Source organism: Tubulanus polymorphus, chromosome 8 (assembly GCF_964204645.1).
Source record: "Tubulanus polymorphus chromosome 8, tnTubPoly1.2, whole genome shotgun sequence".
Taxonomy (NCBI): Eukaryota; Metazoa; Nemertea; class Palaeonemertea; order Tubulaniformes; family Tubulanidae; genus Tubulanus; species Tubulanus polymorphus.
Genome location: NC_134032.1, coordinates 16,333,760 through 16,405,848, shown reverse-complemented (window position 1 = coordinate 16,405,848; position 72,089 = coordinate 16,333,760). Strand labels below are relative to the sequence as shown.

The 72,089-nt window shown below is 41.4% G+C and overlaps 2 protein-coding genes and 1 long non-coding RNA gene across 3 annotated transcripts; all 3 read left to right on the top strand.

Annotated features, from left to right (window-relative positions):
- Positions 1–21,766: 21,766 nt before the first annotated feature.
- On the top strand, positions 21,767–26,807 carry LOC141909890 (uncharacterized). The gene is made up of 8 exons (XM_074800571.1): positions 21,767–22,002; positions 22,767–22,944; positions 23,559–23,727; positions 23,833–24,024; positions 24,201–24,333; positions 24,576–24,739; positions 25,500–25,622; positions 26,076–26,807. The coding sequence occupies exons 1-8, from the start codon at positions 21,831–21,833 to the stop codon at positions 26,235–26,237; spliced, it is 1,293 nt and encodes a 430-aa protein (XP_074656672.1). The 5' UTR covers positions 21,767–21,830; the 3' UTR covers positions 26,238–26,807.
- Positions 26,808–31,353: 4,546 nt separating this feature from the next.
- Positions 31,354–63,399, top strand: LOC141910412 (uncharacterized). The gene is made up of 29 exons (XM_074801151.1): positions 31,354–32,847; positions 33,088–34,293; positions 37,341–37,469; positions 38,455–38,671; positions 39,571–39,725; positions 41,523–42,069; positions 42,524–42,718; positions 42,893–43,109; positions 43,586–43,754; positions 43,846–43,983; positions 46,993–47,118; positions 48,107–48,292; positions 48,627–48,737; positions 49,271–49,520; positions 50,000–50,193; positions 50,453–50,698; positions 50,974–51,130; positions 51,468–51,583; positions 51,673–51,855; positions 52,133–52,321; positions 52,598–52,765; positions 53,492–53,626; positions 53,826–54,002; positions 55,475–55,654; positions 57,570–57,704; positions 57,905–57,928; positions 58,845–58,921; positions 59,238–60,879; positions 61,372–63,399. The coding sequence occupies exons 1-29, from the start codon at positions 31,354–31,356 to the stop codon at positions 61,390–61,392; spliced, it is 8,784 nt and encodes a 2,927-aa protein (XP_074657252.1). The 3' UTR covers positions 61,393–63,399.
- A 3,364-nt stretch (positions 63,400–66,763) lies between these two features.
- LOC141909898 (uncharacterized) lies at positions 66,764–68,754 on the top strand. The gene is made up of 3 exons (XR_012619795.1): positions 66,764–66,836; positions 67,182–67,260; positions 68,631–68,754. It is a non-coding gene; the product is annotated as an uncharacterized LOC141909898 (long non-coding RNA).
- The last annotated feature ends 3,335 nt before the right edge of the window (positions 68,755–72,089 follow it).

The window sequence follows — 72,089 nt, the reverse complement described above, 5'->3', positions numbered from 1 at the left end:
TAGTAATAACTAACACCTATACAGCGCCCCCTACTGTTAAATATTTACGATAAATCCCGGGATACGGATATAGATGATGATAGTGTGGATACCGGAAGTTAACGTGTATTCTTCACTTCGAAAAGACGATGTAACATTTTGCGTTTCCTGCTCGATTGAATCGTCGACATTTTTAAGTCAATCAGGATAAAACTTAAACTATCAACGGCGACAACCTGCAAAATAAATATCATTTTATAATCACCGACCGATTTTCAACACTTTGATTTAATCCGTTTTGAGGTCGAGGAGTTGTAAACACTTTTAGATTTCATACAGAACGCACTATTCGATTAAACTATTAGGTATCCATAACGCGTAGTATGGCAAATTGTCACTACTCCTGATCACCATCATGGAGAAAACTCACAGCAGCCAGATCTGATCAATCTTTTGGTTAAAGGGTTCACCGTAAGGGGTCGCTACCGTGTACCACGGGGCCAGTGATCTAATAAATATTGCTTACCGGAAGTGACCGCCGATTGATGATGATTGGTTGTTGATGTTCACATGACTTGTCCGACCCGATACAAACTCGATTGCACATTACGTCATCCGTATTGAGTTGTAAACAGCTCTGGTCACATGGTAAACATGTCGGCGGTGCATCAGCGGAGAGCATGCGCAGCAGAGACTCGAAAGTATTGGCCTGCAACAAACGGTGACGATCTACAAACAACCTGGATCAACCTCAACCCCCTCTAAACGCTTGTGGCCAGTTTTACATAGACTAGTGTTAACTTTAACCCGGGGCTAACCCAGTTAATGAATAGAGTCGTTAAACCCCGGGCCCGGTTTTATAGACAGGTATTACCTTTAACCCAGGGGGTCTGAGTCAGACAGGCTGATTGAAAAAAGTATATAGATGGCCCTCGGGGGTTCATAAGGACTTGAATAGAATTGTTAGTCTTGTGATGTTCAAAAGGCAAAATCTAAATTACCTGAGACAGGTCAAGGTCAACGGCGAAATACAGTAGAATGATTAGAAAATACAACCTGGAAATAGCGAACATGAATTTATTGCGAGAAAAAATATAAATTCGTTTCCGGTGCACGTGGTCACGCGGAGAAATTCTTACCTTGTCATTTTTGAACCGGAGAATAACGAAATATCTAAAAACACCTATATATCCGTTTGGTGAGGGGGTAGCTCGCTGATTGTGAGGGGAGATAGAGTTTGTGCGATTAACACGTGTTACTGGCGCGTGTCACGTGTCAGAAATAAAACCAACAAGAAATGCGGGGAACAATAGAAATTTGTTGTGAAATTCACTTGTACCGATACAGACTGTGAGCCTCCTGTATCGAATAAGTGCTATTTCAAATGATGCACTCAATCAGTAGAAAGTGTTTTCAAATAAAACTTGTTATTGTTTATTGTTAAGTGTTTCTATAACATGTGTTATCGACATCGTGTTCAATACACACAGAAATATACATCATTATTATTACAAACTTTGACACAACGGGAGGGAGCGAGGGAAAGAACTTTGAAGTTCATTAAACCTCAGTTCCATAGTCACGACGAGTTTAGAGTTAACTGTGAACTCAGCATCCAGTTACACAGTTGTGAGTTTAGAGTTAACTGTGAACTCAGGATCCAGTTCCACAGTTGTGAGTTTAGAGTTAACTGTGAACTCAGGATCCAGTTCCACAGTTGTGAGTTTAGAGTTAACTGTGAACTCAGGATCCAGTTCCACAGTTGTGAGTTTAGAGTTAACTGTTAACTCAGGATCCAGTTCCACAGTTGTGAATTTAGAGTTAACTGTGAACTCTGAATCCAGTTCCACAGTTGTGAGTTTAGAGTTAACTGTGAACTCAGGATCCAGTTCCACAGTTGTGAGTTTAGAGTTAACTGTGAACTCAGGATCCAGTTCCACAGTTGTGAGTTTAGAGTTAACTGTGAACTCAGGATCCAGTTACACAGTTGTGAGTTTAGAGTTAACTGTGAACTCAGGATCCAGTTCCACAGTCATGAGTTAGAGTTAACTGTGAACTCAGGATCCAGTTCCACAGTTGTGAGTTAGAGTTAACTGTCAACTCGGGATCCAGTTCCACAGTTGTGAGTTAGAGTTAACTGTCAACTCGGGATACAGTTCTACAGTGAGAGGGAGAGAGAGAGAGAGAAAAGAGAATTTTAACAATGATATTGTGGTTATAATACTAGATAAAAGCGCTTTATTTGAACCAGATATATTCAGAGGACAGTTTTATGCACACTATACAATATGCAATCTTATTACCATAATGTTTAGAAATTGCATATATTTTGTAATTTGAATCTGTGCTCATTAATGATATCTAGTTTATGGGGTCATTACTCTATTCACACTACGCAATTAGATGTAGGGAAGGTAGTTCCGCACTATGATGCTTTATAGAATATATGAGAATATCAAAACAAGCTGATTTGTTAGAACCTACACGAGCGATCTCAAGATGAGATTGTTCGTAGTGAGAAAGCCGTGGTTGATGTATATATTGTTGAATAAATGATCCTCTTAAGTCGCGATCACATGGGCGTTGGCCCAGATCAACTGTTCCCACAGGGGGGCCATGTAATTTAGGGCCTGTGCATGGTTGGCACGACAAAAAAATATCGGACCAAGCCCGAGACAAATGATTTCGTTGAATTGCAACTGGTTCCGGAAGTGTCGAACTTCGCTTTGTTTGGCCAGATCATATCGAGTGAGTGCTTCGCGTCGCGCGCTTTCATTAGGCACGGGCCAAGCTGGGCTCGGGTCTGATCCGTGCCAATCTGATCCGTGCCAATCTGACCTGGGTTCGGGTCTGATCCGTGCCAATCTGACCCGGGCTCGGGTCTGATCCGTGCCAATCTGACCCGGGCTCGGGTCTGATCCGTGCCAATCTGACCCGGGCAAAATCTTCGCCGTGTGATCGCGGCTATATTTATATCACCGAACAATAAATTATATTGATATTGACATTGAATAATTTTTTGAATAGACATTAGTAGGGACGCAAGTGATCAGTTATTAATCTTTGTCGCGTTTATGAGGCTTTATTATTGTTAAATCAACGAAAACGCCAGTTTGAATTGCGATGCGCTGAAATCGGGCATATTACTTTTACTTGCGATGCGATTAACGCACTCTACAGTCTCCGCAGTGTCCAGAGCTGCCGCTAGGGCGCTATCATCTACCAAAATGAATTTCAACGTCGAAAGAGCTATAGCCTGTTCAAAAATAAATGATAAAAGAAACGAATAAAGATCATTATGATAAAGTGGAGAAATGTGATAAATGATATCCTTAAGAGTGATTACAATAAGAGCTGTTTGAAACTGGTTTAAACTTGTCCCGGAAGTGGTAGCATCCACAGTGTTGTGGATACAGTTTTATGAAAAAAGTTCAGAAGCTTAAAACGGTTTTAATTGTTGTCTTCGTCGAAACACGCAACATCGGCAAAAACTATGGGCAATCGATTCAACGATGTTCCAACGACACATCAGGTGAGATTGTTGTAGACTTCTCAGGAAAAGGTCATCATTGATATTTTGTTTCTTACTCGCGGTAACTGTGGGTTAATTATGGTCTTTGTTTGCATTGTTTTATATAGTTTACGCTATTGGACTGCTCACGACGGGACCGAAGCCTCTGAATTTTTACCCGGACGCCGTAGCCTTCAGGACTCGAACCCACTCATCATTGCAAGCGATCGCAACAGCATCACGCCTTTTCCAACTGGGAAACTGAGGCCGCTTCAATTGGGACGTGTTATTTCTAAATGTCTATATAGAACTTACAGTCGCCGATGCACTATCCGAATCAGAAGACGAAGCAACAGCAGCCCCGTCACTGAAAGCATCACTGAAACCGAAATCACCGACCATTTCATTCATCCATGCATCGAGCTGTCGTTTAGTCATTTCACATTGATTCTGACCACAACTAGCGTCGCATTCATCCTGTGAGCAGCACATGTTACATGACTCACAGCTCTTCGCAACCACACATTCAGCACACACTGAATTGGTGAAACAAGCAGGCTCGTTTTCTTCCGTTGCTAAACTCATCTGTATCAGCGATAACTGCGAACACATAAAATGAACAAAGGTCTCTTTAAATTCTTACTGAGCGCCACCACTGGTAGCTTCTCTCATTCAGGGTGTCAATTATGTTAGTCTTTTGGCGATCGCCCAATTGAGCCATTTTCACCCAGAGTGTGGAATTACCTACCACCTGACGATGGATCCTTAATGTTTTTATTTCAGCTCCATAATGACTCCCCTATAGTGTGCCCGAAAAAAGTAAAAATTAGCCCAAATGATAGATTGCCCAAATTATCCTTCCTGCTCCCCTAACCCTAACCCTAGGTCGGCAGTAACCCTAACCCTAGCTCTTACCTAACATTAACCCTAGCAAGACTCGAACCTGTGACCACCAGCATGCCAGCCGAACACGCTAACCACTAGACCATAGACCAGAGTTAAGAGGCAATGCTTGTAAGTTTGTCAGGTCAATGTAGTGACCGGTGACCAGTCAGTGTAGTCACCGGTGACCAAACTCTACGATTCAATTACAATACCTGCTATCACTTTCTCGAGAAATGAGTCTATAACCGTACGTCGCATGTGTTGACAACATTTTGTCTTATCGACAAAATGCTTTGAGATGTGAATCTGGTAATTAAATATCGGCAGATGAACAAGTCGTTCTATCTCACTGTCCACACCAATTCCCAAATATTTAAAAGCGTTCTAATTTTTTTACTATCAAACATCTGACGAAATTCTGGTTTAGTCTATTTGAAAACGTCGTTATACTAGAAGCATGTGTGTTAGCCTCCGCAATAATCGTGGATGCGAGGATTTTACGAGTTATTACTGATGATGATGTTGTTAATATTATAGAATTACCTGCAGAAATATGAACAGAAGAACAAATGATCCGCGCCAGGAATCCATCTTCAATCACTATTTCTACACGACGAGAAAAAATGATATAAATTATAGAGCTATGATAAATGGTGACATGAGAGGTTTAACAATAACATAGTTCTACCAGTTCTACCAGTTCTACCAGTTCTACCTGTATCTACCAGTTCTACCAGTTCTACCTGTATCTACCTGTATCTCGTCGTGTCAGATCCTCTGTAACTGATTACTGGCTACAACACGAGTCCTGTTTGCCTTATCCTCTACTCAGCTTCTACTTCCAGCATTTATCATTTTCTAGGTAGTGATAATTTTCAGCAGATATTCAATGAAATTAATTAAATATTTGAAGTGCGCAGTGGCAGCTGCCTGGTAATTGACATTTTAATCTAGGAACGACGTTTTTTTTTTTTAATTGTGAACCCTTCAGAGTTTGACGTTTCTGGACAGGCTAGATTGGTTTCCGCCACAAGAACTTAAATCATTTGTCAGGTATAAATTGCGGAGTCATCGAGTACACAATGATTCAATCTGTTTCATAAGTCGTTTGGTGCAAGCCTCCTCCTTCAATGGATCGATATTATTATTGAGTTGAAACCCGATTCAATCTCTCAGTAAGGCAAGGAGGACACCTGAAGCTGCAGGGAACATGCAACGTTACTGTGGCAAGCGAGGATTCCACTTATGGCAAGTGAGGATCCACCAGGTTCGCTAGTAGTTACGCAGTCTTCCGGGTTCTATTTCTTCTATCAGTTTTAATAAAGAGAGGTCGATGCCATCCCGTTTAAGCCAAGGCCGTATAAAATGTCTCCAATACAGAAGGCCCAATAAAGTTTTCGGGTACAATAAAGTTTTATGGCTGAAACAAAACGTCATTAGTGCAGGTTCACCTAGAACCTTAGTGTCTGATGTCCGACAGGTGGGTTCACTGGGATCGTAGAGTGACGGACATCACTGTGGAGACAGCCACACTATAGGACTGGGTGAAGATTGAAGTATTCTAATATACACACCGGTGGGCTGTTTCGGTGCATGTCTCCTGAACCTAACCTAATGATTGATCAAGTTAAGATCATCCCTGTCAAATTCATAGAATTTTCAAGAAGTGTGTGATCCCCCTAACAACAACAGCGGCTTCAAAACGAAATCTTTTATTCGTTAAACAATAAACGGTAAAATTCACACAAGAATCAATCATTGACAACAATAGCGACGCTTTCCTAAAAATCATTTTACTGAAACGGAAAACGGGAAAGAAAATATTGTGTGGCAATCGATCAAATACACCGGGAAATTCGCATACAGCATAAACCACAACAACTACTGAAACCATTTTCAATATTCCTGTATCTTTACTCCGAGCAGCAGAGCCACCTATTAGTGATTTGCGGCGTTTCTTAGTCCAAGTATAGACCGCAAATAGAACAGCGTTAACTACCAATAGAAATATGATTGGTAGATACACAATACCAAACGCGACTCGATTATCGAGTTGCCATTTATACAAAAAATTCCCAATGAAAACACGAGTTACGTCTGTGTACTTCCAAAAGTGGACGGTGTAAGTGTACTGACCTGGTTTTAGACAGGGCCATCTCGTTAAACCCGGTAGGGTTCGAGGTGTCACTTTATCGGAGTAAATCAAACATGCTAATAACAGCAGCAAAATGCAGAGTAAATTAGTAGTTAAAGGTCTCCAGAATCGTTTATAATTTAATGGGAAAATTATAACAATGATTCGCTCTAAACTCACAACACCGACGAGCCAGTTTCTGACAAACTGTGACGGATATAGCCCGAAAAAGGCTACAATTATAAACCACCAGCCAAACAACCAGTCATCATAACGAAAAACCAAGTCACCCAGATTACTGTAGATGAAATACGTTCTCAGCGGATACATGATGAACGCCGATAAACTGAACAGAAAATCAGAAACCGCTAACAGACAAATCGTGTGATAACAACTATTGCGTAGTCTGCGTATGATAATAATAGTCAGTATATTCAATAGAATACCACAAACAGTAACAGGACCCATTCCTATCATATAGATATAAACACTGAACTGATACTCCCATCTTATTTTCTGAGCGCAACGAAACGGACGAGAACCGTTCACTGCCATTGTCCAAACCTCAACGAGTCATACACGACAGTTACTGCTTTCACAAAGTGAAAACAGTTCATGTTCGGCAACAAAACAACTTCACCTTATGGAATTCTGCAGAAACTTCCTGACTAAATGTAACTCTTCTATTGTGAGTCGGTTGATAGTATTTCATTGATAAAGCGAATGTAATAAGCGGTAGATGCCTGATATAATTTCAATGGACACATTTTCGTTGAATACAGTTTATTTCCACCGCGTTTCCAAAATTAAATTTAGAGTATTATGAATAACAGCGATGATATATTCTGGTGAAATATTCAGAATGATTTAACTTCAGTAGCTCAGTGGGATGACGTGTGATGCCGAGGGACAAGCGGGTTCCATCGACTCCTGCTGGCTACTACAGCGCGCGGGAAAAACTTCCAAGGCCACGTGGTCCCATCTTTACGGAGCCCCGGAGGGGCCATAGTTAGAAATAAATATATTTTTTTTCGTTCGAACGAAATAATAAACTTTTTTTTCGAACGAAATGATTTGTATCAGCGTGTCATGGGCATTGATTGTCATTAAGACACAGTCTACGTTTTAGCGAGAAATCACCGTCATATTCTGAGCCTTCGGCGCCGAGCAGGTTTTGAAGAAAAATGGCTTGGTTCGACGACGGTTCAGTGATATTGGAGATGAAGCCTTATTCATAAATTCTGAATTATTAGGATCTGGTCAGATGCATGGTTATCGATGTGTCACGGGCTAAATGTGAGAAAGGAAGGAATATCAGGGGCCGGTTGCATAGTCATTGCTTCGGCTAAAGACCAACTTAGTTCTATAGCTAATCTAACAACTTTAGACCAGTCTAAGTTTTAAGACAACTTTTGGACTTAAGTCACGACTGTGCAACTGGCGCCAGGATTTAATTCTCTCGGTTTTCGATCCAGAAAAAAGTAACCAAAATTCGAGACCCACGTGACGGTTTCACGGAACGAATAGATATAAGCTGAGACCGGTTAAGTTTGAATTGTTATCCTCTCGTTAACACAATATAGTAACCAATAGCAATTAAACCAAACATTTCAACGACCGATCACCGAACTTTATTAGCAACAAGATCGAGATACAATATTTGTTTTTTTTTTCTTATTGATGAGAATCAAATATCTCTTAGAAAGAAAGCAGCAAATGAATAAAGACAATTCACAAAACCAAGACCTATGAATACAAATGTGTATCCGACTAAAGGCTGTAGAGCACCTGCTAATAGTAAAAACACAACGGATACTAAACGACAAACAACGACATCTATTGCGAATATCGTCTCGTAGTTACGTTCGAATTTCTTATCGGCCAAATCGGAAAGCCACGAAAAATAGAAACCATCGAAAATTCCAAACGCCATCATGCAGACAATATCGGGACCGAACGCTTGCCATATTCCGCCGATAAACGGATAGGACACGTACGATACCGCCGATAGCAGACAATAAACTAGAAAATAGACCCAACGATAATTTCTGCTTCTAGATACCGCTATACCGGATATATTAGTTAGAAAAATCACTAAAATCGTCGACGTCATACGAACTGTGGCGAGTTGCCAATTATCGATCGTAAAGTTACCCATAATCCACATGGGCACCCAGGAAAAATGAATATTCATATCAGCTATGTAAATACTGTTGAGACCGAACAGTAATAAGGTCTGTCCGTCTGTCAGTATCGATTTAACCACGTGTAACTGCATAGGCTTCTCATTGGTGGAATTAGTACCAGGTGCGTTACTGTTGTTTTCTATTTTAACCAATGAGCGGATAGCGATCAGCACGAACAGAGCCCCGAACATAAACCAAAATGGCTGCACATCCGCCATCCATCGGTACCCGTATAGTACAGCAGCATAACCCACTCCGTCACCGCTATACCGGCAGCTGTATACAACTGCTATAGCTATCGCTCTGGTAGCTTCGTCTCTGAAAGCTATCGCCACGATAGTCGATCCAGCATTGATAGCGAACGCTAGCGAGAGTCCGATCATCGAGTGGATTATCGCAAACACCCACCACAACCGCGTTAACGAGGAGACAAATGTAGCGACGAGTCCTATTATCAGACCAAACCAGAACGAATAAACGTGACCGTATTTATAGGTTACTCTCCCGCATAGCGCATTCCCCAGCACGAGTCCGCAGTCAAACGCGGCGTGAACGTAAGCGAGTTCTTCAGATATACGACTTTCATCGGAATGAGACGTTTTATTATCCCGTTCGAATGCGTCCAAAAGTAGTTTAGAAGTAAATGAAATTAACATTCCCGATGACATATTCACGATAAACGTCGTCATACTTACAATACAAACAATTACTATAGGGTTCGCTTGACAGCGGATATTATAAGAACATTTATCCAACGACTGCTCATCATTTGGTATTAATGTAGACTGGTTACCGGTACCATTAGACTGGTTAACGGTACCTATAGCTCCATACTCGGTATTACCAACTGTTTCGTCTTTTTCAACGAGACTTTCAGAGATATCGTTTTTCACTTTCTTCATGTTTCTACCAGTTCTCTCTCTCTCCCTCAGTCTTTCTGTATGTCTCTTACTCCTCGTTAACAGTATGATGTCTGTGTCAATTATTTTGTAGGTAATCCTGATCTAATGTAATACCGGGCTCATAATCGAGTTAATCTAATGAGTTTTATGTAAATCCCCCGAAAGCTGGAAACAGCTTCGTTAGAAATTCAGCAAATTAGAGTCTCGGTCGATATAATATGTTAATATAGGAATCCAGTATGTTACTGTGTCTCATGTTGAATTCAAGCTATTGATATTGTTGAAACTAGTTTTTTTGCCTTGTAGGTGACACTTTTAGGTCGGAATTACTGTCCTTCAGAATACTGACAGTATGAAACCTGTCTAGGCGGTAGAAATGAACTTTCTACTTGTTCGTGTGTGGTGCTGTTAAAAATAAAACACAAAGACTTTGTTCGTATGGGAATTTATTGGAAACTCTGTAAATCAATTGTTCCATATCTAGCATTGTTAGTGATATCAATACCACATGCAGCCCGCAAGTGCAAGAATCCGCTAGATGGCGGGTGCGTGGTCGACTACTGCGTCACCAGGCGGATCAAGATGAAAATTAAGGTTTTAATTTCTCCACAGATTCAAATATCTCTAACGGCAAGCGATGTAAAAGAGTAAATGAAATTTAAAATACCGACACCAATAAAAATAGCTGAGTATCCAACAACTGGTTTCACAGCGCCCACTATTAACAATAGTATTATTGCTACAATACGCGATAATGCAGAATCTATTGCAAATATAGTTTCGTAATTACTGTGAAATTTCTGATCAGCAACATCAGAAAGCCAGGAATAACTAAAACTAGTAATAAGTCCAAACGCTAATGTACAGATGGTACAGCTACCTAATGCCTGCCAGATATTTGTAATAAACGGATACGCGACAAATGAAATTGTTGTCAACAGACAATAAACTATGAAATGAATCCAGCGATAATTTCTAGTTTTTGCTACGATAAATCCAAACAAAAGTGTACTAATAAGATAAGTAATTGTTGATATCAATATGAGTGTACCTATCTGCCAATGTTCTACATCAGATGAGATCTGTTCAATCAATAATGGCATATACAGATAATGAATATTTGTACTGAATATATAAAGACATTTGAGTCCGAATATTACCAATGTTTGAGCATCAGTTAACATTGATTTTATCACTTCAAGTTGAATAGGTTTTTCCTCACACAATTCTACTTTGTTATTTTCTATTTTGACAAAAGCTCGAATTATTGTAGCCATCAGGAGTAGGCCAAAAATAATCCAAAATGAACCGGCACAACTGACATGTTTGATTTCATATAAACGGCCTATGTAACCGATTTCAGGACCAGCGAAATTAGAACTATGTAAGATAGCTAATGCTAGAACGCGTTGGTCTTTATCACTGAATACAATTGAAACCGCAGTAGATCCGGCGTTTAGAATAAATGATACAGAAATCCCGATCGGTAAATTCAGAACAGCCAATATCCACCATAAAACTGTACCAAACACAGACAGTAAAGTAGCCACGAGTCCCAGAATCAGCCCGAACCAGAATGGTGACACGTGACCATATTTAAACGTCAGTCTTCCACAGAGAATACTTCCAATCATCAGACCAGCATCGAATATAGCTTTAGCAATGGCAATATTCACGGCAATATTCTGATCCGCAAGCTTTGCATTTTTGAGAAATCCACCTTGAAGTTCACTAACCACAGCTAGCAATGTTCCTGCTGTCATATTGCCAATTATAGCTGAAAGACTTACAATAAACATTATAACTATTGGGTTCGCCTGACAGCGGATGTGACATACAAATCCATCCGATAATCGCTCCTTATATAGTGATAATTGCGACTGGTTAGCTGTACCATTAGACTGGTTAACTGTAAGATCTGCTTTAGCCGTTGACCGCTCCTTATTCGGTGGTAGCGATTCAGACCGATTACCGGTGTCATTAGACTGGTAAACGATATCATTTGACTGGTTTCCGTTTTCTATCGCTCCATACTCGCTATTACCAACTGCTTCACCTTTTTCAACAAGACCCACAGAGGTATCATCCTTCGTCATGATCCTTCTCCTTCTCTCTCTGTGCGTGTGTGTGTCACTGCCACACAGGAAATAGTTCAATGTGTCAGATTACAGGCGATAATAATTTGTGCAACATGCGGTTGAAAATTGAGTTAATTTAATCATTTAAATGATCATCAATCGGTCGCGTGGGTGATTAATGAGTCGTAAATATTGAGGTGAGGATGAAAATACAACGAGTACTTTATTCACTTATTTTCCCAATGTTTTCACTGGTAGAAATAGTTTTACCTTCAGATTTTATGTTTACTCGAAATCGATATGTTATGTTTCACATGAAATGAAGATGTGATAAACGGTCATTGACAGTGGATCCTAATGTCCGATTTATTGTACATTACTTGAAGTAAGTAAACCGTAATGTTGAATCAATGTGTAAAATAAAGTTCGATCGAAACAGGTAATTCAAATTCAGTGAAAGACATATGAAAAAGTCAACATTTGGATGGTGAAAGATTCTTTATTAGATTAAGATAATGTTCCTCATTATAAACAGTAATAACTGTTCTTTGTTATATCAGATCTATTATCATTATTAGAAACAACGACACTTTTCAGTAGTTGACAGTAGAATGTGTATAGTGATAATATTGTTATCGGGAAAGAAGAATGAATGTGTGTGTTAATTACAGGACGCAACTGATGAACAGCAGAAGCGTCACACAACTAAACGAGTACCCGTAATAAATAACAACACAAATATATTATATTCAATGTATATCGCTGATTGAACACATGGTTAAAACGCCCCCTACACAATTCATCAGGCATAACACATTACCAGAGATGAGATCTTTGGGCTCAAACTCAAATATCTCTAACAGCAAGCGATGTAAAAGAGTAAATGAAATTTAAAATACCGACACCAATAAAAATAGCTGAGTATCCAACAACTGGTTTCACAGCTCCCACTATTAACAGTAGTATTATTGCTACAATACGAGATAATGCAGAATCTATCGCAAATATAGTTTCGTAATTACTGTGAAATTTCTGATCAGCAACATCAGAAAGCCAGGAATAACTAAAACTAGTAATAAGTCCAAACGCTAATGTACAGATGGTACAGCTACCTAATGCCTGCCAGATATTTGTAATAAACGGATACGCGACAAATGAAATTGTTGTCAACAGACAATAAACTATGAAATGAATCCAGCGATAATTTCTAGTTTTTGCTACGATGAATCCAAACAAAAGTGTACTAATAAGATAAGTAATTGTTGATATCAATATGAGTGTACCTATCTGCCAATGTTCTACATCAGATGAGATCTGTTCAATCAATAATGGCATATACAGATAATGAATATTTGTACTGAATATATAAAGACATTTGAGTCCGAATATTACCAATGTTTGAGCATCAGTTAACATTGATTTTATCACTTCAAGTTGAATAGGTTTTTCCTCACACAATTCTACTTTGTTATTTTCTATTTTGACAAAAGCTCGAATTATTGTAGCCATCAGGAGTAGGCCAAAAATAATCCAAAATGAACCGGCACAACTGACATGTTTGATTTCATATAAACGGCTTATGTAACCGATTTCAGGACCAGCGAAATTAGAACTATGTAAGATAGCTAATGCTAGAACGCGTTGGTCTTTATCACTGAATACAATTGAAACCGCAGTAGATCCGGCGTTTAAAACAAATGATAAAGAAATCCCGATCGGTAAATTCAGAACAGCCAATATCCACCATAAAACTGTACCAAACACAGACAGTAAAGTAGCCACGAGTCCCAGAATCAGCCCGAACCAGAATGGTGACACGTGACCATATTTAAACGTCAGTCTTCCACAGAGAATACTTCCAATCATTATCCCACAATCATAAGCAGCTTTAGTGCTGGCCACATTTACTGCAATATTATCATCAGCCAACAATGAATTATTGCGGAATCCACCTTGAAGTTCACTAACCACAGCTAATGAAGCTCCACCAGACATATTGACAACTACAGCTGAAATACTTACAATTATAACAATAAGTATAGGTTTCGCCTGACAGCGGATGTGACAAGAAAATCCTGCTGATGCCTTCTCCTTATTTGGTAGTGATGTAGACTGGTTGCCATTAGGTTGGTCGAGGGTATCATTGGACTGGTTAACTGTGATATCATCTTTAGCTGACCAGTATTCCAGTGATTCAGACTGAATAACGGTATGATTAGACTGGTAAACGATATCATTAGACTGGTTTACAGTATTTAGAGCTCCATATTCAGAAACACCTTCGCCTTTTCCAACTAGATTCACTGAGGTATCATCCTTCGTCATCGTCCAACCGCTATATGCCATCCGAAAAACATAAAATACGTGAAATCTTATGAGGATATTCGGTGCAACACGTGGTTGAAAATAAATGAAGTTAATTAAATCAGCACAATGATGATAACCCATTGGAAGTGCGTATATGAATAATTAACATAGAATTACTGTCGATGCCAACATATGTTGAAAATATTTTTTGAAATCTATGCACAGCCACAAGGGTCTGATTTATTATCAGTTCCTTTGTTGCTATAGGATGAATGTAATAAATTTCCCCCAGAAAATGTGTTTATTTTCAGGTCGATATTCTTCTCTGGCTCGTCTCGCTGTCTTATTGATTCGTCCCGTTTTATCCTCATTGCTTAACTGTTCCCAAATGTTCTGTTACGGTAAAAGTAACTCATATGTCAAGGTTTCGTCTTAGTTTTGCCTAAAGCAAACATTACTAGCGCTTGAGTAGTTAGTGCATTTAAACATGGAGCCTATGATGTAAACGGCTTGAGCGTGCTGATCCAGTTTGACTAGTTCGCCATCTAGTGGAAATTGAGGCTATGGAGCAGCTGCTAGCTGACCACGCCCAAACCGGAATACCATCGTCACGCCACATTTGTCAACGACAAACAAAGAGTTTTAAGACAATAGCCCCATAACCTAAAACAGGAATCGTACACAAAACCAATTTCTAAGTTTGAAAAGCTCAACTGTTACGTATATGTCTGACAAGTTACGATAAAAAATACCAGTTTCAAATTTTTGCGACCTGAATACTGAACGTTCTCAATGACATGACCTCATTCGGTGAAGATCCGTCACCGATAAAATCGAGAGTTCGTTTTATTCAGCGAGAGACCAAAATATAGAACTAAAACACGACTTTGTGTTTTATATGAAATACAAGATTTCGCTACTCTTTCTCTTTTACTCTTTCTTTTGTGTCGTGGATTTTATTGTATTCTCATTACAACACGGATTTAGAGTGTTCGGTGAATATTATCGTACTTCAAATGCTCCGTATTCATTGGTTCTTTAAACAGTTCTAAGCGGAATAGATGGACTTGAACAACCACAAATCAGGACTCGTTGTCACTGCTTCGCAAGCCCGACGATGGTTGCCCCAAATTTCTTCAGTGAGTGACTCGTAGTACAGCGTTACAAGTTAATCAATGTTTATCATATTCTAGATGGAGAGGTGAGTCTGACTACCTCCAGTGAGTGAACATCTTCAATTGGATTAATACGACATAAAGAATGTGAATTTGTAAATCAGTGTCGAGTCTGACTCGGACATCACGTATAGTTATAGATGATTCAGATTTCATCAGAGAAAGTGCCCGGATGAAAGCAGTCGGGTAGCATCATGAAGCGGAATTCTAATTTGATGATTTCATATGAAACTAAGCATTATCTGCATTCAGTGAATTAACATTAAAAACTGATTTGATATACATATTACCGAAGGATTAGGCCTACCTACACTATTTTACATATATATGTCATAATACTTTATCGAAGGGGTATAGGGAGTCATCGGTAGAATCATGACCGACGTTCAGGACGATATCTGTGAAAGTCTCGTTGAAAAAGACGAAACAGTTGATAATACCGAGTATGGAGCTATAGGTACCGTTAACCAGTCAAATGGTACCGGCAACCAGTCTATATCACTACCAAATAAGGAGAAGGCATCAGCAGGATTTTCTTGTCACATCCGCTGTCAAGCGAACCCTATACTTATTGTTATAATTGTAAGTATCGCAGCTGTAACTGCAAATATGACAGCAGGAGCGTCACTTACTGTGGTTAGTGAACTTCAAGGTGGATTCCGCAATAATTCATTTTTGGCTGATGATAATATTGCAGTAAATGTGGCCAGCACTAAAGCTGCTTATGATTGTGGGGTAATGATTGGAAGTATTCTCTGTGGACGACTGGCGTTTAAATATGGTCACGTGTCACCATTCTGGTTCGGGCTGATACTGGGACTCGTGACTACTTTACTCTCTGTGTTTGGTACCGTTTTATGGTGGATATTGGCTGTTCTGAGTTTACCGATCGGGATTTCTGTATCATTTATTCTAAACGCCGGATCTACTGCGGTTTCAATTGTATTCAGTGATAAAGACCAACGCGTTCTAGCATTAGCTATCTTGAATAGTTGTAACCAAGCTGGTCCTGAAGTTGGTTACATAAGCCGTTTATATGAAATCAAACATGTCAGTTGTGCCGGTTCATTTTGGATTATTTTTGGACTTCTACTGATAACTACAGTAATTCGAGCTTTTGTCAAAATAGAAAATAACAAAGTAGAATTGTGTGAGGAGAAACCTATTCAACTTGAAGTGATAAAATCAATGTTAACTGATGCTCAAACATTGGTAATATTCGGACTCAAATGTCTTTATACTTTCAGTACAAATATTCATTATCTGTATATGCCATTATTGATTGAACAGATCTCATCTGATGTAGAACATTGGCAGATAGGTACACTCATATTGATATCAACAATTACTTATCTTATTAGTACACTTTTGTTTGGATTCATCGTAGCAAAAACTAGAAATTATCGCTGGATTCATTTCATAGTTTATTGTCTGTTGACAACAATTTCATTTGTCGCGTATCCGTTTATTACAAATATCTGGCAGGCATTAGGTAGCTGTATAATCTGTTCATTAGCGTTTGGTCTTGTCACTAGTTTTAGTTATTCCTGGCTTCCTGATGTTGCTGATCAGAAATTTCACAGTAATTACGAAACTATATTTGCGATAGATTCTGCATTATCTCGTATTGTAGCAATAATACTATTGTTAATAGTGGGCGCTGTGAAACCAGTTGTTGGATACTCAGCTATTTTTATTGGTGTCGGTATTTTAAATTTCATTTACTCTTTTACATCACTTGCTGTTAGAGATATTTGAGTTTGAGCCCAAAGATCTCTGGTAATGTGTTATGCCTGATGAATTGTGTAGGGGGCGTTTTAACCTGGTGTTGACAGAGTAAAACAAACTGATAATGAGTGTTCTGTTTACTTAGTGTTTTATATGAAATACCAGATTTCGCTACCGGAGTATAGTAGAATCTATCGGGTTAAATAAACTCATTTATTCCTGGTGAAGCTTCTCTACAAATTCTGTTATGATGAAGGCATGTTAATAAGCAAAATCTACAAATACATTTACATTAAAATTTCCAAAGCCACTTAAAGTGTATCTAATTTCTATTTGATATATCTTATGGGTCAAGTTGCAGAGTCGTGACTTAAGAGTCCTCAATTGGTCTTATATGTGTTAGGGTTAGGATCACAGATAGATTTTTAGGGGCTCTTGATTTCCTAGATGTTAATAACATACAGATAAATGCCAATAGAAAAATGATAAGATCAAAATGCAAAACTCCAGTGTGAGAGAATAAGCTTTCATCTTAATGTACTTTTTTCAGAACTTCGCTGTTTCGTTAAGATCATTTGCACATGTATGCAGCTGAAGATGACTATTTGGATATAGTCGAAACGTCGAATAAATTACGGCTAGCTCAAGGAAATATTTAGATCTGTTTTTATTTCATTCTATCATTACGGACTTATTTTTATTTCTTTTGTGTCGTGGATTTTATCGTATTCTCATTACAACACGGATTAAGAGTGTTCGGTGAATATTATCGTAATTCAAATGCTCCGTATTCATTGGTTTTTTAAACAGTTCTAAGCGGAATAGATTGACTTGAACAACCACAAATCAGGACTCGTTGTCACTGCTTCGTAAGCCTGACGATGGTTGCCCCAATAACCTGTGAATCAAATGGAATAAATCAAAAGAAAACCGGTTTCAACCTAAGAACAGAACTTGTTTTACTCGAAAATAAAGATGCCCTAATTCTCTAATATCATACACGTACGATATGAACGAATTGTTTGATACTTGACGTCACAACTCGAGTGTGAGATTTCTTCAGTCAGTGACTCGTAGTATAGCTTTACAAGTTAATCAATGTTTATCATAATCTAGAAGGAGAGGTGAGTCTGACTACCTCCAATGAGTGAACATCTTCAATTGGATTAATACGACATAAAGAATGTGAATTTGTAAATCAGTGTCGAGTCTTACTCGGACATCGCGTATAGTTATAGATGATTCAGATATTGTCACATGAATTGTGACCTCATTTCATCGGAGAAGGTACCCGGATGAAAACCGTCGGTAGCATCATGAAGAAATATCAGCGTTAAGCGTAACAAGTCAATTTCATACATGTTACTTGATATCGTGGATCGCGGAATTCTAATTTGAGGATTTCATATTAAACTAAGCATTATCTGCATTCAGTGAATTAACATTAAAAACTGATCTGATATACATTTCAGCAAAGGATTACCTACACTATTTTACATATATATGTCATAATACTTTATCGAAGGGGTATAGGGAGTCATCGGTAGAATCATGACCGACGTTCAGGACGATATCTGTGAAAGTCTCGTTGAAAAAGACGAAACAGTTGATAATACCGAGTATGGAGCTATAGGTACCGTTAACCAGTCTAATGGTACCGGTAACAAGTCTACATTAATACCAAATAAGGAGAAGGCATTAGATGGACTCGCGTGTCACATCCGCTGTCAAGCGAACCCTATTTATATCGTGTTTATCGTTAGTCTTGTAGGAATAATTCTGAATATTGAAACTGGAACGATACTAGCTGTGGTTAGTGAACTTCAAGGTGGATTCCGCAATAATTCATTGTTGGCTGATGATAATATTGCAGTAAATGTGGCCAGCACTAAAGCTATATTCGATGCTGGTCTGATGATTGGAAGTATTCTCTGTGGAAGACTGACGTTTAAATATGGTCACGTGTCACCATTCTGGTTCGGGCTGATACTGGGACTCGTGGCTACTTTACTCTCTGTGTTTGGTACAGTTTTATGGTGGATATTGGCGATTATTAATTTTTTCATTGGGATATCAATATCGTTTACATTAAACGCCGGATCTACTGCGGTTTCAATTGTTTTCAGTGACAAAGACCGACGCGTTCTAGCATTAGCTATCTTGAATAGTTGTTACCTCGCTGGTCCTGAAGTTGGGTACACTGGGCGTTTATATGAAATCAAACATGTCAGTTGTGCCGGTTCATTTTGGATTATTTTCGGCCTACTCCTGATGGCTACAATAATTCGAGCTTTTGTCAAAATAGAAAATAACAAAGTAGAAATAAATGAGGAAAAACCTATTCAACTTGAAGTGATAAAATCAATGTTAACTGATGCTCAAACATTGGTAATATTCGGACTCAAATGTCTTTATACTTTCAGTACAAATTTTCATTATCTGTATATGCCATTATTGATTGAACAGATCTCATCTGATGTAGAACATTGGCAGATAGGTACACTCATATTGATATCAACAATTACTTATCTTATTAGTACACTTTTGTTTGGATTCATCGTAGCAAAAACTAGAAATTATCGCTGGATTCATTTCATAGTTTATTGTCTGTTGACAACAATTTCATTTGTCGCGTATCCGTTTATTACAAATATCTGGCAGGCATTAGGTAGCTGTACCATCTGTACATTAGCGTTTGGACTTATTACTAGTTTTAGTTATTCCTGGCTTTCTGATGTTGCTGATCAGAAATTTCACAGTAATTACGAAACTATATTTGCGATAGATTGCACACTATCGCGTATTGTAGCAATAATACTATTGTTAATAGTGGGCGCTGTGAAACCAGTTGTTGGATACTCAGCTATTTTTATTGGTGTCGGTATTTTAAATTTCATTTACTCTTTTACATCACTTGCCGTTAGAGATATTTGAATAAGTAAAGAGTCCACAAATCTGATATCTGGTCAGATACATGAGATATAATTTATTTGTGTTATTTTAACGTTGACAGGACATTCGGCCATCTTAAGGTGTAACACATTTCTTTTACTCGTTTAATTCTGCTGCAGTAAGAGATATTTATAACTGTAGGTCTGGTGACGCAGTAGTCGACCACACATCCGCCATCTAGCGGAATCTTTCACTTGTTGGTATCACCCATAACCGTTCAACATTTACACAGAGTTTCACTATGAATATACAATGCACTAGTGACGGAAGTTGGGAATAAAATCATTTTTACCTTCATCGATTTAATTGTCTTCACTTTTTTTTCCGTATTAATTGTTTGATACTTGACGAAATAAACGTCACGGACGTAGTAGAGACGGGAGGGGTACTCAGTGGATGGAGTAGTAGAGACGGGAGGGGTACTCAGTGGATGGAGTAGTAGAGACGGGAGGGGTACTCAGTGGATGGAGTATTAGAGACGGGAGGGGTACTCAGTGGATGGAGTAGTAGAGACGGGAGGGGTACTCAGTGGATGGAGTAGTAGAGACGGGAGGGGTACTCAGTGGATGGAGTAGTAGAGACGGGAGGGGTACTCAGTGGATGGAGTAGTAGAGACGGGAGGGGTACTCAGCGGATGGAGTAGTAGAGACGGGAGGGGTACTCAGCGGATGGAGTAGTAGAGACGGGAGGGGTACTCAGCGGATGGAGTAGTAGAGACGGGAGGGGTACTCAGCGGATGGAGTAGTAGAGACGGGAGGGGTACTCAGCGGATGGAGTAGTAGAGACGGGAGGGGTACTCAGCGGATGGAGTAGTAGAGACGGGAGGGGTACTCAGCGGATGGAGTAGTAGAGACGGGAGGGGTACTCAGCGGATGGAGTAGTAGAGACGGGAGGGGTACTCAGCGGATGGAGTAGTAGAGACGGGAGGGGTACTCAGCGGATGGAGTAGTAGAGACGGGAGGGGTACTCAGCGGATGGAGTAGTAGAGACGGGAGGGGTACTCAGCGGATGGAGTAGTAGAGACGGGAGGGGTACTCAGCGGATGGAGTAGTAGAGACGGGAGGGGTACTCAGCGGATGGAGTAGTAGAGACGGGAGGGGTACTCAGCGGATGGAGTAGTAGAGACGGGAGGGGTACTCAGCGGATGGAGTAGTAGAGACGGGAGGGGTACTCAGTGGATGGAGTAGTAGAGACGGGAGGGGTACTCAGTGGATGGAGTAGTAGAGACGGGAGGGGTACTCAGTGGATGGAGTAGTAGAGACGGGAGGGGTACTCAGTGGATGGAGTAGTAGAGACGGGAGGGGTACTCAGTGGATGGAGTAGTAGAGACGGGAGGGGTACTCAGTGGATGGAGTAGTAGAGACGGGAGGGTACTCAGTGGATGGAGTAGTAGAGACGGGAGGGGTACTCAGTGTATGGAGTAGTAGAGACGGGAGGGGTACTCAGTGGATGGAGTAGTAGAGACGGGAGGGGTACTCAGTGGATGGAGTAGTAGAGACGGGAGGGGTACTCAGTGGATGGAGTAGTAGAGACGGGAGGGGTACTCAGTGGATGGAGTAGTAGAGACGGGAGGGGTACTCAGTGGATGGAGTAGTAGAGACGGGAGGGGTACTCAGTGGAGATGGAGTAGTAGAGACGGGAGGGGTACTCAGTGGATGGAGTAGTAGAGACGGGAGGGGTACTCAGTGGATGGAGTAGTAGAGACGGGAGGGGTACTCAGTGTATGGAGTAGTAGAGACGGGAGGGTACTCAGTGTATGGAGTAGACCGAGTGGATATGATATGTCATGTGACGGTATAATTCGACATATGGTGCCAGATATATGATTCAGTTGAAAATCAATGCATCTGACTGACAGCAGCAGCAGCAGCAGCTGGTGCGAAACGCGACGTGGCCAGAGTCATTCACTCAGTTATACGTGACGTGCTAACTAAACTACTCAGTAATCACACAGGGATACAGACAGTTTGGATTTATAATAAACTCGCGATTAATGATGATGCAGTTTGATATCACCAGGATTATTATCACAATCTGCTGCATCCTTCACGTGTCTCACGCTAAAGTCGGATTTCAGAAAGATGATAATCTTGAAATGGAATTTCCGCCGAATCTTGTCAAGCGTCATTCGTCAAATATTCCACTTGGTCATCTCAGACCTTTAGGTAATATATATATATATATTCACTCAATCACCTGATGAAGCTTCTACACATTAGTAGCGGAAACTCGTGCGTCAAATAAACTATTTTTACTTGTATTATGTTATTTATTCTGTAATATATATATATATATATATATATATACATAGAAAAATATCACAAAACAAATTGTGTATAAAGAAACTATAACAACGTTGCGAAGGCCCAAAAATTAGAATCAGCCCCAATCCTTGATTTACAATAACCCTAACCCTAGATTCGCCATAACCCTAACCCTAGGTGACCTACAATTTTAATACTAACCATAGCATGACTCGAACCTGCTACCTCTAGCATTCAAGCCGAGCATGCTAACCACTAGACCATAGACCGGTAGTTACTCGCTGAGTTTGTAAGTTTTTCTGGTCAGTGACTGGTGATCAGTCAGGTGTGGTGACTCTATTCACTAACAACACCCGCTCTATCAGTCTCTGCTGATTACAACAGCTTCTTATAACCAATCTTAACATTTTAATGTATAGCTTAAGGTCCAGGTCTCAGTCTTAAGCCTCGATTTCCATAAATTAAGGCTATATATGAAAAATCAAGCAATTTCAAGAATTCAGAAATATCATCAGAAATGCTCGTCGTCTTGCCTTCGGGGCTCGACGGATACGGTTTCAAGTATGACACAGAGGTCCACTTCACCCCTTTAAAATATCCCTGAACAGTTGAGATTATTTTCTAACCAAAGTTGAAGAATTAATCTATGAAATTTTGATTTTTAGGCTATCAAAGAAAACCAGATGGGAAAATATCCGAATCGTCGACGGAATATTCGCCTAGCGATTTCTGGCATAAATTCGTCAAACACAATTTGGCCGCTTCGTTTCGAGGCGTTTTAAAAGAGAAGAAAGATGTCACTAATCTTACAGAGTTATGGACTGACCGATATCTGAAAGAGAAGTACAGTCTTTGTTTCATTTAATTTTTCATCGGGAAATTAGGAACCGGATGCAATTAGGCCAAGTTGACGTATGATCAATCCAACAAAACTTAAGACCACTAAGTCTAAACTCGCTTTAGTTCTATAGCCAATCCACAACTCGATATAGTCAATCAAATAACTTAGGAGCAGATAATCCCATCCGAATTTTATATGATAAAATGTACTATGTTGAAACCACAACGTTTCGGCTGTTGACTGACAGACATCATCAGGTGGAATTAGGAGCCATGATCCACACGTGTTAAAACTGTTTGATAAATTTGATATTTTTAGATCCGTTAATCAAATTACCAGTGTTTAATATGTATATATAAAACATACAGATTACTGAGAGACTCTCAGTCCCCGAACATCTGTTACACATTAACAGCAGCAGCTCGGACAGAGAGAGCTCTGAGTGTGCGCAGAGTTCATTATTCTATTCCTGTCGTTTGTTTCAGACAATGTAAATCTGTGTTTGAAAGCAGCTGTTTAATATCGACAGCCTTGTATTAGATATCCTTTGGAGCTGCATGGATCACCCTCAAACTCCACTATTAAATCGAATAAACTAATTTACTGAGTTTTGCAGTTATGGAAGCCTGGATATCGAGGTGACGATGAAAAAGGAAATGGTTTTGTTAAGGCAGCCCGGTTTCAGGGTACAGAAAATGAAATTGAGTAAATTTCTCAAGGAATATAAATATGAAGATTGGTATTTATCGAGTTTAGTTCCGCAGCCGATGATAAACGAATTACGGGTAATTGATGCATCTCTGAACCTCTGCTCGGCAGAGCCTGCCTTGCTTTCAGCCTACACCCTACCCCCTGTCACGCTTTATTTCATCCCCGCATTTTATTTCCAGCTTCCAAAAATGTTGCAGTGCAGTTCGATGAAGAAACATCTGATGGAAGCGGAACTGTGGATGAGTAGCGGTGGAACCTCATCCACAGTTCACTATCACGCAGACCATGATTTACACTGCATTATCGATGGCAGGAAAGACATCATTTTCATCGACCCGATTTATAAAGACAAATTCCACATGAAAGAAAGAGTAAGTTGTTTGCTCTCCTCGGAAAAAGAGTCAGTTGTTTCTGGCCCTTAACGAACCCATGAAGTTTTAGAAGAGCTCAAGCTAAAAATTCAGAAATGTTGTCGGGGAAAATGTCTGTATAGGCCTACTCACGACCCAATCAGGCTTATAAACTATTCAATGTTTTTTTTTCATAGAGTCCAAAATCTGGATCAGGATATTCGACTCTCGATTTGGAAATGGTGAACATGTTCAAACAAGCCGATATCGCTGATGTTCCCTGGGTTTACACATCGATTAGAAAAGGCGACTGTGTATTCATACCAGCAGGTAAATCTTTCTCTCTCCCCCCCTCTCTGTAACCCTCCTGTACAGCTGATGTAGAATCCACATTTCTGAGTTCAGATTTGGCTCGGGTTTAACTCATCGGAAACGAACTAAATTCTAACTTTAAGACCTCATTTTGAACTCGCAATCGGGGAACTGGGGAGGGAGGATTGCTCTTTGCGACCAGGGTTCATGTCACATATCTGCACCCTGTTTGCTAACACACGTGTTTGTAATGACTGTAGGTGTACTGCATCAGGTGCGATCGTACGGACGCAGTGTCTCATACGCGTTACACTGGGCGCCTATAGATGAAACCAGTTTCGACGATTGTAAAGCTGAGGAATTAAAGCAGTCAGTTTCACTGAGCGAGGCTTCGTTCTTCTGGACGAACGTCGCTGGAACGAAGGTTAGTGATTTATTTTATTATGAACTTTTGATGTGTGTTGTGGTTAGGATTTTATCGAAAATACATGGAAAACTGCAGCAGAATTTATTTATGGAAAATATCCGAACCTCAATAGAGAATCTAAGATTTTTACCGTCCGGTGCTGCCCCTATGCAATACATTACCGGTGAATCGGTGAACTTACTTGAAAGTGTAAAATTCCCACTGTGGCATGCGATTAATCAGTTAGTTCACGGATTCACCGTCAACGATATGTATAGGGGCAGCACTAGACGGTCGAGATTTCACACAAATCGATGTTCTTTCTGTGGCATGCGAGTATTGCAACTTTTTTCATTTAAAATCTATATTAAACATTAATTCCATTTCATAAAATCCTCAGCAATCAGTTCAAAATAATAATCCATGAAACAATCAACGGTTCCATTCTTTTCTCATCGTAGTCATTCAAATATTTTGCAGGGCTTAATGTTTTCTTTTTTCACATAGATGTTATCAATTGATATCAAGCTGTTTACATCCTTAGCTTGATAGAGCCAAGGATATTTAGCAATAATAATCATATCTAATCAGTAATAATGTAATAATAACTATGATAATGATAATAAATAACACGATATCTCAGTATTTAAAGCTGGTTCTAGCGCAGATATTAATAAAAACCAAGCTTAAATTAATGAACAATTTCTGCCAAATATATGAGAAAATTCCGCACATTAACGCGAGCCTATTATAAATGATATCTTTATTCTATTTTAAGCAATTGTCGAATATTCGTTTGAACGCGGAAAGTTTAAGACATCATTTATTATCGCTTTTGAGAAAAGATAATAAACTTTACTTCGAAAGATTCAACGCTGTTTACAAAACAGTCATGGCTACGGTAAGATATACTCTACATCCAGTTCCACAGTTTCAGGGCCAGTTCCACAGTTCTAAATCAAGATTGATCTAGTTCCACACAGTTCTGGACCTAGTTCTACAGCCAGTTCCACAATGGATCTAGTTTCCACTCTTTGCAAATATTTCTACATCCAGTTGCATAGTTCTGGATTTATTACCATAGTTGTGGACCTAGTTCTACAGCCAGTTCCACAGTTAACCGGTGGATAAAACTGACAAATGAAGTGACAATTGAAACAGCAGTATGACTATGGTGGACCATGAATCCAGCGGTCAACACTTAACCCTTCTTGGCTCCTTGTCCCTCTACGACTTGGTTCCCGGGATCCATTCCGACAGTTGTTAGAAAGTGTTGACTTCAAGTTTTTTAATGAGTTTAACTCCAAGTCAATTCTCTGTTCAAAGCATCAGTTTTCTCTGTGTCTATTTCCAGACTCGTTTACCAATGAAAGGTCAAGCCGTGTTTAAACTAATCGATCCATCTAAACAGGGATATCTGACACGCGAAGAGATCGTTGAACTGGACTCCACTAAACTGAAAGCGGTCGCGGATGTGTTGAATTCTGCTCATAAACGAGTGAAAGATGAATTATAACATCCGTTTCCTGTCTGTAGAATTAACTGTACTTAACTGTCACTAGATGGCGTGATTGATAGTTAGTCTCGATAAGCCTTTATTCAAATTGATATTTGTATATAAGGACCTAAATATGTTTGATCGTTCATTCAATTATATTGATATTGATTTATTCATCAACGACGAAAAATGTATCTACTTAATACAAGTGTAATTCCACCATTTTATGCTTCAAACGACAGCCATTTTGGATCCCACGAGATACTGGTAGAATGCGGTTTCCAAAACGTTCCGCCGCGCCCAAATCTCGTATCTTCTCGCATCGAATCCTTTCAAATCTCGCGTGATTCAAAATGCCGTCTTAGTTTGAAATAGGTACGCATCAAAATTAAATGGAATATACCGATATGCCACCAGATGGCGTGATTACCAGCCAGTCTATGCCACCAGATGGCGTAATTACCACTCAGTCTATTGTTGGTTTACATCATTTACTGAACCTTCCACACAGAAGGCGGCGGTTATCCTCACCTGCCACAGTAACATTGCGGCTGTCTATCTCATCGTTAAACTGAACAATAACTAAAAAACTGCTGAATTTTATTGAATTGATATTTATGAATATATCACTTATATATAAACGATTTTAATATCATTTAACGTGAAAATTCATAGAAATATATTTCGTATCAAAAAAATGCGTCTTGATCTTCCTTTAATTGAGCTGATTGATTTTCTGGTTGAGAAGAATTGAAGCCGCTTCTCAAAATCTGTCAAGCATTAGTATTTCATCCTGGACTTTCTATTTGAAAAGATACTCCTGCAACATCTCAACGGTACCTGAAACCCCTGCAACACATCAACGGTACCTGAAACCCCTGCAACACATCAATGGTACCTGAAACCCCTGCAACACATCAACGGTAGCTTAAACCCCTGCAACATCTCAACGGTACCGGAAACCCCTGCAACACATCAACGGTACCTGAAACCCCTGCAACACATCAACGGTAGCTTAAACCTCGTATTAATATGAAATGTGAACTGGAATCTATTAACACTAGTGTTAAACATATTGATACTATATTTTTACACCAGCCGTTGCAATCAGTCAGTCAGTGGTAAATGTGTTATGATGATGCATGAATATAGTTATATAACCAGGGCAGCTATGAGATACCTGTAGTAGACAGATACCGACTGCGCGCGCACCACACGTCACACCTGTCTATTTAGGTAAGTGTATATTTTCAACTCCCTACGCCACCGTCATTAAATGTCTTATATGTATATATCGATAACGATCTCGAAGTGATGACGTCATAGTGGGCAAATTGAGTCAGCCATTTTTTCCAGGAACTTTAGGCTTCTATCGTCGTACTATTTCTCTTGGTACGCAGTTTACGCTACAGATGGCGCCCGCTTTCCCGGGAATCCTCGGGGATTCCCCGGAACGTCGTTGAATATTCTCAACTTACTGGCAATTTCGTTTTGGAAAAATTCCATTCGATGATAAGAATGGAGTTCTGGGGCCAGTTGCTCAAAAGTTGGTTAAAGATAACCGGCGGATAAATACTATAGCAACAATGATATTTCAATAGTCACTATGTCAACTATCCACTGGTTAACTGTAACCAACTTTTGAGCAACTGGCCCCTGGTTATTTTGAAATATATGGTGGGAAACAGGCTCAGCAGTGGTAACTGTTGTGTAGCGATTTTAAATGAGAGCACTTAATGCGTGTTGAGAGCTAAAAAGCGTTCAGTACTTCAAAATACTAAAGCACCGGGATTTCACTGACTAGCGGGACTGGTTTATGAGGGAGGGGGAGAGGGGGGAGGGAGAGGGGGAGGGGAGGACACCGCACTGCCGGCGTTCAAACACAGATCCATTTCAAACAAACATAGATCCTTCAATAGCATTCGATCATTTACTCACATACATCATAAAATACACATATTTCACGATATTCTCGAGGATGAATTTTGTTTTAGTTGTGTTTCTGTTGTAGACTTATCGATTATTGACTCTCTATCTAAAGATAGATTTCATACATTCAACTCCGACATCCTTGAACCAAATTCCGAACTCCCAGACCCAGTTCCTCGGTCTGGGAGTAAATTTCTGGACCCAGTTCCACAATCTTCTGGATGCAGTTCCACAGTACTGAACCCAGTTCCTGAGTAATGAACCCAGTTCCACAGTTCTGAACCCAGTTCCACAGTACTGAGCCCAGTTCTACAGTACTGAACCCAGTTCCTGAGTACTGAACCCAGTTCCACAGTACTGAACCCAGTTCCACAGTACTGAGCCCAGTTCTACAGTACTGAACCCAGTTCCACAGTACTGAACCCAGTTCCACAGTACTGAGCCCAGTTCTACAGTACTGAACCCAGTTCCTGAGTACTGAACCCAGTTCCACAGTACTGAACCCAGTTCCACAGTACTGAACCCAGTTCCACAGTACTGAGCCCAGTTCTACAGTACTGAACCCAGTTCCTGAGTACTGAACCCAGTTCCACAGTTCTGAACCCAGTTCCACAGTACTGAGCCCAGTTCTACAGTACTGAACCCAGTTCCTGAGTACTGAACCCAGTTCCACAGTACTGAACCCAGTTCCACAGTACTGAGCCCAGTTCCACAGTACTGAACCCAGTTCCTGAGTAATGAACCCAGTTCCACAGTTCTGAACCCAGTTCCACAGTTCTGAACCCAGTTCCACAGTACTGAACCCAGTTGCACAGATCTGAACCCAGTTCCACAGGTACTGAACCCAGTTCCACAGTACTGAACCCAGTTCCACAGTTCTGAACCCAGTTCCACAATCTTCTGGACCCAATTCCTCAGTCCTAGAGCAAGTTTACACTTCTGGTTCCATTTCCACAATTGTGAACCCGGTTCCACAATGCTCTAGACTCAGTTTTTACAGATCTCTATCGAACTGTGTATCCCGGGCTGCAGTTTTACCCCGCGTTCGAGATATTGAGAAACCATCTCTCCCTGCTAGAAATTATATATATCTCGTCGAGTCTATTTTTACTCTGGACTGAATCACGCTCTGATTTACATCAGTAAAACATTGCGTGTCTATCTGCAACTAGCATTCCTCCACACAGAATCTACCAGCAGTACCAGCACCACCAGCATCAGCAGCAGCAGCATCAGCAGCAGCATCAGCAGCAGCAGCAGCAGCAGCAGCAGCAGCAGCAGCAGCAGCAGCAGCAGCAGCAGCAGCAGCAGCAGCAGCAGCAGCAGCAGCAGCACCAGCACCAGCAGCAGCAGCACCAGCCAACATAAACTACATTAACATTGAAGAATTATACTGATTATTATTAACACGTGATTGATTTTATGAAAGAAGAGCTGCTTGATAATTGTGTTGGTAAAATTGGATTATGAATATGAAATTAGAATTTAATTTTTATAAGCACCCAATTATCTAAATATCTTCTTAGTTTCAACATCAAATTTAAAAAAAAATTCTAAATAGTTTTTGAAATATCTTTTCGAAAAAATAAGGAATGAGGAATAATTGAAGGGAACCGGCCAGATAGCCATAAATCGGAGATGACCTGCGGGACTCGAACTCGCTACATCCAGCATGCCAGGCGAGCGTGCTAACCACTAGACCATAAACCAGTAGTGACTGACGTCGTTAGTTTTTCTGGTCAGTATGGTGACTGGTCTAATGCCTGTATAAAACTTATTATCATAAAACTTATTTATAACTTATAGATATCATTCTATGGTCTACTCGCCACCGCCACCGCCGCCGCTGCCGCTGTTGCTGCTGCTGCCGCTGCCGCCGCTGCAGGAAAGACTGAACTGATATCTGTTTATCTTACAAACAAAGATTAAATAATTTCTACCCCTTCTTCTGATGATGAATATAAAAATTCTCACCGATAAGACGAAGTTAACGCCAGTTTTTTTTCTCTTCTGACTCGACTGAAATACAGTACTACACTAACAGGTTCAGATAGAGTGATCACACGTGATTAAGTCTTGGCATGTAAGAGATAGTTACTGTTAGTATGATATTGACATGTTTTAGGTGATAGTTTGGGATGAAGTGTGTGGTGATGGTTGTGGGTTAGGTGTGTGAGAAACTCGCTTATTTATTCGCTGTTGTATTCATCTATTTGCAGTTTAAACTCGGGCGCGGTTCGACGTGTCGCGTCCTCTCCTCGTCCCGAACCAGGCGACCGCTGACGACGGTCACGTGCTGATCACGTGGGCGGCTGGTGCGCGGATTTCAGTATAAGTTTCTTGCGGCGATGATATTAATTCTGGACCTGGAAGAACAACTAAGCGAAGATTTTGGAAATATTTTCTTCATAACTTGACAGCAACGTTGTATTCGTTCGTATGATTTCTGTATGAAGAGAATTTACGCCTTATTCGGTTTCTGCCCATACAGACCGTCAGTGGTGCGAAATAAGACGACATTTGTAGAAATCACCGGATCAAGTTTACGACTTATAAATGATGAAATATCAGGTTCGTGTTGATGCGCTGTAGATATATTTCATCCGTCACTGTTTGATTGTTAGTTTTTACCTGTCTATACTTTGAACCATTCACGTGAATATCATCGGTTTTATAAATAGAAAAGTTATCGAAGAAATCGATCGTCTGTGGATCAGCGGATCGCGGGTGGATCAAGTGTGGATACCTAAATCGTAATAATTTGTTGTTATCTATTGTGAGCATATATTTCACTCACTTGTCTCTCGCACCTGGGAATTTATCTGCGCGAACGCATTCTTTCTAAATACTAGCGCGTACGCACACCAGTACTATATATCAGCACGTAGCCCGGATTTCATCGGGCGGATTAGCCTCTCTCTCCCTCTCCCTCCCTCTCTCCCTCTCTCTCTCTCTCCCTCTCTCTCTCTCCCTCCTCTACTCCCAGTCGTCTCTCCGATACAGTACGCGTACTGCGCAAACTCACGGATTGATTTCACGTAAACGTTTAACAACAATCACGATTTAAACGTTCGTACGTACTGTATTCATTGCGTAGTTACAGCGGACTGGCTGCCTGGCAGCTATTTTGAATTTATTTTACAGTTCGATAGTTTGTCTCTAACTTTACGGAAACGGTTAGCGTCGCGTCACAGCGTGAATAGTTATGAGTCATAAAAGTGACTGTGAAAGCGAGGACCTCGTTTGTCCGGGGTTCGACCCCCAGGCCTGGAGGAAAGGTCGGTGTCGACATTGCTTCCGTTTGAAATCTGAACATCCATCGGATAAAACCGAAGGCATCGCCGACCGGTCTCCTCCGAGCCGAGACGAGGATGAGGGTAAACTGAACAGACGGCTACAGTCCCGGATGAAACGTCAACCGGAAAACGCGGATACTCGTACCGATCCACCGGCAGGCGGCGCCTCGAGCGACGTAACATCATTAGTCGGCGATAGTCATCACGTGACCGATCGAACCGTCGAAAAAGATAACAATGGAAACACGAGCGCGATGACGTCAGGAGTTGAGCAGGCAGCGGCAGGTGAGGCTGATGTGCACCGAGTAACCACCGGTGGGTTGAAAGGCAAGGTCAGTGGAGTCAGTGCGGGTGAAAAAGACAACAAAAATAGTTCGTATCCGTTTGATAAAGCGGCTTTCACCGGAAAGAATTCCGCTTCAGATGAAAGCGTCGGTGCAGCACCAACTGTCGACACCACCACCGACATAACCAGTGGAGAACCGGTGAGATCGAGTCGATATTCTCTTCATTCGGATAGAGATAAGAGTAAAACACGGGCTGCGGACGACTACACCGCTGTTTCTACTCGCTTAAAAGCATGCACTGATAAACGGTCGGTTTTATCATCAAACTTATCGTCTGGAGGTTATTCTACTACTGCTGATAGCGCCGCAGAGAGGCGACATTCGGTGCACGTCACCGATCACGTGGTGGTGGACGGTAAAACGAAAACCGACTCGACAACGAAACGACGTCATTCGTTAGATTCTGTACCGGAAGCGCGCGATACGAGGGTCGCCGGCGGGTCACGTGATCCGCAACAGAAAAAGAAGGTGAACATTCCGGTGGCGTTTAGACAACAAACAAAACAGAACGATTCGCCATCGAGAAGGTATAACAATGTTCCTCCGGTGAGCTCGGCTAGGAGAACTACCCCACAAGACGCCACTGCTAGCAGCAAAAACAGCAGAAATAACCAATCAACATCTGGATCTACGGAAAACAATAAAAAACGAGAATCTCTTCCGACTGGTTGTGAGAGTGGTAGTTCGTCTCTCCGCGCTGCTGGGGTAGGTGCAGTTAAAACTGACTCCTCGTCATCGATAGGTACCGATAGTAAAATGCGTAAACTACCCGATAATGTGAACGTGGGGACTAAAGGTAAAGCGACTTGTACTGGTCAAACAGGTGGCGCTACGAGCGGCTCGGGAGGGACGCGTGAAGTGCTAGCAGGTTCATCAGCTGATTCTAAGCGTATTAACACGAACAGCAGTTCAGCAGTAAGGGATAATGTTAAATGTGATGTAAACAAACTGTCTGATGTCAGCAATAGAAGCGGTAGTACCAGCAGTACCAGCAGCAGTAGCAGCAGCAGCAGCGGCAACACGAAGGATAAGACAACTACAGGTAGATATGAACAGGTAACTGCAGAGACGGATGGGGAAGGACGACCTGTGGATAAAACTAACCAGACAACTACAACCGCAACTACCGCAGTAAGTTCATCGTTACAGGAACGAATGCACCGTCAAAATGCGTCCAGTAAAATACCATCATCAGCAGCAGCATCAGCAGCAGCAGCAACAGCAGCAGCAGCAGCAGCCCCATCCGTTCAGAAATTATCAACTCCTCACAGATCTATCAGTGATAAATCGGATAAGTATAGTTTAGTAGAAGCGGATAAGAGCAGTTCTGGAGCGGTAAGTAAAAAAGATGCTGGCGCCGGTGTTAAGAGCTTCGTCGCCCGTAAACAGGGAACTTCTGTTTCCGGTTCATCGGACAAATCAATAGCATCACCATCTACTACTTCCGGTACGGATATCGGACTCGATTTGCGCAGTTCGATAGTCATCGAATCGTCGAAGTTTAAAAATAACGGTGGCAGTGGTGGCGCTAGTAGTACTGAGCAAGACGAGCAGACGATGAGCGGTGATCAGAAAACGGCCGTTAATAACCGGTCACGTGAGCGCGAGAGCCGTCGCGAGAGAATGGCGTCCACGGATTCGGACACGCGACGGGACCGTCACAGCTCGGCGGACAGTCGGTCGTCGAAGACGACGGATATCGATATGACATACGTAGAGGAGTTGGAGGACGATCTGTTCGAGTTGGAGGACAGGTGCGAGAGTCTGGAGAAAGAAAACAAAGAGATGCGCGCGCAACTTACCGAAATGGAGGGTAAAGTTGAAGATTTGGAGAAACGTCTGGAGTATTGGAAACATCGGTACGAGACGCTGGAGGAGAAACGTCAGAGTCTGGAGGAGGAGAATCGCCGGTTACAGGACCGTCTGAAACTACCTCAGGGAGGCGAGGATGATATCGTTACCGGTGACAACGAGCGAGTAATGGATATCAGCGAATTAAAACAGCGTTATTACGAGGCCGAACAAATCTGTGAGATTCTCAGAGATGAGAATGATGAGTTGAAAAATGAGATGGAAGATGTGCGTCTTGAGATGGAGGAGATGCACGATAACTTTCGGGACGAGGAGGACGCAATGGCGTTTCGTGAACTGCAAAAAGAGTTGGAAGCCACGGCGAAAAATTGTCGTATTTTGCAATTCAAACTTCGTAAATCGGAGCGACGTAATGACCAGGTAGAAGTGGAGCGCTCCGAATTGGAGGAACGGGTCCGAAAAATGGAGTCGCAATACGAGTCGACCGATGAACACCTGCATATCGCTGAACTGGAGGAAGAGTTGAAGATGGCGAAAGAAGTTTCGGTTCGTCTTCACGACGAGTTGGAGTTTATAGAGGAGAAAAGAGCGAAATACGAGGAAGAAAACGATAAGATGAAGGATTCGTTGAGGACGTCGGAAAATGAACGAAAAACCTTACAATCACAAATAGAAAGAATTAAAAACGAGGTAAGAGTCACAATTACTGGAGTCATCTCTAATCTTTGAATCTTTATTTTTATACGAACTTCAATTGATCTCGATTTATATTTCTAATTCAGTTTACTAAGTGTAAGTCATCATTTGGATAAGTCGTTACATTACTGAAATCATCTCTATTTTTGAGTCTCGATTTATATTTCTAATTCAATTCACTAAGTGTAAGTCATCATTTGGATAAGTCGTTACATTACTGAAATCATCTCTATTTTTGAGTCTCGATTTATATTTCTAATTCTATTCACTAAGTGTAAGTCATCATTTGGATAAGTCGTCACATTACTGAAGTCATCTCTAGTTTTGAGTCTCAATTTGTATTTCTAGTTCAATTAACTAAGTGTAAGTCATCATTTGGATAAGTCGTCACATTACTGAAGTCATCTCTATTTTTGAGTCTCAATTTGTATTTCTAGTTCAATTAACTAAGTGTAAGTCATCATTTGGATAAGTCGTCACATTACTGAAGTCATCTCTAGTTTTGAGTCTCAATTTGTATTTCTAGTTCAATTAACTAAGTGTAAGTCATCATTTGGATAAGTCGTCACATTACTGAAGTCATCTCTATTTTTTGGGTCTCAATTTGTATTTCTAATTCAATTCACTAAGTGTAAGTCATCATTTGGATAAGTCGTCACATTACTGAAGTCATCTCTATTTTTGAGTCTCAATTTGTATTTCTAATTCAATTCACTAAGTGTAAGTCATCATTTGGATAAGTCGTCACATTACTGAAGTCATCTCTATTTTTGGAGTCTCAATTTGTATTTCTAATTCAATTAACTAAGTGTAAGTCATCATTTGGATAATTCATAGACACAATTATTGTCGCTGTCAGTTTCGCTGTAATATTGATTCAAACATAACCAAAATAGCCACAATCTGAAAGTGGGTTCACCTTTAAACCACCTTATTTCGCAGGATGTTGTTTAAGACTTGAGGTTAACCGCTTGGTATTTATTACTCGCCTCCCTGAAGATGTTTGGCTATTTCTACTTTGAAGAACTTCATAAGTTTTAAACTGTTGATTTTAATTCTGACTTCCTTTGATAATGCTGTTTATAAACTGTCTGACTAATCCTAGGTATAAACCTATCCTCACTGAGCTGCGAGTATTCACCCGACACTTACTGAATCTCAATTCAATATGTAACATTTTGTGAAGTTGTATTTACCACTTATTGTCTTCAAAATTGTAAAATTAGCACTTGCAAAAAACAAGAAATGGGCGTCTCAGGCACAATCGGGAAATAAAATAGAACGTCCTCAATCAGGCTAAATCCTTGCTCAGCCGTAACCCTAACCCTAGCAGGACTGGAACCCTCGCTCGGCCGTAACCCTAACCCTAGCAGGACTCGAACCTGAGCTCGGCCGTAACCCTAACCCTAGCAGGACTCGAACCTGATACCACCAGCATGCCAGCCGAGCACACTAACCCTTAGGCCATATACCAGTAGTGACAGACGAGCTTTGTAAGTTCGTCTGATCAATCTGGTGGGTGACCGAATAGCGCTGTGGTGACCAATCAGGAGAGGTGACTGTCCCCTTAATCAGACTCTATTATCAGGCATTTTCAGAGGCAATTCCTTACGCGCTATTTTCCCACAAAAAGGATAGTACAATTAGAACATAAAGATGAATATTTTAGGTGATATGATTCTCTAAATTAATCTTACATATTATGCGCATTGCTGCCTCAGCTCAGATTCTGCGAACAAAAACAAGATTAAAATGTTTGTTAATGTTGATATATCATCCTAATCAAAATACATCATATCATCGTCTGACAGCTTCACACAGGAGCGCCAGTAGTCGTGACGTCATATATTAACAACTCACGTCTTATATCGCTGAATTTGCGTTTAGTGAAAAAAAACATAGAATTTTCCAGCAAAAACTAGCTTTTCAGTAATTTCTATAAAATCGTTGAAGAATTTCAAGCAGAATTCATTAATTATATGATCAAAGCAATTCTAACAGTGTTTATGTCCAATATGTTATATATTATGTTTTTGCGAGGTAAACTGTAATTGAGAATTTTAAAACAGTTTTGTTTATAGCCACGCTTCCAATGGATAGCAATTTAGTTTTACTGTCACGATGCCACTTTTTGGTTGAACCAACTTTCAGCAACTGCTACCTGGCATTCTACTTTTATCTGTTAAAGATTGACTATATATAATATATAATTGGCAATAAGAAATTCACGTATTCTAAAGCCTCGAGTCAGGTAAATAACTTTAGAACTGGACCCTGAGCAAATTTAATCTATAGTGAAACTATCAATTTTTTCGTCAAATAATTTTCGTTTTGCAGCAAAGATCCAAACATTTGACTTACAATTTCATGTATGTTATGCACGCAATATTTTATATGTACGTTGAGATACGGTAGCGGTAGATACAGTTCACAGTGGTTGTATTATACCTGTAACACACCAATGTGAGGTATTAAAAATAACCTAAGTCAGTCCCGTTAAATATAGCGGCATACTTATGTACATAAGAACTAACGGATGGCAGGTATGATTTGACTAAACAACCCCGGTTCGCTGTACTGGTGGTAGCGTTATGGTACTCACTATCTCAAAATGATGGATCATCTGTGCTGCTATCGACTAGGTTAAAAATATCATTGAAAAATTTGTTCTGACCTTCAGATAGGAGAAAAACAAACAAACCACAGTTCTACTCGAATCTATAGAATACCCAGCGTGTATTTCATTCATTCAGTTTTATTGAAATAATATTTATCACATGGCGGCCATCTTTGTATTTAGATTTCATCAATGAAGATAAATAGCACATAGAACACACACGTTTCAATGTCACCAGGCGGCCATCTTGAATATTCATAATAAAATTGATTCAAATGAATAAGAAAACATTTAGTAATATATCAACTCGTCCAATCACGAGCAATTCAACATTATATTCCATGAACAGTTTCGTCAGCCATTTTGAATCAGGTCATTTTGGAAAAGTTGAAACCCTAAAAAGATCGTGTATTTTTGTTTCTAGATGGAGCGACTGAGAGCTGATCTGATTGACCAATCAGCTGATAGTCACCCTGTTGCCGAATCGATATCTGTACCTGCTAGTCCTGAAGGAAGTCAAAGTGATCGATTATCACCTATTCGACCGGTAAGTGCTAATCAATCTCCATCTAAATCTGTCAATCTGTCACAATCTGTATCCCGGCATAAATCGACGATACAGTCAATTTGATACGGGTGTTAGCCATAAGTTAAACCATAGGTTACGGCCATTAGAGATCCAGGCTGTAGTTGATATGGGTCATAGCCGTTAGGTAAACGAGGGACACTTCCCTTATGGCCATTAGAGATGGAGGTCCGGGCTGTAGTTTACCCGAATGGGTGCAGGCTCCAGGCTGTAGTTTGCCCGAATGGGTGCAGGCTCCAGGCTCCAGGCTGTAGTTTGTCTGAGGGATGCTGAGCGGCTGATTCAGAGTGTGGATTCTGTAGATACTGTTGAATAGAAGTTAATTGATGTAGGTATCTTATTTATGTTGGAATCCGCTGAATCATTTACCGATACTTATCAACAACATCCAACATCTGAACCGATGAATCTATTTGGAAAGGGCAGAACACACCTTATGATAACTCACTATAGAACGAGTACAGATTAATAACATTATAAACTGCGCGATCGCCTCCAGAACAAAATCATTCATCAAAGATTATTGTTTACGTTAAGATGAGAATCACCTGTTTGCCGCGAGCAGACGATCAGATTTACTAGCACCACCAGCAGCAGTAGCAGCAGCAGCAGCAGCAGCTTAGAAAATTATTATTCGGTTATTTAAAAACTTCTACTAGAAGATCAATGAATTTGTGTCTGAATGAATTTTTAAAACTTTGCCTAAAAATTCACAAAAAGATGGTGGCAGTTTGAAGAGAAGCGTCAGGAATTTCAGTACATTACGCGTCTATTCTATGTTTGTTGATAGGAAAATTCTATCAATGACACAAATCTTAAAATTGCACAATGTTCATTACACCAATCTATGGGGGAGGGGTAGATAAGTCCTTTTAAGGTAGTGTTTATTGCTGTATTTTGTAGAGGGAGGGTTAGTCAAGTATATTATGATGTATAACTGTGTATTTTGTAGCCGATGTTGTCTGCTGGGAGTCGTCAGTCGAGCACCGAACACGACGTGGCTCAACTCATGAGAGATCTATCTGATTGTCGTGAACGTGAACTCGATTTGAAAGATCAACTGAAATTCGCCGAAGAAGAAATCAACGTTTGTCGTAAGAAGTTATCGGAACTGGAGGACGAGAACGAAAGTCTGGTTTTATCGTTGAGGAAGATATCGAAGAAGAAAGGTACGTTATATTATTACTGGTTTCAGTATCAAGAAACGATTTAACTAAATTAGTTGATTTCAATAATGAGAACAACAATTCAATCTTAGATTCGTTTTGACTTTGAACTTTTTTCGATGAAACTAAGAATTGCAGACCCCAAAATTACGATTTCCGACCTATTCTGATCATTGATGAACTTTATTCGTCATAAGTAAAGATGGACAAGTTAGAAAATGAGTTTTGACACCTGAATCTCCACCGTTCTGCGTGGAAAATCATCCTTAAATTCAAACAATGCCTTTTTGCTGTTCTTGTCTAAATTTGAAAGCAAAAACGGCAAAGTTTGAAGGACACTGGTTCTAAATATATGAAGTGATTGTTGTGTATTTAAGGGTAAAAAAAAGAATGCAGAAGCAAAACGCTGACACATCATCCCTAGCCCGGCTGTCTCTATGTCTCCGTAACCCTAACCCTAGTTTGTCCGTAACCCTAACCCTAGCAGGATGCGAACCTGCGACCTCCCACATGCCAGCTGAGCGTGCTAACCACTAGACCATAGACCAGTAGTGACTGCCGAAGTTTGTAAGTTAGTCTGGTCAGTGTGGTGTCAAATGTGACCCATTTAGCTGTGGAGATCGGTCAAGTGTGGTAACTGGTGACCAGTCAGATGTGGTGACTCATAATTCTACGTATAAAATTGGAAGGATCATGTTATCCAGTTATTTTCTTATCAGCTTAGTGCCGTTTAAGTGAGTTAACATAGACTCTCACATCGGAATACATAGGTCAAAAATGATATAAGATACCTGTCCGGATCCTGTGATTCCTGAAGCTTCCTATAAACATCATCAGAGCCGAATCAATTTGAACTGATGAGTTATCGTTATTCTAATATGTTATCAATTTGTAAAATGCAGGTAAATTGCCGAGCGCTTCGTCGGACGAAGAAAGTTTCAGCGAAAACGACGAACGCGATTCGAAACTAAAAATGGAATTGACAGAACAAGAGATGAACGTTTTAAAACGTAAAATGGAAGAAATGGAAAAACAAAACGAAACATTAACAAAAGAGGTACAACAAATATCAATCAATATTCTCGAGGCCTCCCACTATCTCATAGTATATCCCACTATCTCATAGTATACCCCACTATCTCATAGTATCTCCCACTCTCTCATAGTATCTCCCACTATCTCCCACTATCTCATAGTATATCCCACTATCTCATAGTATCTCCCACTATCTCATAGTATACCCCACTATCTCATAGTATCTCCCACTATCTCATAGTATCTCCCACTATCTCCCACTATCTCATAGTATATCCCACTATCTCATAGTATATCCCACTATCTCATAGTATACCCCACTATCTCATAGTATCTCCCACTATCTCATAGTATCTCCCACTATCTCCCACTATCTCATAGTATATCCCACTATCTCATAGTATCTCCCACTATCTCATAGTATATCCCACTATCTCATAGTATATCCCACTATCTCATAGTACCTCCCACTCTCTCATAGTACCTCCCACTATCTCATAGTATCTCCCACTATCTCATAGTATATCCCACTATCTCATAGTATATCCCACTATCTCATAGTATCTCCCACTCTCTCATAGTATCTCCCACTATCTCATAGTATCTCCCACTCTCTCATAGTATCTCCCACTATCTCATAGTATCTCCCACTATCTCATAGTATCTCCCACTATCTCATAGTATCTCCCACTATCTCATAGTGTATCCCACTATCTCATAGTACCTCCCACTCTCTCATAGTACCTCCCACTCTCTCATAGTATCTCCCACTATCTCATAGTATATCCCACTATCTCATAGTATACCCCACTATCTCATAGTATCTCCCACTATCTCATAGTATCTCCCACTATCTCATAGTATATCCCACTATCTCCCACTATCTCATAGTATATCCCACTATCTCCCACTATCTCATAGTATCTCCCACTATCTCATAGTATCTCCCACTCTCTCATAGTATCTCCCACTATCTCATAGTATCTCCCACTCTCTCATAGTATCTCCCACTATCTCATAGTATCTCCCACTATCTCATAGTATCTCCCACTATCTCATAGTATCTCCCACTATCTCATAGTGTATCCCACTATCTCATAGTACCTCCCACTCTCTCATAGTACCTCCCACTCTCTCATAGTATCTCCCACTATCTCATAGTATATCCCACTATCTCATAGTATACCCCACTATCTCATAGTATCTCCCACTATCTCATAGTATCTCCCACTATCTCATAGTATATCCCACTATCTCCCACTATCTCATAGTATCTCCCACTATCTCATAGTATATCCCACTATCTCATAGTATATCCCACTATCTCCTAGTATATCCCACTATCTCATAGTACCTCCCACTCTCTCATAGTATCTCCCACTATCTCATAGTATATCCCACTATCTCATAGTATCTCCCACTATCTCATAGTATCTCCCACTATCTCATAGTATCTCCCACTATCTCATAGTATCTCCCACTATCTCATAGTGTATCCCACTATCTCATAGTATCTCCCACTATCTCATAGTATATCCCACTATCTCATAGTATCTCCCACTATCTCATAGTATATCCCACTATCTCATAGTATATCCCACTATCTCATAGTATCTCCCACTATCTCCCACTATCTCATAGTATCTTCCACTATCTCATAGTGTATCCCACTATCTCATAGTATATCTCACTATCTGCTAGTATCCCTCATTATCCCCTAGTATCTTTCACCACACCTGCCGGGAGGGAAACACTGTTTGATTTTGAGGAAATCGAAGTACAGATATAATTGTGCTTATATCATTATTATTACTTACAGGTGAACCAATTACAAAGGAAACTCACCGACAAATATAAAGAGATCAATGAATTGCTTGAAACCGATCCGGGAGATGGACTGGCGAGACGAGCGAGTTTACTTAGCGACGAGATAGAACAGTTAAAATGGAAACTCATCGAGAAAGATCGAGATATCGAACGTTTATCGAAACTGGCGCAAAAAGCTAAAACTCCTAAAGCGCAACTGAAAAAAAGTCGAAGTTTAGACAGCGATACGTCTGTCGATATAAAACGACAGTTGGATCTAGTGACGCAAGAGGCGCAGATTCTTAAAGATAAACTACGTTATCTCGAGGACGAGAACGAAAAGTTAATCTCGGATAATAATAAATTGTTGTTGATCGCTAAGCGACGAGTTCCGTCTCTGACTAAAGACGACCCGGCGGTTGAGAATGTTGTACTGAAAGATAAAATCGATAAACTAGAGGCGAATAACTCGAGATTGAAACAAAATATACAAGATCTGGAGGAACGACTGGGTGACGCGGCTGTTGAGTTAACTAAAGAGGAACGTGAATCAGACCTCGGTAAGCGAGTGACTGAGTGGACCCGGTTTCATAGGCTTACACTTAAGCCCAGTCTAAGACCACCTTAGTTCTTAGGGAACAGTCGCAAAGTGGGCCGGTTCCATAGTGAGGGCTTAGATTTAAGACCAGTCTAAGACCAACTAAGTTCTATAGCCAATCTAACAACTAAAGACCAGTCTTAAGGTTTAAGACCACTTTTGGTCTTAAACCAAAGTGGTCTTAAAGACCAAAAGTGGTCTTAAGTCTTGACTATGGAACCGGCCCCTGATCTCCAGAATTAGAATGGTCCCTGGTCTAACTACTAAACTCTGCAACTGGCCCCCTGGTTCCAGAATTTCCTCTCTAAATTTTAACCATGGAACTTGATCCATGTCTTTAAAGCAATAAAAACGGCTTCAAAAGACCGGTAGTAAAAATGGAATTTTATTGATGAACTCCTTTATTTTCTATTCAGGCAAAACGAAGGAAAAACTTCGCGTCGCCGAAGAAGAAATTCGTAAACTTCGCGAGAAGTTGGAAAATTTAGAGGACGATCATTTGAAATTGTTGGATTCGATTAAACGAAAACGCGATCGAGCTAAGAGTAATTTAACCGGTCTTTCACCGGCTGAACTTCGCGATGAAATAGAAGAACTCGACGACGAAATCAGTAAGAATTATTCAGATATAATTCGAGTAAATTAAAAAGATTAAGTAAAAACGCCATGGAATAAAATACCTTCTTTGAAATTTGTAAATAGAGTCTTGATCACAGCCGTTATAATCTGCGGTTATACACCAGTGAGATCTTAAAGACTGTGATTAGAATTTCCTTGTTTTTCAGCGGAATTAAAACAGATTATGCGCGTTAAAGATGAAAACAGCGCCAAACTCGAACAAGACGTCAACGAACAACAGAAAGAAATCGATAACGTGAAACATCAATTCCTGAAGAAAGAGAAAGAACTTCTCGAAGAACTGGAACAAATGGAAAACAAGAATTCCATTTTATCGAATCTGCTGGAAGTTGTATCAGCTAGAATCGAGTCAGAGACTTCGAGGTAAAATCCTATGTTTTTAATCTTACCCTCCTTTCAGATTTAAAGCCAATCGCATTTACGATTTCAAGGGTTGATTGTATGAAAGTTGCTAGTTGCGCGATTGTAATCCTAAAGTGGTATTGAATCTTGACTAAGATGGCATTAACCACGTCTGGTCTTCAAATAAAACACTAGCTTAGATTAAAGACCAGTCTAGTATCCTTTTAGTTCTATAACCAATCGTACAACCTGAGACAAGTCTTAAGATTGAAGACCACTTTCCGATTGTGCAAATGGACCCAGGGCCCAGTTCCATAGTCATGGCTTAGACTTAAGGCCAATTTGGGACCATCCTAGTTCTATAACCAATCTAACAACTCAAGACCAATCTAAAAAGTTAAGACGATTTTTGGACTTAAGTCTCGTTTGAGGAACCAGCCCCTGGTACATGTCCTATACAACTAATTAACCACGTAATTATGTAATATAATTTCTAGTGATCTGTCTCGTAACACCTCATCTCGTGGCTCCAGTAAATCTAAACCAATCCCTGGCGGTAACAAGGTCAAACTTAGTCCGGCTACTAGCAGTGGTACGAGCACAGAAAGTGATGACGTATTCCTCAACACTCCGGGACACGGGGAAACGACGCGTTTCGATTGGGAGGTTTGTATAGCAGCGCCCCCTATCACCTGTTATTAATCCAATGACAAATTTGAGAATTTTATTGATCTGTTTTTGTCGTGTTCGGTTTCAGCGTAAATTCAAACTACGAATTGAATGTTTAGAGAAGTTGTTGGCAGAAGAGAGAAATAAAGCAAGAGCCGAGAGTATTAACATACCCCCGCCGCTAGGGGGCGATACAAACACTGAAAATATCGCATTACAAACAGAGGTACGTCTTAGATATGGAATCGTCGATATAGATTTGGGGCATATTTGTTTTTTGTCACTGATTAAAGTAGGTGAGAGAAATTCTTGATAGGAATATCCACGATGAATGAATGTCAGAAATTATATAGCGCCAATTTCATGCAATAGATGTTCTAAGGCGTTCCCTAGAAATGATTACTAAGTCTCTCAGATATATCTGGCTGAACCTGGCTCATCTCATCTCACACTGGTGTCTCTCAGATATATCTGGCTAGACCTGGCTCATCTCATCTCACACTGGTGTCTCTCAGATATATCTGGCTAGACCTAGCTCATCTCATCTCGCACTGGTGTCTCTCAGATATATCTGGCTGAACCTGGCTCATCTCATCTCGCACTGATGTCTCTCAGATATATCTGGCTAGACCTGGCTCATCTCATCTCGCACTGGTGTCTCTCAGATATATCTGGCTGAACCTGGCTCATCTCATCTCGCACTGATGTCTCTCAGATATATCTGGCTGAACCTGGCTCATCTCATCTCACACTGATGTCTCTCAGATATATCTGGCTATACCTAGCTCATCTCATCTCACACTGATGTCTCTCAGATATATCTGGCTAGACCTGGCTCATCTCATCTCACACTGATGTCTCTCAGATATATCTGGCTAGACCTAGCTCATCTCATCTCACACTGGTGTCTCTCAGATATATCTGGCTGAACCTGGCTCATCTCATCTCGCACTGATGTCTCTCAGATATATCTGGCTAGACCTAGCTCATCTCATCTCACACTGATGTCTCTCAGATATATCTGGCTGAACCTGGCTCATCTCATCTCACACTGGTGTCTCTCAGATATATCTGGCTAGACCTGGCTCATCTCATCTCGCACTGATGTCTCTCAGATATATCTGGCTGAACCTGGCTCATCTCATCTCACACTGATGTCTCTCAGATATATCTGGCTGAACCTGGCTCATCTCATCTCACACTGGTGTCTCTCAGATATATCTGGCTAGACCTGGCTCATCTCATCTCACACTGATGTCTCTCAGATATATCTGGCTAGACCTAGCTCATCTCATCTCACACTGGTGTCTCTCAGATATATCTGGCTGAACCTGGCTCATCTCATCTCACACTGGTGTCTCTCAGATATATCTGGCTGAACCTGGCTCATCTCATCTCACACTGGTGTCTCTCAGATATATCTGGCTGAACCTGGCTCATCTCATCTCACACTGATGTCTCTCAGATATATCTGGCTGAACCTGGCTCATCTCATCTCACACTGGTGTCTCTCAGATATATCTGGCTAGACCTGGCTCATCTCATCTCGCACTGATGTCTCTCAGATATATCTGGCTAGACCTAGCTCATCTCATCTCACACTGATGTCTCTCAGATATATCTGGCTAGACCTGGCTCATCTCATCTCACACTGATGTCTCTCGGATATATCTGGCTAGACCTGGCTCATCTCATCTCGCACTGATGTCTCTCAGATATATCTGGCTAGACCTGGCTCATCTCATCTCACACTGGTGTCTCTCAGATATATCTGGCTAGACCTGGCTCATCTCATCTCACACTGGTGTCTCTCAGATATATCTGGCTGAACCTGGCTCATCTCATCTCACACTGATGTCTCTCAGATATATCTGGCTGAACCTGGCTCATCTCATCTCACACTGGTGTCTCTCAGATATATCTGGCTAGACCTGGCTCATCTCATCTCGCACTGATGTCTCTCAGATATATCTGGCTAGACCTAGCTCATCTCATCTCACACTGATGTCTCTCAGATATATCTGGCTAGACCTGGCTCATCTCATCTCGCACTGGTGTCTCTCAGATATATCTGGCTAGACCTAGCTCATCTCATCTCGCACTGATGTCTCTCGGATATATCTGGCTAGACCTAGCTCATCTCATCTCACACTGATGTCTCTCAGATATATCTGGCTAGACCTAGCTCATCTCATCTCGCACTGATGTCTCTCAGATATATCTGGCTAGACATAGCTCATCTCATCTCGCACTGATGTCTCTCAGATATATCTGGCTAGACCTGGCTCATCTCATCTCACACTGGTGTCTCTCAGATATATCTGGCTGAACCTGGCTCATCTCATCTCACACTAGTGTCTCTCAGATATATCTGGCTAGACCTAGCTCATCTCATCTCGCACTGGTGTCTCTCAGATATATCTGGCTAGACCTGGCTCATCTCATCTCGCACTGGTGTCTCTCAGATATATCTGGCTGAACCTGGCTCATTTTATCTCGCACTGATGTCTCTCAGATATATCTGGCTAGACCTGGCTCATCTCATCTCGCACTGATGTCTCTCAGATATATCTGGCTAGACCTGGCTCATCTCATCTCGCACTGATGTCTCTCAGATATATCTGGCTAGACCTAGCTCATCTCATCTCGCACTGGTGTCTCTCAGATATATCTGGCTAGACCTGGCTCATCTCATCTCACACTGGTGTCTCTCAGATATATCTGGCTGAACCTGGCTCATCTCATCTCACACTGGTGTCTCTCAGATATATCTGGCTAGACCTGGCTCATCTCATCTCACACTGGTGTCTCTCAGATATATCTGGCTAGACCTGGCTCATCTCATCTCACACTGGTGTCTCTCAGATATATCTGGCTGAACCTGGCTCATCTCATCTCGCACTCTGATGTCTCTCAGATATATCTGGCTGAACTTGGCTCATCTCATCTCGCACTGATGTCTCTCAGATATATCTGGCTAGACCTGGCTCATCTCATCTCGCACTGATGTCTCTCAGATATATCTGGCTAGACCTGGCTCATCTCATCTCGCACTGATGTCTCTCAGATATATCTGGCTAGACCTAGCTCATCTCATCTCGCACTGGTGTCTCTCGGATATATCTGGCTAGACCTGGCTCATCTCATCTCGCACTGATGTCTCTCAGATATATCTGGCTAGACCTGGCTCATCTCATCTCACACTGATGTCTCTCAGTTTCTCGTTAAATTATAGCTATCTCAATGTAAGAAACAGTTGGAAGAAGCAAATTCGAATGTGCAGTTGTTGAACGATCGTCTGTCACGTGTACAAACAACTCACGAATCGATAAAAGAAAACTTCGATACCGTCACTAAAGAGGTCAGTAACATGGATATATTAGTCTAAATTATACCTACCTCTGTACCCTTATAAGGTGTGGATACCACGGTACCATCTATAATTACAGTGGTACTGCTCATGATACCACGGTACCATCTATAATTACAGTGGTACTGCTCATGATACCACGGTACCATCTATAATTACAGTGGTACTACTCATGATACCACGGTACCATCTATAATTACAGTGGTACTGTCTAAATACCATGGTACCATCTATAGTAACATTGGTACTGTCTAAATGCCATGGTACCATCTATAGTAACATTGGTACTGTCTAAATGCCATGGTACCATCTATAGTAACATTGGTACTGTCTAAATGCCATGGTACCATCTATAGTAACATTGGTACTGTCTAAATGCCATGGTACCATCTATAGTAACATTGGTACTGTCTAAATGCCATGGTACCATCTATACTAACATTGGTATACCACGGTACCATCTATAATTACAGTGGTATTGCTCATGATACCACGGTACCATCTATAGTAACATTGGTACTGTCTATATAATACCATGGTAAAAATGATAGAAATAGGAAATTGATTAAAAGAGCTTGAAACAGAGCCATAAAGGCTGTTACAATCTCTGAGGACGTTCAGGTGCCTTCGGAAAAATATTAAATACATAATGATAATGGATAACTATGTACTTGATAATCGATAAGTTCTTATGAATAATAGCAGTGAATAAGATGTTCAATCAAATAAGGTCGAGTTTAATGGAGAGTTAGTAGAAGATATCATGGCAGTACAATTAACACGAATCTCATGGTCGATCAATTGGTGCCGTCAATAATGCCACCACAGCACCCAGAATCTTTCATTTTATATTCGTCTTAGATCTTAATAATAATAATAATAATAATAATTTGTTTATCTTCTCTGACATTTGAACCCGATTCGTAGAAGAAGTCAGTCCAGTAGAGTGTTACTACGTGTAATCGATTTCTCTCCGCAGCTGGAAACAGAAAGGACGAAACGCATGGAACTGGATCAGGTCAAACTTACCGGTGATCTCACATTACTCAAAGAAAAAGAAGAACTATTGAAACGATTGGATAGTTACAAACAGAAAACTGAATCGCTTTACGACGAACTTCAACAACTTCAGAAGAATATGGAATCGGAAAAACATGACGAAGAGGTTCGTATTTTAACGGAACTTTCACCAGGTTCAGAAACTGAAGAGAATCTCTTCTCTTACATCAACGAATTGATTCTTTTTACAATGTTCGAATTTCACCGTCATCATCAGAAATCATGCCTTCTCTTTCTTTCTTTCTCTTTCTCCATCTTCTTTGCATCCGTGCTCAACCATATCTACCACATCACGTAACGACATGAAATCATCATCGGGCAATCCACCATCAATATCGCTCCATTTCATCTCACCGCTCACGCGTGCACCTGCTGTCGTCTGCTAACAGTCGTATAAACTGTTCACCGATCGATACGCGGTATCCTCGTTCTCGCTTCAGACCGGAGGTGAAAAGTCTAAAGAACAAATGAAGAAAGAGCTGCAAGAATTTCAGGACGTTTGCATCAGAAACAAACTAAAATTTGAAGAGCTCGAATACAAGTTAAATGAGGTATAATCAGTTTTGGAACCACCTTAGTGGCCGGTCATGCAGTCAGTGTTTAGATTGTCCAACAACAACAACAACAACAACAAGACCATCTTTGTTCTATAGTAATAATAATAATAGTTAGTGCTTATATAGCGCCTTTCCAAAGAATGCTCAAAGCGCTGTCACTCAATTATTACCCAGCTTCTGTTACCAATCCAGTACATTCTTACTCTCCCTGGGGAGATGCAACACCGATACGCTGCAGAGCGATCAAGGCGTCGTCAGCCAGTAGCAATTGTGAATTAATGTCTTGCCTAAGGACACTACAGCCGGGGTTCGAACACACAACCTCCCGATTGGGGGCGAGCACTCTACCACTAAGCCACACTGCACCACAGTAGTATCTTAATTCTATTATTACCAGTCTCGATATTGCAAGAGAAAATTTGAGCCAGGGCGCATCTGGCCCCTGGACGCAATTTCTGGTAGTTGAATAAACGCAGGTTTGTTTTGATTGAAATCGTGATAATATTTAAACGTTTTGCTATTTCTAGACCTCTGATGATCTTCGCGCCAAAGAGGAAGAGTTTGAAAAAGAACGCGCCAAATTCACACTGGAAAAGAATTCGCTACAGGAACAAGTGAAATCACGTGACGACTCTATCGGACGAATGAAGGATTTACTGCAACAGAAAGAGACGTTAATACGTCAGAAAGATCAGACGATCAGCGCTAATAACGACACGATTTCACAGAAAGATGTTTTACTCAAACAGAAAGAGGATTCAATTCGTAAACTTGAAGGTCTGGTTCCCGATATTGAACTTAGATTTAATGAGCTGTATACAAAAAGCCTGGGAGTAATCGACGTGTTGCTCGTGACGTCACGTGTTGCTCGTGACGTCAGCGTTTTTAACGAACTTTGACCGGCAATATGCCATCAGACACGTGATTAAAACCTATGACTGCAATGGATCCATCTTTACTTCTGGGGCCGGTTGCAGAGTCAGGGCTTAGACTTAAGACCAGTCTAGGACCGACTTAGTTCTATATAGCCAATCTAACTACTTAAGACCAATCGTAAGATTTAAGACCACTTTTGATCTTAAGTCTTGACTGCAGAACTGGGCCCGGGAATGGTAGACTGTTAATCATCAATAATCCCGTGAAGGCTGGTTTATACTTGTTTTACATTATATCATCAATGATTACAATGGGAATATCTCAAACCTCAATAAACCTGTGAATAATTGTGGTTATAATCCGTATTTCCTCGCTCACAGTTTCCACCAAACAGCGGGATAACGAGATGACGAAACTACGCGATCAGCTCACACAAAAAGAGGGGGCTCTGTTACAACACGAATCGAAAGTTCGCCAACTCGACGATCTGTTACGTCAGAGAGACGATCGTCTGCGTGAGAAAGATGAAGTGGCGCGAACTCTGAACAATAAAATACGTGAAAATGAGTTGAAGGTAAGCTTTAGTATTCAGCCTTGGGGGACTCCTCTTTTTGGCCTTTCGCGTGAAATTGAAGTAACATTTCAAGCCATTACTTAAATACTATTATACTATATTACTATGATACTAAACTATAACACTTCCAATGCAGAAATCATATTCAAATTGATGCCACGCAATGTCACCATTAATATGCATTGGAAAGGTCAATAAAAACTGACCTAGGTCATCCGTCGTTTACTCAGTTTTCATATCTAAAATTGTTATATTTTAGATCAGCGACATGGAACGTAAAATGCAATCTTCAAAGGACAAATTAGAAATGAAAGAAGCCGAACTGAGGAAAGTGGAAGGCGTAGCTAAAGAGAAGACTCTAGAATACCAGGAGGCGGTCAGACAGAAAAATAGTTTCCAGAAGAAATTGGATACAGTAACAGCAGAACGAGAGAAAATCGGTAACGAAATGGGAAGTTTGAGACAGCAGAAAATCGCGCTGGAAAATGAGAAACGATCTTTACAGGTAAGACTGGAATATATGGTAACTATGAGTTTGAGGTAAGACTGGAATATATGGTAACTATGAGTTTGAATCCCTCATAAAGTATGTATCGGTTCTAAAATTACTATTCACTGTTAAGAATGTTTTTAGATTGTTGGATTGCTTGGGATACAAGTCTTTTTATTTGTTAGATTGGCCGTGAAACGATAAGCTTTGACTGTGCGCGGAGTCCCTGACAGGTCCCTAAATCTCGGCCTTGGCTCCATGTAACATTTGATGTTGTTTTTTACAATCAGGTTGAGATACAACAATACAAAGATCGGCTCCACATCAAAGAACTATCGCGTAGCTCGTACGAGAGTAAAGTCGTTAAAACTCTGTTAGAAGATAAGGATAAAATATTCAGCGAGAAACATCGTCTGCAAGCTGAGCTGGAAACTCTTAGGAGTAAAGGTTCGTAATGTCTCCGCTAGGAGACTCTGCAGGATTCTTCTGTTACAACTCCCCGCCATACTTAGACGTCATTAGTTTCATCAGGGGTGGCTATATCGTTTACATTACACCCTATGACAGATCTGTGAACGAGTACGGGATCGCTTTCACATTTGAAACAGTTTGAAATGTGTTTGACTATTGTTTTTAAATCAAGCAAGGACATTGAAACCAGCCGACAGTAACACACCATCACACGGAGACACAAGGAACAGTGCTCCAAGTCTGAGCATATAATCCCTCTTGCATATCCCATTAAATGTTTGTTTGTATTGTAGCTGTATTATTTGTGTTTTAGGGGGAGTTGATCGAGATAAACTGGAGAAATTACTCACAGAGAAATCTAAACAATGCGATGAAAGTATGGAGTTGAATGATAAATTACAAGTAGAAATTAATATCCTATCGACTAAGGTAAATTTTGTATTTTTCATGCCGCAGTTTAGCTGTTAAATCCTGTATTTCGAAATGATTCTTATTTCTTTACGCGACGCCATCTTTAGATCCGGGACACTACGACCGCCTTATCCGATCTCGAGCACGCGGAGAAAGAGGCGAAAGACGCGTTAAGGTACCGCATCGAGCAGTGGGAAGATGAACGTCAAAGTCTGCTACAGAAAATCGCCCGTGATGAGAAAGTGTTCGAAATCGAAGCGTCGGCTTTGAGGGCAAATTACGAGAATAAGGTGAACATAGTTTCGAATCTTTCTGTGATTGTTGCAAGAAATAGGTGTCAGAATTGAACAGATTGATATGGGTAACTTATACCGGCGTCAAGGGATTTAAGTATAAAGAGATGTTGACTAAATATGAGAGGGCTGTGCCGTGGAGGGTGTGTGAAGCAAATAGGAAGGATTTTGACAACTAGAACTCAACGGACAACTAAAGTTCTGAAAATCGAACTTTTCGATCGCTGAAATTAAAAGAAATTGGTTCAGTTTGTTGAATTGATTTGTTTTTTAGGTGAGCGCTCTACAAACTGAGATAATCAGATTGAAATCTCAGACGTGTCACCTGCGGACGGACAGTCAGAGCAAGGCGAGCGTTGTTGAAGATTTGGAACGCCAGGTGGAGCTACTGAGACGTAAACACGAGACCGAATTCGACCAATGGGAGGATGAGAGGGTGACGTTACAGAGGAAACTCACAGAGGTATGAATTAACCTGCTCCACTCAGGCCCAGTTTCCAGAGAGTTGCCGTTAAAATTATCTCATGTTGCAAGACTTTGGGCCAGAGAGATTAAAGAAATAAAAGCAATTAAGAGTGAGAAATAGATTTGATCTCGGGACCTCCGTGGTCTATGAGCCGAGCGCTTTATGACGTCATATACGAGATCATTATGACGCGTTATGATTAGAAACGTTGATTTGAATATCGATTTCAGGTACTATACTCTGTTCTCAATATTATGTGGTGTATGTTTTCAGATGGACGAGCGCCGTAAGAAGCTGAATGAATTACTGAGGACTGTCGACGAGGGAAAATTGAAGATAACGGAAGCGGAAGCTGCGCGTGTAGAATTACAGAATAAATACGCGTTAGATAAATCATCGTGGGAGATACAACGACTCGAGTTACAGAGTAGAATTAATCAGGTGCAAATAAAACCTGGCTTAAAACCCGTAGAAACCTGGCTTTAAACACGTAGAAACCTGGCTTAAAACCCGTAGAAACCTGGCTTAAAACCCGTAGAAACCAGGCTTAAAACCAGTAGAAACCCGGCTTAGAATCCGTAGAAACCCCACTTAAAACCAGTAGAAACCCGGCTTAAAATCCGTAGAAAACCTGGCTTAAAACACGTAGAAACCCGGCTTAAAACCCGTTGAAACTCGGCTTAAAACACGTAGAAACCTGGCTTAAAACCCGTAGAAACCAGGCTTAAAACACGTAGAAACCCGGCTTAAAACACGTAGAAACCAGGCTTAAAAAACGTAGAAACCCGGCTTAAAACACGTAGAAACCCGGCTTAAAACACGTAGAAACCCGGCTTAAAAAACGTAGAAACCCGGCTTAAAATTCGTAGAGACCCGGCTTAAAACCCGTAAAAATCCGGCTTAAAACCCGTAGAAACCCGGCTTAAAACCCGTAGAAACCCGGCTTAAAACCCGTAGAAACCCGGCTTAAAACCCGTCGAAACCCGGCTTAAAATCCGTAGAAAACCTGGCTCTAAACCTGTAGAAAATCCGGGTCAAAACCGGTAGAAAATCTAGCCGAAAACCCGCCTCAAAAAACCATTTTGCTCCGGTTCTATATTGTTAGAACTACTCAGCGCCTCCTAATCTCAGCCTCATAAAGATCTTTTTTAATTTTCAAATATTTAGTTAGAAGAGCTGAGTAAATGTCAGAATCGCGAGAAAGAACGTGAAAAGGAAACGAAACCGACAAGTCGATTTAAAGATCTAAAAGCGAGACTTTATACACACGCTAAAATGGAGGGAACTTGGGAAAAAGAGAAGGTAAGTTCTACCTGAGGTAAGAGAGACTGTCACCAGAGTCAACTGAGGTAAGAGAGACTGTCACCAGAGTCAACTAAAATGATGATTTTGTCCTAAACAACATAGCTTGGCCACGGTGGCTTGGCGGACTACAAACGCCACTGCCCCAATCGCTAAAATGAAATGGTTTTAACACACAGACTAATGATATTTTCTAAAGGTTGATATGAAGAAAGCTTTAAGCGAAGCTCACAATCTATCAATGGAACTACAGGATCAACTCCGCCAAGCGGAAACTAGACGAACTAACGAGAAGCAAGATTTACTCGAGCAACATTCGCAGCAGCAAGTCGATTGGGAGCGGGATAGAGAGGAGTTAGCTGCTAAAATACTGCAGGTTAGTGTCGTTATTGTACCCCGTGTGCGTGTGTTCGTGTGCGCACGTGTTCGTGTGCGCACATGTGTATCTAGTACACAGATTTTCGGATATTTTGGTCTGTACTTTTTACTGCTACCGTTTTATTTATATTTTTCTCAATAATTTTTCGAATTTCAATTTCACAGAATCCTAGCAGGACTTTAAAACAGCGTGAAATTCTGCTGGAATTGTTTTCTGTTGAAAGCAAAATGATTTTTGGTCTAATTGTTTAGAGCTCACGAAGTTTATTGTATTGTAATTTACGTAGATATTATTGAATGTAGCTAGCACCCCACTCCCCTCACTCCCCTCACTCCCCACACGCCTCACTCCCCGCACGCCCCTCCGCCCTCAACCCGCATTACTCAACAATTTCTGTTTTTCGCTTTTGACATTTTAAATATTTAATGAATTACTGTCTGAACCGATATTAATGTGTGTATTACTTTCATAGACTCTGAGTTTGAAATCTCATCGCTGCGATATAGAAAAACGATATATCATTTATAATACACGCAGTACAGAGTTCTTCTGTACTTATCTTACTGTATCTATCACTGTCTCTTCTGCGCCCCTTCGGTTCCCAATATTCCGTTATCTCTCCCTGTTCCTCACTCCTTCCCTTACTCTCTCCCTCTCTCCCTCTCTCTCCCTATCCCCCTCTCTCCCTCTCTCTTCCTCTCTCTCCCTATCCCCCTCTCTCCCTCTCTCTTCCTCTCTCTCCCTATCCCCCTCTCTCTCTCTCTCTCTCTCTCTCTCTCTCTCTCTCTCTCTCTCTCTCTCTCTCTCTCTCTCTCTCTCTCTCTCTCTCTCTCTCTCTCTCTCTCTCTCTCTCTCTCTCTCCCTCTCTCTCCCTATCCCCCTCTCTCCCTCTCTCCCTATCCCCCTCTCTCTTCCTCTCTCTCCCTATCCCCCTCTCTCCCTCTCTCTTCCTCTCTCTCCCTATCCCCCTCTCACCCTCTCTCTTTCTCCCTTCCCCGGTTTTGTATTGAATCCCGGATTCAGCAGTGAATAATATCTAAATCGTTCATCTAACTGCGTTTGTGCGCGAGTCGCTATATAAACAACCACTTCACTCATTTCACGGTTTCGAGGAGTTGTGTGAGTACCATCCACACATACACCGCACACGCGTCCTCCCTTCCCCTCCCCTCTCCCTCCCTCCTCCCTCCTCTCCGGATAGCTGGAGAAAGTATCTCAATAAAACTGAAAACGGATACATAAATTCACTGGTTTTGTGTTGATTCAAAACAACGTTTTAAAACGTCGTTCGTGTCAATATGAATTGCTATTCTCTCATCCATCATTGTTTACGTTCTCCACATATCTTGACCTTGACATTCAGACCGCGTGTGGATACGGTTCCCGATATTTTGGGTTCGAATCCCGATTTTATTCCGTTGAAACTATACTAGTCATTAGAATATTTCTGTTTGTTTGTTTGTTTTTAGCTGGAAGCTCGATGCCAACAGTACCAGACGATATCGGCGCGGCTACAACACCTGGAGCGAGACAGCCGACACGAGCGAGACGCCTGGACTCAGGAGAGAGCTGAAATAAAGAGTAACCTTGAAGACACCCGGGCTTTACTTGCACTGGAAAAACAAAAACTGGACAGTATTGTCATGGAGGTAATTTGGGCAGTTGTTGTCTTCCTGCGCTAACCCAAACAACCCCCCCCCCCCCCCACACACACACACACACTTCCCATAACATCTTCTAGATTAACTCTAGCCGTTAATCCCTTTGCGCTCAATCGCTTGTCACTCTATCTGCGTTCCTTTCCATAACCTCTTCCATTCTCTGGGTCCTCTATACCCCAACCCCAAACATTCTCTGGGTCCTCTATATCCCAACCCCAAACATTCTCTGGGTCCTCTATATCCCAACCCCAAACATTCTCAGGGTCCTCTATATCCCAACCCCAAACATTCTCAGGGTCCTCTATATCCCAACCCCAAACATTCTCAGGGTCCTCTATATCCCAACCCCAAACATTCTCTGGGTCCGCTATATCCCCACCCCAAACATTATCTGGGTCTTCTATATCCCAACCCCAACCTGTCCCATGGCTGATGATGTTATATTTCCTACTGGTATCGAGCTAGATGAACCAGTTTTCTGACAAGCAGTCTTTCAATCGATAAATACTCGTCACAGCTTTAAAGTAATGAAAAAAGTCATCACCGATATTTTTGCAATAAAATCATCATCGCTTGTATTAAATAAAGTGTAAAGAACTGTCACCGTCTCACTCGCTGCAGCTCAGGGTGAGGTTCATCTCACTCACTGCAGCTCAGGGTGAGGTTCATCTCACTCGCTGCAGCTCAGGGTGAGGTTCATCTCACTCGCTGCAGCTCAGGGTGAGGTTCATCTCACTCACTGCAGCTCAGGGTGAGGTTCATCTCACTCGCTGCAGCTCAGGCTGAGGTTCATCTCACTCGCTGCAGCTCAGGCTGAGGTTCATCTCACTCGCTGCAGCTCAGGGTGAGGTTCATCTCACTCGCTGCAGCTCAGGCTGAGGTTCATCTCACTCGCTGCAGCTCAGGCTGAGGTTCATCTCACTCACTGCAGCTCAGGGTGAGGTTCATCTCACTCACTGCAGCTCAGGGTGAGGTTCATCTCACTCGCTGCAGCTCAGGGTGAGGTTCATCTCACTCACTGCAGCTCAGGGTGAGGTTCATCTCACTCGCTGCAGCTCAGGCTGAGGTTCATCTCACTCGCTGCAGCTCAGGCTGAGGTTCATCTCACTCGCTGCAGCTCAGGGTGAGGTTCATCTCACTCGCTGCAGCTCAGGCTGAGGTTCATCTCACTCGCTGCAGCTCAGGGTGAGGTTCATCTCACTCGCTGCAGCTCAGGCTGAGGTTCATCTCACTCACTGCAGCTCAGGGTGAGGTTCATCTCACTCACTGCAGCTCAGGCTGAGGTTCATCTCACTCGCTGCAGCTCAGGCTGAGGTTCATCTCACTCGCTGCAGCTCAGGGTGAGGTTCATCTCACTCACTGCAGCTCAGGCTGAGGTTCATCTCACTCGCTGCAGCTCAGGGTGAGGTTCATCTCACTCACTGCAGCTCAGGGTGAGGTTCATCTCACTCGCTGCAGCTCAGGCTGAGGTTCATCTCACTCGCTGCAGCTCAGGGTGAGGTTCATCTCACTCGCTGCAGCTCAGGCTGAGGTTCATCTCACTCGCTTTATGAGTCACTGCCCTCAAGTAAAGAGAGATAGAGGGAGATAGAGAACCACTTATCAGTGAGGTTTCATCACGTGACACTCACTCTATCTCCCATGGCGGTGACAATACTGAAAATATACGTCAATATTTGTTTTAGTTTTACTCCTAAATATTACAAGATTTACAATTAGAAATATAATCCCGTCGTTTCTCGTAGCGCACACGTGACTTCACAGCCCACGAGAGTCTCGCATCCGAACCGGAAGTGCTTGTTACATCCAGAATTGGATCAAATTTTGAATAATGTAACTGACTGCTGGGCGAGGTTTGATGTTTCTGTGAGTGTTTAGGTTACATTGTGTAATTATATTGTAGTTGAGGAGATTGAGAGAGCTGACGCCATTGGTCGAACATTCCACAGAGACTAGTAGCGCCACCTCGCCAAACGATCCCAAATCCGAAACGAGAAAAGTGCAAGAAAGCGCGGAAGTTCGACAAGCCCTGGACGAGGTAAATATCTCACAATGCGACGAGTGTTCGATTTCTAGGTTCATTCAGTTTAACTGTTTCTATAAAAATAGTTTTAATTTCTCCAATAAATCGGTTTGATTTGGGTTTCATTTTCATGTATATGTCCAATGTTTGTTTATCTTGTTTTGTTGTGTTTCTTGTTTGTAACTTTTTATATTATGTTTTTCTATGTACGATAGCGTTTTGTCGGCCATTTTAAAACGGTAAGTCGTTTCCTCTCCCTCCGCGTGACCTCCACGTGACCTCCGCGTGACCTCCACGTGCTATACACACGTACAAGCACGCGATGTTGGCAAACCTGCTGCGCCTGCCGCCTGCTGCATGTATTCATTCATCTCAGTGTCAGGTACCACGACAATAATGTCTAGATAGATTCCACAGTTAGTTGAATTCCTCACAGTTCCACAGTTAGTTGAATTCTTCCTCACAGTTCCACAGTTAGTTGAATTCCTCACAGTTCCACAGTTAGTTGAATTCTTCCTCACAGTTCCACTGTTAATATGATCAGTTCCACAGTTCGTTCAATTCCACATAGTTCCACAATTAGTTTCCATAGTTCACTGTTATGTTGGCGTTGGTATCTAAAAGGCTTCTGTTAATCCCTTGCACAGCATCTACACTTCCCAGATATCACTGCTGCTGCTGCTGCTGCTGCTGCTGCCGCTGCCGCTGCCGCTGCCGCTGCCGCTGCCGCTGCCGCTGCCGCTGCCGCTGCCGCTGCTCTCTGCCACTGCCGCTTGTGGCAGACAATTTCCACAGTTTAGAAAGCTATTCAGGATTCGGTTTCACAGGCCTCGTTTTATTCTAGACTTAGAATAAGTTCGTTTCAATGTTTTAACTCAAATCTGAAGCGAGAATTGATGGAACCGTTTTTATCCTGTTTTGTACTGATTTAGTCTCTGTTGTAATGCATTCCCTCACAAACCTGCAGAATATGTTGAAATATCCTGATTTTGAAGATTTCTTAGCTTGTCATAGAATAAGCGAATCCAGTAATAGGATGCACGCCCCCTGGTGTTGATTCTAAGATCCAGTTCCACAGTTGACGAGAAACTGTTGAACTGGAGGCAAAAAACTGTTACCATGACACTTATATCGATTTGTTTCCGCTGATTTCAGGCTTTAGCGCAACTGATGAAACTTTCCGACGACATAACTCAAGGTCACCGTACAGCGCCCTCTATGTACGTCACGAAGTAAGTGTCCTATTATATTTTACCCTCATTTAGTACCCTCTCATTTACATAAAAAGTCCAGGGAATCCCTTATATCATCATCGATCTGTCTCTCAGGATCAATGGATTTCATACATATAACCGAAATTCGTTACCTATCCCATTTGCAGAAATTATGGCAACATTTATAGGGGACCTCTTCTTCACTCTAGGTACTATTTTGGGGGTCCGGCCCTACGCATCTTCGAGCTTCTAACCTAATTGTGGTCCGATGTCATCAGGATAAATGAGGGCGGCCATTTTGATTATTGATATTGTGTATGATCGATCTTTGCAGATATGAGGAAAGTGGAGGCCACGGAAGTCGAACATTAACGGGTAGACCATCAGCTACTGGGACACCTCGATCAGATATGGGTGATTCGGATTTAGATATTTCTAGTTCTCCCTTCTATAAAATCCTCTCATCTCTATCTCGACAATACACGAGCGTTCACATTAACGGTACTCAGAGTGCGCATGCGTCACGTTCGGCTACACCCGATCGTCCCGGTCGGCGAGGTACGTCACAGTCACCTGTACGGAAAATCACGAACTATCCCGACGCGCCGCCTAGTTTTATAATCACCACCCCGAAACGATCGCAATCTCCCGCTAATCTCAGCCGTAGTAACAGCGACGACGGTCACCAGGCGGCGCCAGCGTCCGATGCGCAAAGTTTATCGTCGTCGAATGGCGTTTTCTACCAATCGTTACCGGTGCATAAACGGTTACCGTTACTGAAGAAATGCTACAGTCTGGACACTCCTAGTAATACAGATAAACTGTGGAGATCGAAGGAGAATACTCCGCAAATATCGCGATCTGGATCAACCGAAACCGCAGATTTAGGTTACTACGAAACCGAACGAAAATACGCGTTAGTGAAGGCGTGGGCCGGTAGGACGAACAATGGCGCCACCAGTACAGCCGATCAGACCCCGTCAACTCCTCAGTCGTACTCGTCGCAAACCTCGATCGCCAGCGATAATCGCAGCGATTACGACGTAGCGAGTTTAGCGAGAAAAATAGCGCGGCAAAAATTCTACGACAACTACGAAAAATCGAATCGCGATTCCGGATTTTTATCGTGGCCCGAACGGAAAAGTCATCAGGTGACGAGGACTGCTATCAGCGAGGTCGACTTTAATCAGGCTGAGCGTAAACCGGGTTCAGTGAGGAAGAGTAGATCAACGGCGAGTGATGACGCACCGGAGACTACGAACTCTTCCGGCGGTACGAAATCGCTGAGCAGTAAACAAGCCGTGAAGGATCGATCTAAAGCGATTTATAAAGAGCAGAAAGAAAAGGAGAAGCGCGCAAAGGAGGAAAAGATGAGAGAAGAAAAGGCGAAGAAGGAGAAAGCTAAAGAGGAGAAGGCAAGAGAGGAGAAGGCGAAATTGGAGAAGGCGAAAGAAGAAAAGGCGAAAGAGAGAGAAGAAAAAGCGAAAGAGGAGAAGGCGAAAAAAGAGAAGGAGGAAAAAGCGAGGAAGGAGAAGGAGGAGAAAATGAAGAAAGAGAAGGAGGAAAGGGCGAGAAAAGAAAAGGAGGAAAAACAGAAAACGTCGAAGATGGCGAAATATGCTCCGTTTGTGTTCAGTGTTAAAGAGAGAAGTCAAATGTGGCAACAACGTTCAACGAGTAATCCACCATCAGCGTCAACAGGTGTCGCTACTGTCGCCATGTCCCCCGCAGCGCCATCTGTCGCTAAATCGGAGAAAAAACCGTTCGGATTCTTACGAAAATCAGCGAGCGCCGACCTGACGTCACCGAAACCCGTTACAGCCTCGACTTCATCAGCAGACGATAAAAGCACCACCATTCCGGTCACAGCAGCGCCCTCTAGTAGCAGCAGCAGCAGTAGTAACAACAAACCAGTAGATATAGAATCAACCCGACCAATCACAACTCCTGTTACACATCGCGCTTCCGGTAAAACGGTAAGTGGTTTACATCTATAGTGTCACGTGATTTATTGATTTTAGTTGCTTTCGTTACTTTTTTATTAAAATCCTCTCATTTTCAGACTAACAACAACAAAACAGTTACTAATCTCCTTACTAACAAACACCGGGGCCGTAATTGGGTTCGAACCCCGCAAACCTCTTCCAAGCATGTACCGATGATAACTGTCGAAAGCTCGGACACTGCTGTCAATGATAATGGTGATCAACGCCATCTATCGAGCCCTGTATGGTCAGTCGATATATCACCGTGTATATCTGTGCATCACAAAGCGCCACCTGGTGGCCATCACCCCGCGTCATCCAGCGGTCATCGTGCGCCACCTAGTGGCCTCTAATCTAGTCGGTAAACTGATAGATCACATTATTTATGTGTTTGCTGATTTCAGAGACCCCAAAAACAATTACGTTCATCGCGCTACTTATTTCAATCACATACTGATGAAGATATTATGTTTATATTTTCAGTGGAGGGTGACCCCTGTGTGAGGACGAGGTCACGTGAACCGATACGAGATGTCACGTGGTTTCCCTGTATGAGGCAAGAGGTGACATGCATACGTCCACTAGGTGTACCAGGTCCTTGTTTACTAGCTGCGATTGCAGCAGCAGCAGCAGCAGTAGCTGCTATTTCAGGTGCTAGCACTATTCCCGCTGAATTGTCGCTCGCTCGGTTTCAACGTGATGGTTATAGTTACACATATTGGACGACAGAGGGCTCTGATTCCGTCACAGATACAAACACAATCAGACTCTGGAACAGAAGGGTCTATATTTGAAATGTGAAATTCTGTTTTCGTTTTTATTATAGCATGGCTTGATTTATAAGTTATAGTAAATTATATTAACGATTTAAAATGATTATAATTATAATTATGATTAGTAATGATAGTTTATTGTTTGCGTAACGAGTCTCTAGTTTCTGTTTCTATTGGTGATGTAAAAACTTCACCGAAATTTAAAACCTAACGGTTTTTTGTGTTGCGTGTTCGAAGTACGTTATGACGTCATCTAACGTCGTCGATGATGACGTCATAGGAATGTCAGATGTATGAATTAGAACGTAGAATTATATTCGTTTTATTTCGTCTATTAATACTATAGATCCTTCCGAAAAAAGATGGCCGCTTACTTGCATCCCCACTATGACGTCATTACTCTTTAAGGGTCTATAGTCGAAAGAGAATTTATTTCGTCCGCGAATTTTCTGACGAATCTTAAAAATAGGAAAAACAGAAATAGTGAATATTTCGTTGTGATGAAATGATAGTTAGCGGCTGTCTATCTATCGGCTGTCTATTTAGCGGCTGTCTATTTAGCAGCTGTCTAACCTACAGCTGTCTAGTCATTGTTTATTACTGAGTCAAAGAGATATTTGTTAATTTATATAATATATCTAGTAAAATGATAATTAGAAGTCACTTTCATAGATATATCTACACGATTGTATAAGCATTAAATGGCTCACGAGCATGTGAAGCCTTAGGGCTAGTGAGGGACGAGAAGCTCTAGGGCTAGTGAGGACGTGAAGCCCTAGGGCTCGCGAGGATGAGATCAGCCCTAGGGTTTCTGTGTTTAACAGAGTGCTTATTGTAATTAAGGGCGACGTTCTATCAATCTCAATATCACACGTCACTCATTTCCGGTCGAGTTCCGGTTCAGTAATACAAGTACGGTACGCTTAGTACCTTGACCTTGTCATTGCAAGGTCAAGGTTCAAGGTCACCTCGTGAAGCCGAGATGCTGGTAACTTTTATGGCACATATTCATAATTTATTCCATATTTATAATCAATATACATGTTTTATCCTATTTAGAATGTTTTTTTTTCGATTTGAAGGAAATCTTGGACCTAGTTGCACTCTACAATATTTAGAGGGCGCTGCAGTTCCTCAAACGTGAGTTACATATGTATAACCTGCTGAAAGATAACATGATTACAATTAAGTTTTAATTGTTACTATATCAACCATCCACTGGTTAACTCTAACTAACTATTGAGCATATGCAGCGCCCTCTGGACCCAGGAACTCATTTTTAACTCGGTGATGAGTTTTAAAAAATCTGAAATCGAATACTGCTGAATGTGCGAAACTTGATCGCATTTTCTCATGCGAACCCAAATAATGCTGTGTAAATTTGTGAATAGATTTTAAAACGAGGATTCTTAACTTTCAAAATTAACCCAATTTTTCGCTACGTTTTGATACTTTTTCTTGTATAAATAAATAAATTGTGAAAGGTGTTTGAAGTGATTTTCAGCGATCCTGGTATCAGTGATTCCTGAAATCAGCGATCCTGGTATCAGTGATTCCTGATTCCAGCGATCCTGGTATCTGTGATTCCTGATTCCAGCGATCCTGGTATCAGCGATCCTGGTATCAGTGATTCCTGATTCCAGCGATCCTGGTATCAGCGATCCTGGTATCAGCGATCCTGGTATAGTTTTTGTTGATTTCGAATTGAAATTTATAATCATTTGTTTGAAGAATAAAAAAGTATGGATTTTTCTGCAATCAATTTGATTTTAAGTGATTTTGCTATTATGCATTAAATGCTGTCCCACTCGGAGTGCGTCCCGGGTTCAAACCCAAGTCTATTAATGTAGATACCTAATTGATTGAAATTAAACACTCATTGTGAATTCCTATATGATCGCCATCTATTAGATTTTTAGTGAACTATATATTTCAGGTCAATATCCGATAAATCCAGCCGTACGGTGCTGCTGCTAAGCTCATCGTTAGCGGGATTTTCATACACTAACTAAAGCCAACTCTGGCAATCGACGTGCTGTCCAGTTATACTCCCTCACCCTAGCTTGCCAGAGTTGACTTACGTTAGTGTATGAAAATCCCGCTAACGGTTTTTTGTGTTGCGTGTTCGAAGTACGTTATGACGTCATCTAACGTCGTCGATGATGACGTCATAGGAATGTCAGATGTATGAATTAGAACGTAGAATTATATTCGTTTTATTTCGTCTATTAATACTATAGATCCTTCCGAAAAAAGATGGCCGCTTACTTGCATCCCCACTATGACGTCATTACTCTTTAAGGGTCTATAGTCGAAAGAGAATTTATTTCGTCCGCGAATTTTCTGACGAATCTTAAAAATAGGAAAAACAGAAATAGTGAATATTTCGTTGTGATGAAATGATAGTTAGCGGCTGTCTATCTATCGGCTGTCTATTTAGCGGCTGTCTATTTAGCAGCTGTCTAACCTACAGCTGTCTAGTCATTGTTTATTACTGAGTCAAAGAGATATTTGTTAATTTATATAATATATCTAGTAAAATGATAATTAGAAGTCACTTTCATAGATATATCTACACGATTGTATAAGCATTAAATGGCTCACGAGCATGTGAAGCCTTAGGGCTAGTGAGGGACGAGAAGCTCTAGGGCTAGTGAGGACGTGAAGCCCTAGGGCTCGCGAGGATGAGATCAGCCCTAGGGTTTCTGTGTTTAACAGAGTGCTTATTGTAATTAAGGGCGACGTTCTATCAATCTCAATATCACACGTCACTCATTTCCGGTCGAGTTCCGGTTCAGTAATACAAGTACGGTACGCTTAGTACCTTGACCTTGTCATTGCAAGGTCAAGGTTCAAGGTCACCTCGTGAAGCCGAGATGCTGGTAACTTTTATGGCACATATTCATAATTTATTCCATATTTATAATCAATATACATGTTTTATCCTATTTAGAATGTTTTTTTTTCGATTTGAAGGAAATCTTGGACCTAGTTGCACTCTACAATATTTAGAGGGCGCTGCAGTTCCTCAAACGTGAGTTACATATGTATAACCTGCTGAAAGATAACATGATTACAATTAAGTTTTAATTGTTACTATATCAACCATCCACTGGTTAACTCTAACTAACTATTGAGCATATGCAGCGCCCTCTGGACCCAGGAACTCATTTTTAACTCGGTGATGAGTTTAAAAAAATCTGAAATCGAATACTGCTGAATGTGCGAAACTTGATCGCATTTTCTCATGCGAACCCAAATAATGCTGTGTAAATTTGTGAATAGATTTTAAAACGAGGATTCTTAACTTTCAAAATTAACCCAATTTTTCGCTACGTTTTGATACTTTTTCTTGTATAAATAAATAAATTGTGAAAGGTGTTTGAAGTGATTTTCAGCGATCCTGGTATCAGTGATTCCTGAAATCAGCGATCCTGGTATCAGTGATTCCTGATTCCAGCGATCCTGGTATCTGTGATTCCTGATTCCAGCGATCCTGGTATCAGCGATCCTGGTATCAGTGATTCCTGATTCCAGCGATCCTGGTATCAGCGATCCTGGTATCAGCGATCCTGGTATAGTTTTTGTTGATTTCGAATTGAAATTTATAATCATTTGTTTGAAGAATAAAAAAGTATGGATTTTTCTGCAATCAATTTGATTTTAAGTGATTTTGCTATTATGCATTAAATGCTGTCCCACTCGGAGTGCGTCCCGGGTTCAAACCCAAGTCTATTAATGTAGATACCTAATTGATTGAAATTAAACACTCATTGTGAATTCCTATATGATCGCCATCTATTAGATTTTTAGTGAACTATATATTTCAGGTCAATATCCGATAAATCCAGCCGTACGGTGCTGCTTCTAAGCTCATCGTTAGCGGGATTTTCATACACTAACTAAAGCCAACTCTGGCAATCGACGTGCTGTCCAGTTATACTCCCTCACCCTAGCTTGCCAGAGTTGACTTACGTTAGTGTATGAAAATCCCGCTAACAATGAGCATAGCGGCAGCACCGTACGGTAAAATGTTGATATCTTAACAAAAGTAAGTACTGATACTGAATACTGAATAGGGGATGTACAGGGGTGTCCCGGGTTCAAACCCCGTAATTACTGATACTGATTCAAAGACGTCCTGACGCTGAATAGAGGAGTACATGGGTGTCCCGGGTTCGAGCCCAGTAATTACTGATTCAGAGTGGTCCTGATACTGAAAAAAAGATGTACAGGGATGTCCAATAGAAAGCGGAACTAAAACATGGACTAATTCTGGATCCAGTTCCACAGTTCTGGAGCCAGTTCCACTTGGACTCAGTTCCACAGTTCTGGAGCCAGTTCCACCTGGACCCAGTTCCACAGTTCTGGAGCCAGTTCCACATGGACTCAGTTCCACAGTTCTGGAGCCAGTTCCACCTGGACCCAGTTCCACAGTTCTGGAGCCAGTTCCACTTGGACTCAGTTCCACAGTTCTGGAGCCAGTTCCACCTGGACCCAGTTCCACAGTTCTGGAGCCAGTTCCACATGGACTCAGTTCCACAGTTCTGGAGCCAGTTCCACCTGGACCCAGTTCCACAGTTCTGGAGCCAGTTCCACTTGGACTCAGTTCCACAGTTCTGGAGCCAGTTCCACATGGACTCAGTTCCACAGTTATGGAGCCAGTTCCACCTGGACTCAGTTCCACAGTTATGGAGCCAGTTCCACCTGGACTCAGTTCCACAGTGTCTCACGTTTTGTCTTGTATAAAATAATTTTTCACCTCCACATCGCATTTTCATTAAATCGACTTAAGAAAGATGCTGAATTTGAAAAATGTTTGAAATTGATTTATTCTATCTAGAAAGTACAGCATCTGTTTATAAAATAGCATACAGCATGTAAGTGGATCTATCACCCATTATAACCTATATATTTCGTATGTTGGGTCCACTGTTGCCATTGTATCCGGATGTAGGTTCAGGTCAGTTCGATTCTAATCGACTTTTTTCACAATGGTCTCGGCGCGCATTCCATTTCCGACGCTACCATTGGATATGAGAGGTATTGTTCAACGGACGCATGGATGGACCGCGACCCTGATCCAACATTCCTTTCGACCACAGGACGCCAGACAGCAAACACGTCTGCGAAAAATGCTCCCGAAACTCAGGAACTTCTACATTTGGTTCAACTGTAAGTGTTCAAACCGATAGAAATATATTTTAGAAAAGCTTCACGAACTCTTTTTCATTTTAACTACATTTTTCTGAACCCGGTTCAACTGTTATCGGTTTAGTTTGACTCGAATAGTTAAAAACAAAAAGTTCATTTTCGAAATGTGAATTGTTAAACTTTTCAGTTTAATTGGGATTGGTCACATAATTAAACAGTTAATATCTAGGTTTAAATTTGTTCACAAAACTGTCTCGGCCAATTGTTTCAAATTACAATTGAACTAATTGGTACTGTTTAATTCTTGTCGTTTTAAGCTCCATTTATTTCATTTAGAAATGTACAATATTTTGTATTCTTTTGTAGGTATCTAAAAAACAGTTAAAAGCACTATAATGAAAGAATGTCTCGATGAGCGCCTTTTGGTCGGATAAAACAGACAAGAGTAAGTTATTTAAATCATATATTCATTAGGATTCCTGAAAACCGTTTGTTTCTTGCTCAATGAAAGGTGTTGAAAACTTGTTGCGCAATTTCCTATCTGGAAGCAAGTGGTTTGACATTCAACGAAACTAGGCTGGCTCCGGATTCAGACGGTATGATGCTCCACGCGCATGTGCTACTGTCTTCAAAATTTCCTGCCCCTTTTCATAATAGTCTGATCCCATAGGTAGAAAGGGGGCACACATTTTCACAAGACGAGGCTGATAATTCTATAAACAAAAGGGCACCATTCATATTTATTGTCTGGAAATCTCAATGCAGTTAATGTTCTAGAAAGCATCAGGACTTTGCTTAGAAGTTGCACAAAGGAAGTAAATTTGCAATCACCACCAAAATTTGTCGTGGATTATGCCATTGTTTTATAAGTTGTCCCACCCTCAGTTCATCTTGACACCCACTAGGGATTCGAACCCACTGCGCTTTGATCTGTTCTCGAACCGGGCCAATCACAGCGCTTGTAACAACCGTCAGTTGGATATTCCGTTAAATGGACCAATCGGCGATCAGCGAAAGGAAGTATTCCGCAAGTTGATATATGACGTCAGTCGTTGAGCGATACCAGACCCCTGGGCCAAATTCGGTTTTCGTATCTAGTCGACTAGTGGTCGGAACAAATAATCGAATGCGCTTGATTTTCGAACTATTTCCGGACTATAGTTCCGACTAACGGACATTCGGTTTCACTTAGTTCGACTAACTCAGATAACCGAAGGTGGCCCTGGCAAGCGAGGATTGCATCTACCTCCTTCCGCTCTCCAATATAATCGTTACACCTGCAGCAAAAGAGTTTAATGCGCGATGAATTTCTGCAGGGGAATCCCCGCAATCCAGTCACTTCCTCTTCAGCATTTCACTAATACGACTGTAGTGACACGTGTGCGCTTCAGCCGGTATCACTGTCTGTAACCAGTGTGTGGTCTCTATCACAAACTAAACCAGTTATATTTATAAGCCCAGTCGAAAGAGGTTATCACCAAAGATGATTAAAAACATTTATTGCACAACATGAGAATGAACAGACCCGATATGATGTCATCTAAAAAACACGTACAGGTCACAAGTTACCAAATCCGTGAAATGTTGTTAGTTTAGGGTTTTACAACTCTCCACTGACTGATACCGCCACCACCAGCATTACACCCATCAAAGTCTCTAACCATTGATGTTGCTGCTGCAGCTTCTGCTGCTGCTGTTTCAATCGTTACCTTAGTGTCACACAATACTAGGACCGCGCCCCTGTGACCACCTTTGCTTCATAATTTTCAGATCAATCAAACTGGTTTTTATAACATTTGAATTTTATGATTTCAGGCATTCCTCTTGAGAACATGGAACATCCACTGAGACCACCACACTCGCAGGAGCAGCATCCACTGAGACCACCACACTCTCACGAGCAGCATCCACTGAGACCTCCACACTCGCAGGAGCAGCATCCACTGAGACCTCCACACTCTCACGAGCAGCATCCACTGAGACCACCACACTCGCAGGAGCAGCATCCACTGGGACCACCACACTCGCAGGAGCAGCATCCACTGAGACCACCACACTCTCACGAGCAGCATCCACTGAGACCACCACACTCGCAGGAGCAGCATCCACTGGGACCACCACACTCGCAGGAGCAGCATCCACTGGGACCACCACACTCTCAGGAGCAGCATCCACTGAGACCACCACACTCGCAGGAGCAGCATCCACTGAGACCACCACACTCGCAGGAGCAGCATCCACTGAGACCACCACACTCGCAGGAGCAGCATCCACTGAGACCACCACACTCGCAGGAGCAGCATCCACTGAGACCACCACACTCGCAGGAGCAGCATCCACTGAGACCACCACACTCGCAGGAGCAGCATCCACTGAGACCACCACACTCTCACGAGCAGCATCCACTGAGACCACCACACTCGCAGGAGCAGCATCCACTGAGACCACCACACTCGCAGGAGCAGCATGAAAGAAAAGATAAGTAGAAATATTTCAATCTTTAAGCCTTAAGAATTTTTTCAGTGTATAGGAAATAAAGATGCAAGTTTTCAAAACTCCCCGCCTCCCAGCCCGGTCAGGTGATTCCCCGCCCGGTCAGGTGATTCCCCGCCCGGTCAGGTGATTTCCCGCCCGGTCAGGTGATTCCCCGCCCGGTCAGGTGATTCCCCGCCCGGTCAGGTGATTCCCCGCCCGGTCAGGTGATTCCTCGCCCGGTCAGGTGATTCCCCGCCCGGTCAGGTCATTCCCCGCCCGGTCAGGTGATTCCCCGCCCGGTCAGGTCATTCCCCGCCCGGTCAGGTGATTCCCCGCCCGGTCAGGTGATTTTTGTTATCTTTTCATCTGTTTCCAATGTTATCTGTTCAGCTGTTTCCAATGTTATCTGTTCAGCTGTTTCCAATGTTTTCAATGTTTTTCTGTTCAGCTGTTTCTGCTGTCTTTTTATGATTGCAAGAAAAATAGGGACTTAGGAAAAAATATGAAAATTAAGGTTTAAACTCCTATAGTTTATATATAAATATATGATTGTGCATTAAATTAATTGGTTCTTCACTGCTTGTATTTCTCACTCTGATGAATCTTAGATCCTTCTTAAATAAATATGAATACAAATTTATTTTCACTTTCCATGGGACGCGTATAGCAGCTCGACCTGTACATGTTAAACAGCGCCACCTATATCCAACTTTCTTCGCGTAGATTTTTGCAAAATATTATTTATAAAAGTTTGATTTAAAGCGAATAGAAAGAGAATAATGATAATTATTTCACCATCAACAATAAAAAGAATTACAAAAATCATGCAGGGTAGAAATATTAAATCTCTGCAAGCAGGGACTTTGACTCTACCTGTTTTTACACTTGTTTTCTAATATAGTATGAATAAATTAGCATGAAAGCAGTAAATTTGAACTTACCGAAGGACTTGACGTAAGCGGCCCGGGCCGCCCGCGCCCGCGAACAGATTTTTTTATAGCTTTTGGCATTTTCTAGAAAAATAAATAAAACAATTAAATCATATGAAAATAGATTATTATATCAGACATGAATCATGCACAGTTTAGTCAATTATTCCTGTATATGGTTCACTCAGTAGAGTACTGAACATAAAGTAACTAATAAACAGGTGAATCTAGTAACAATCGCTCAACAGAATGTAAAGTACAAGTCAGACACCTCGGCTACTAATGGATTTCTCCTCAAAAATGTAAATTAGGTCAGGTGATTCCCCGCCTGGTCAGGTGATTCCTCATCGGTCAGGCTAAAAATTTTTCACCATACAGCCGCCCTCGGACTCTTTCTGATCAATGCTGTAGTGCTGGAACAACATTGTCTGGCGAGTGAACGAGTGACCGCCCGAGATACGGATGGAGGAGCAGGAGGAGCAGGACCCGCACCAGCCCCAGCCCCACCACCATCTCTCCTCGGCCTCTTCCTATTTATTCTTACCCCTTCCTCCTGATTGCCTTGATCAGCCGCACCATCCGCAGGGGCAACTCTTGCCTCCCCTCCCTGAGGAGCCACGACGACCGCAACTTTTTCTTTTGGTTTTTTTAGGCGGTGGTCGTGTTTGTAAAGAGAAAAAATAAAAAATTTGTTTAGCATAGAATTAAATATCAGTATTAAAAATCAAAATGAGAAAACCAGCGATTCAGCAAATAAACACCTATAAACACCTGCACCGGCGAAACAGGGTCCACCACCTGCGGAGGAGCCAACTCAGGGGTTCGTGGAGCTGGCTCCTCAGGCTGTTGAGACAGCTTTGGGGTGGGATTATTTTTTTTGCCACACCTTATTACTGATTCCCATAGTTGGGTAGCTGCCTCGTAGCCTTGTTCAGCCTCTCCTTGTTGTTTAGCAAATTCAATGGCAATACTTTCAGCTGAAATGAAAAGAAAAATTATTAAGGATGACGAATATGAGACATTTATTTGGGATATACATCATTGTCATCTTATAGTACTGAAAAACATCAAACTAGAATTATAACTTACCGGTCGTACGGGCGACAGCGGGACGGTGGAGTCTAATGTCGTGTTCTAGAAAAATAAAATCATTTTAAAGATTAAATCGTGCATTTTCACTGCGACAAACTGAATTCATCAAATCTATTAAATATTCCAGTGAGATGAACTGTAAAGAGCCCCCCCGGGTATAAGGGGTAATTAACGCTCCTCCCACTCTCCATCGGTATGCCGGGCCACCGGTGGTGGGATCCTATCTGGTACCAAGTTTTGCGCAAAATCCTCAATGGGCCCCCTAAAGGGGCACTCCTGTAGAATATCTATGACTGTAAAATAGAAAGAGAGAAATACATTAAACAACGAGTCGAAGGGTTTCAAACGCTGTAAATATGAATATTATCCCACCAGGGGGCGCCTGACACTATTAGAATGTTATATCAATAGTTATTGCGTTGATTTAGCCGCAATCGCTGATCAGATTGTTTATTGTTTTTGGAATAACTAGGAAAAGATCAGTAATTTAAACAGTTTTACTTTGTTGTAAGGTTGCATGATTATTTGTCACATTACAATTTCTTAATGATTCAACGAAAAATGTAGTTTTTCTAACTGAAACGTGAATTGTTTGTCTCGCTACGAGCAAATTGAGTATCAGAGATTCTAAACTTTGTGGGGCTAATAATTGGTTGAATATTTTGACTAGATTTTGAGATATCAGGTGACACTCTTATAGCTGCCCTTAAGGATATTGTATGAAAATAGTTGAACTACTTACACTCAGGTAGAAATAATCTGACGAACTCCTCTCGCC

What these genes read in the sequence shown, in the direction of transcription:
- LOC141909890 (XM_074800571.1), top strand. Translation starts at nt 21,831, where the DNA reads ATGATGATGCAGTTTGATATCACCAGGATTATTATCACAATCTGCTGC. An exon ending in TGGTCATCTCAGACCTTTAG is followed by an intron (nt 22,003 to 22,766) that starts GTAATATATATA and finishes TTTGATTTTTAG; the next exon opens with GCTATCAAAGAAAACCAGAT. An exon ending in CGATGATAAACGAATTACGG is followed by an intron (nt 23,728 to 23,832) that starts GTAATTGATGCA and finishes TTTTATTTCCAG; the next exon opens with CTTCCAAAAATGTTGCAGTG.
- LOC141910412 (XM_074801151.1), top strand. Translation starts at nt 31,354, where the DNA reads ATGAGTCATAAAAGTGACTGTGAAAGCGAGGACCTCGTTTGTCCGGGG. An exon ending in TAGAAAGAATTAAAAACGAG is followed by an intron (nt 34,294 to 37,340) that starts GTAAGAGTCACA and finishes TTTTGTTTCTAG; the next exon opens with ATGGAGCGACTGAGAGCTGA. An exon ending in CCCTCTATGTACGTCACGAA is followed by an intron (nt 58,922 to 59,237) that starts GTAAGTGTCCTA and finishes CGATCTTTGCAG; the next exon opens with ATATGAGGAAAGTGGAGGCC.